At 58.4% G+C, this 57,805-nt stretch overlaps 3 protein-coding genes across 8 annotated transcripts; 2 read left to right on the top strand and 1 right to left on the bottom strand.

Moving 5' to 3' along the window:
• Nucleotides 1-9,680: 9,680 nt before the first annotated feature.
• Nucleotides 9,681-11,241, top strand: PSMG3 (proteasome assembly chaperone 3). 3 transcript variants are annotated; one of them, XM_072836715.1, is made up of 3 exons: nt 9,681-9,797; nt 10,034-10,279; nt 10,765-11,241. In XM_072836715.1, exons 2-3 carry the CDS (start codon nt 10,064-10,066, stop codon nt 10,915-10,917), a joined length of 369 nt encoding a protein of 122 aa, XP_072692816.1. In that variant the 5' UTR covers nt 9,681-9,797; nt 10,034-10,063; the 3' UTR covers nt 10,918-11,241. The 3 variants fall into 3 exon arrangements, with proteins under 3 accessions (XP_072692816.1, XP_072692817.1, XP_072692818.1); XM_072836716.1 differs by having other exon boundaries at nt 9,780-9,819; XM_072836717.1 differs by lacking the exon at nt 9,681-9,797 and adding an exon at nt 9,906-9,930.
• A 3,690-nt stretch (nt 11,242-14,931) lies between these two features.
• Nucleotides 14,932-26,123, top strand: TMEM184A (transmembrane protein 184A). 3 transcript variants are annotated; one of them, XM_072836710.1, is made up of 10 exons: nt 14,932-15,071; nt 19,338-19,574; nt 19,733-19,978; nt 22,173-22,338; nt 22,592-22,682; nt 22,791-22,866; nt 22,946-23,037; nt 23,835-24,004; nt 24,454-24,651; nt 25,346-26,123. In XM_072836710.1, exons 3-10 carry the CDS (start codon nt 19,733-19,735, stop codon nt 25,579-25,581), a joined length of 1,275 nt encoding a protein of 424 aa, XP_072692811.1. In that variant the 5' UTR covers nt 14,932-15,071; nt 19,338-19,574; the 3' UTR covers nt 25,582-26,123. The 3 variants fall into 3 exon arrangements, with proteins under 3 accessions (XP_072692811.1, XP_072692813.1, XP_072692812.1); XM_072836712.1 differs by having other exon boundaries at nt 24,763-25,488; XM_072836711.1 differs by lacking the exon at nt 19,338-19,574 and having other exon boundaries at nt 14,938-15,071.
• Nucleotides 26,124-28,661: 2,538 nt separating this feature from the next.
• Nucleotides 28,662-40,508, bottom strand: MAFK (MAF bZIP transcription factor K). Of its 2 annotated transcripts, none has more exons than XM_072836713.1 (3): nt 40,320-40,508; nt 32,274-32,352; nt 28,662-31,271 (listed from the first exon to the last, which is right to left on the bottom strand). In XM_072836713.1, exons 2-3 carry the CDS (start codon nt 32,307-32,309, stop codon nt 30,837-30,839), a joined length of 471 nt encoding a protein of 156 aa, XP_072692814.1. In that variant the 5' UTR covers nt 32,310-32,352; nt 40,320-40,508; the 3' UTR covers nt 28,662-30,836. The 2 variants fall into 2 exon arrangements, with proteins under 2 accessions (XP_072692814.1, XP_072692815.1); XM_072836714.1 differs by lacking the exon at nt 40,320-40,508 and adding an exon at nt 33,002-38,091.
• Between the last annotated feature and the right edge of the window lie 17,297 nt (nt 40,509-57,805).

Raw genomic sequence — 57,805 nt, 5'->3', positions numbered from 1 at the left:
GCCTTTGGGGGGCCGCGGCCCCTGGGGGGCTGCAGAGGGAAACCAGACGCACGCAGGGAGAGGAAGCGGGGGACACCCCCTCGTGTGCAGGAGGCTGTTGCCTGACTGTTTCCCGGTGACGGTGACAGAGCCAAGCCTGATTTCCCAGGAGATGTGCAGGTGCTGGCGGCAGATGCAGGGCTGTCCTTTCGGCCCTCACCCCCGACAGCACCGTCGCCCCACCCCCCAGCGAAACGGCCCCCCCCCACTCCCGGTGGCACCACCATGACATCCACCTGCATTTGGCACCCCCCAGGCCGACCCCAGGACCAAGCCCTGGCATGGTGTTTCTGTCACCTGAGCTCAGCCCCTACCGCCAGCGCCATGCACAGGGGCGGGGGTCTCCCCCCTGGGGATGGAGAAGCCGCCCCAATGTGCGCCACAGTGATGTGGGGCCCAGGACTTCATCAATCATAAGAATAAGCGCAGACATTGCCCACCACCCGCCCTCATCTCCCAGCAGCCCCAGGCCCACCCAGATCAAAGCAGTTTGTAGAACAAAAAACATCTGGGGCGGGGGGAGTCTCTGCTCTCAGAGCGGACCGGGCTGCCAGCCCTTGCTCCTTCCACTGACTGGAGGTCTGCCCAGGTACCCCGGGCCTCCAGGAGAGAAAGGAGCTGGGAAGGCAAGTGGCCCACGCAAGCAAAGAGCCTGCCTGTGAACGCCTGACACCACCACTCTGCCCTCAGAGCTGGAGGAATGGATAGACACAGTGGGGTCCGTCCGCACAGTAGGTCACTGTTCAGCCTCAGAAAGGAAGGAAGGACACCTGCCACCATGGGGACACACCCTGAGGATGTGAGGCTGAGTGACACAAGCCAGACGTAGGACACATGCGGGGACCCCATGCACATGAGGTCCTGGTGGTGTCAGACTCAGACACAGAATAGATGGTGGGGTGGGGCTGCAGGAGCGAGTGGGGGTCAGTGTGTCATGGGGATGGAACGTTCTGGAGCTGGATGGGGAGACGGGGGTGCAGCAGCAGGAATGCCCTCGGTGCCCCTCAACTAGACACTGAGAAATGGTTAAAGTGGTAGGTTTTGCATTTCTTTTACCAAATTATTAAAAATTATCTAATTAAAATTATTGAAAGAAAGAAAGAAAGAAAGAGAAAGAAAGAAAGAGAGAGAGAGAGAGAGAGAGAGAAAGAAAGAAAGAAAGAAAGAAAGAAAGAAAGAAAGAAAGAAAGAAAGAAAGAAAGAAAGAAAGAAAGAAAAAATATGTGGCCTGTGAGCCCAGAAAGTCAGGTCAGAAAGCATGCAGGCAGCGGGAGGCATGAGTCCCTGGGGCTTCTCCTCAGGGGAAGGAAGGCACCGGAGTGGCCATGGGGAGGGGACCTCCTGGGCTGATGCTGAGAGCAGGGCTCCGGAGAGGCAGGGCTGGCAGTGACAAGGGTGCACGGAGCAGGGAACTTCTGGGGGAATGAGTCCGACCCCTACAGCACTGGGTCCTCTGAGCCAGCACCCACACACCTGCGTACCTGGTCCTGCTCCCTGTTCTCTGTGGCCACCAGGAAGGTCAAAGCCAAACCCAAGGCCCAGGAATACCAAGGATGGGGGACGCAGAGGCCAGTGCACACCCACTTTGTGTTTTCATCACGGCCTTGACCGTCTAGTGCAGCTCACAAGTCCTACTCCTAACTTCGAGTACCCACACTTTGGGCTGCCGTACATCCCTACCTCTGCATGTGCCTGCCAGCCCCCCAAAAAGACTTGCACAGGGCCTGCACCTTCTCACTCCCCTTACTGCATGGTGGCACAGGGGCCTGGCCCTCAGGATGGGCTGGCTCAGCAGATTCCCGAGACATGACACCTTCAAGATCTTTGTGGTTAGGTGACTGTACCTTGGGGGTATGAGGGAGAGACCCCAGATAAGGCAGAGATGGAGATGGAGAGAGAAAGCAAAGCCGGAGCTTGAGATCAGAACAGACACAGAGAGACAGACAGTAAGAGAGGGAATGGGCTCTTGGGCTCCCGGGAGGAGGCAGGCTCCAGGGTCAGGAGGGTAGGAAGCGCCTAAGGGAAGCAGGGGCCCCTTTTCCCCATGGGGAATGTGGGGAGTGAGGACCGCTGGACACCTGGACACCTGGTCCCTCCATCCACAGGGCGCTGCAGGCTAGAGCATTCTATGGCCTCTGCTGCCCCCCAGAGGTGTTTGCTGGTAACACAGGCTCTCCCTGCCCAGCTCTCCTGCCACCCGGTTCCCTGCCAAGACCCCAGCCTTCATTCACCCGGGGGGCTGTGGCTGCGTCCTCAAAGTGCAAAGCCCCCCATCCACAATGGCCATAGGTGTGCTGCCTTCCCTGCGTTCTTCCCTGGTTATAAGAATAAAATACACTGGCTGTAAAAATACAATGCAGACCTGTGTGAGCACAGAAACCAGAAGTGCCACTGGAGCTGCACCTGCTGCCACCCCAACTAACATCCGTGGCACAGTGCCGCAGACTCTGTGCACCCCCCGAATCCCCCCACCACGTCCTCCCTCACGGCTGCATTCCTAGAGAGTCTTCCTCCTCCTCGGGGACCGTGGGGACATTCCCAGGCTGACCTCACTGTGCCTGGACCCATGGCCACCGGTTCATCCTGTCTTATCTCTGCATCTGAGAGCCCTCGCACCAGCTCCCTGGGTGACCAAAAGACCTTTCTCTCCTGGAAGGATGGATGGACAGATGGACAGATGGACAGGTGACTGCAGCACCTCTCAGCTCTGAGCAGGGCCGGCTGCGGGTGGAAGCGGGGTGCACGAGGCCTCCAAGTTCTCCAGATGGAATCCGCTCTGGGTCAGAGGTGGGGTTTCCCATCAGTTCTGTCAGTGGCACTGTCTGTTTACTCCAATTCTGCGTTCACTCTTCTTTTTATGTGCAGGCCCTCAAGTCCACTCACTAGGTACGTGTCATGAGTGCAGACACGTGCACACAGTCACGTCAGGACCACCACAATCAAGACACAGAAGGTCCAAGGGTGCCTGGGGGACTCCATTGGTGAAGCATCTGCCTTCAGCTCAGGTCATGATCTCAGGGCCCCGGGATCGAGTCCTTCATGGGGCTCCCTGCTTAGCGAGGAGTCTGCTTCTCCCTCTGCTTCTGCCCCTGCTCATGCTCTCTATCAAATGGATAATAAAATCTTAAAAAAAAAAAAAAAACAAGATACAGAAGGTCCATCCTCCCAGAAATGTCTCATGCCACCCATCTACCATCAAAGCCTGACCCCACTCTGCACCACTGATCTGCGGCCTGTCCCTATAAGCTGCCTTTCCCGGTGCTCCAGAGGCATGGAGTCAAGCATCACGAACACTTTGCACTTGGCCTCTTTCACTCAGCGCACTGTGTCCGGGGTCCCCCCATGCTGTTGCATGAACGAGTACGTACTTTACCCCCCTTAAAGTACAGAGCAGCACCCCATCCCATGGACGTAGCACTCAGCAGTTGCGATCATTTGGGGTCTATCCAGTGGGGGCTGCTCTGTAGGAAGCCACTATCAACGTCCATGGGCAGATTCTGTGTGAACCCGAATCCTCCCCCCGCCAGCTGAAAATTCTCCCCTCCGCCAGCTGAACACCCAGTGACATCCTGCTGCGGCAGGTGGCAGGGGGTGCTCACCTTCGTAAGGAACCGCTCACCAGCCTCCTGAGTGCCTGTGCCGCTCTGCGCTCCCAGCTGCGCCGCGTCCTCGCCAGCACTGAGTGTGGCCGGTTCTTGCTCCGTTGTGTTCCGTGTCTTGTTTTGTCTTGAACCGTGTGGCAGGACGTAATATCTCACTACATTATCAGTTCTGCCCAGACGCACAGAACCATAGGCATTTGGATTCAAATATCCTCCAAAACTCTCTGAGTCCAGCCCCCAAGCACAGATATCCCCCCACACAAGTCCCTACCCCAGATGACCACCCGTTCTGCACTCCCCCAAAGGGAGCGTACGCACCACCTCCCCTGCGAGGCCCTGGTGTTACTGGTCAGAAAGTCCTCGAGCCATGACCCGTCTGCCCTCTGACAGCTTCCACTTGGTACGGTCCAGAACAGACACAGAATAGGCCTCGGAACAGTGAGGCCACCTCCTGCCTTCCCAGCCGTCTCCACCCCGCCCTGCGGGAACAGCATCAACTCCTCATCCATCCCACCAGCCACTTGTCTGGGCTGCCTCTTCCTCTGGGGCTGCCCCCCTCCCCACACCCCTCCCCCGGGCTGCACCTGGAAGGCCACCTGGCCAATGTGCCCATTTTACAGATGGAGGTTTGCAGAACGAGGCCCAGGGAGGAGAAGGAGTTGTCCAAGGTCACAAGTGAGCCTGCCCAGGGAGTGTCGGGTTCCCTCAGCCCCATCCTCCCCGCTCCACGGCCACCCCAGCCCCTTGACCTACCACTTTGTAAGCCAACTAGAATTCGGTCCAGTTCAACCAGCACATTTTGAGTCACTGGCTTTCCCCTCCTCGAGAGAAACAAAGCAGGAGCAGGGACGAGCCTCCATGCAGACTGGCAGCGTTGCCACGGGTTCGGACCTCGCAGCGGGACCACTTCCTCACCGGGGGAAATCACTTCTTAAAATATTGAAAGAAAGGCTTCCAGAAATTGTACAGGGATTAGGTTCCATTTATTAAGGAACTAAACAAATATGTGGGTGCAAGGCAGCTGTCCGTAATTCTAACGAGCACAGAAATCCTCGCTCTGGGAAGGAGACGTTATAACCTCCGAGCCTGACCGAGTCCGGCAGAAATCAAAGCGGCGTATTAGACTCCTGGTTCTGTGCGGGGGAGGAACTGAATCCAAAGTCAAGGGCTATTCTTTGTGTTTACTGTGTGGCGTTAAGTGAAAACACTCCCACTGACCTAAAACTCCGAAGCTCGGGACCCAGTTAAGCCGTGCAGCCCTGGCCCGCCTCAGCTGAGCTGAGGCTACACCCAATGGGGAATACCACCAGCCTCTGTGGGAAAGTGATGAATTTACTTCTCACCCTGTGCTGCAGGCCTTCCAGAAACGATCTTTAAATGTTCCCCAGGAAGAGGATTTATTCCCTTTCCAGATGAACTACTCCCTGGATCCTTATAAACTGGACTCAGTTTTAATGGTATTCATTAATTTCCCTTGGGAAAAATTTGAATTTCACATAGACCTGGGGTTTTGTTTTTGTAATAAAATATATGCGATTTTCAATTGGTTGCCTTTAATCTTTTTTTCTCCAAAAACCTCAGCGGCTTATGTGTCTTACATCCTGCCCCCCTTCTCCCTCCGCTTGGATAATCCTGGTTTGGAAAAAATTAATTGTTCATTGTTTTTCTAGATAACCGGGTGCTGCGAAAGGTAATTTCTGTCTTATGGAGAACCCTAATTAGAATCACTTCTAATTTCATGCTGCTATTTGTTCAAGGGTGTCTGTGACCATCGTGCGTGGGTAGCACAGGTAGCAGTACCAGCATGCCATCAGGCCACCAGACTGAGTTCCTCCCAACCTCAACTGGGGCACAAAAGGGCAAGGAAGGCCCCCGGGGCAGAGCATCCCCAGCTTCAGCTGCAGGGCTGCCGCACAGAGAAAGATCTGCAGACGGCTGCAAAAATGGCCCTGCCTGTTGTGCCTGGCCTCACTGCCCCTGACGCTTCTGCTTCTCGTGCCTACAAATGTCATTACGGGGCACCGGCAGCTTCCATACCACCATAGCCTTTCTCCAGGGACAGGATTGTGGAATTATGACCTCAAGGCCTTGGCATCATTGAGGCCTGCTTGGATACCTCCAGACCCGTCTCAGGAGGGGATGGGGGATGGGGGATGGGGGTGGGAATGATGACATTAGGGGCCAGGTAGATGGGTTAACATTGCTACCTCTCGACATCAGCTCCCCCACACACCAGCAGTGCAGAGAGCTTGGAGTCACTGATCACACGAGGTCCCTTCTGTGTGGTACCGTCAGGGGATCCCAGTGACCTGTGACGGGAAGGCAGCCTTGTCGTACACCTACCTGTATGTGGCAGGCCCTGAACCAGGCCCTTTGGCAGTGTGACCTCATTTAATCTTCCCAGTTACTGAGTAATCAAGAACTTGTCTGTTGGTGGAACGCCTGGGTGGCTCAGTGGTTAAATGTCTGTCTTTGGCTCAGGGCATGATCCTGGAGACCCGGGATCGAGTCCTGCATCGGGCTTCCTGCATGGAGCCTGCTTCTCCCTCTGCCTGTGTCTCTGCCCTTCTGTGTGTGTCTCTCATGAATTTAAAAAAAAAAAAAAAAAAAAACTGGTCCGTCGGGAAGGAATAAAGCCCCAGTGTTTGTGCATGAATCTCGTCAAAACGATGTGGAGCAGAAGGAGCCAGTCATGGAAGGCCACGTGGTGTAGGAGTCCCTGTTGCTGGCAATGTCCAAATGGGCAAATCTGTGGAAAGGCAGGCGGGACATGCTGGGTATTTCCTCATTTCCATTATGATTTCGTCTTTGACACATGTATATCACTAACCAGTGCTTGCTAACTTGCAAGTGCAGGGGCAGCTGGCTTTACATGAACTAGTTTTCAAGTAGTGATTGGTTTGAGGACAGGCAGGCGACCAGGCTGGTCTAGGGAGATCATCCTGGACTTTCCCCAGGGGATCCTGGGAAGCAAAGTGATAGACCCAGCAGCTGGTGATTTTACGGGAAGGCAGGACAGCGATCTCAGAGGCGAGAGATGGAGAAGACTCACCAGAGTGTTCAGGACTTCTCAGCTGTCCAGTGAGCCCATCTCTTCTCCTTCGAGGCAAAGGACGGTTTCACACGGTGTGTGTCACCAATGCCTAGAAGAACCCTAAGGAGGCGGACACACCTCCTGTCATCCAGTCCTAAGTATCTCACTGTCTAAATAGGACAAAATTGCTTATCTGATGCCGTGTCTCAGGCCCTCATCACAAATGCGATCTCCAGCTCTCTGCGTACCTGGGTCCTCTTAGGAGACTGGCCGGGACATGTGAGAGGGACAAGTGTTTCTACAAATAACACAGCTCCACCTATTACAACATCTCACCGAAACCTGGAGGGAATGCTGTGTCTCTGAGATCCTCACCCAGGCAGACCCTAGGGCAGCAGCTCGAAGAGCCTCCCGAGCGGCCTGGAGCTTGCAGGCTGGCCACGGAGGTCAGGGGCCTCTGAGTCCCCAAGATGGACTGGTGTTCAGGCCGTTCCTCATCTGGCATAGGACAGCAGGATTTTACTCACATGAGGATGGCGGTTAATGATAAAGGTAATCAATAATATGTAAATGTAGGAGTAAGTTATGGAAATACATAAAGTCATATAGCTAACTTCATAAAACTCCGGGGAGTCGGGGTGCATGGACCCCTGCTCACTCCTGGGAGGCCGGCACAAGCGTACTCTATTTTTAAGAGAAGCTGAGGCCAACAGGGAAAGCTTCCCAACAGCACAATTAGTAAGGGCCATGGAGGTAGATTCTGGAGCCTGACGTCCTACTGCTTCCACTTCTAGGTCCCTAGCGCTGACGTTTCCGGTACCTGGGTGCTGGCAGCATGAGCTTGCAGAGGGCAGTAGAGTCATCTGGACACCAAAGGTTTCCCTAAGGCATCAACCGTTTAGGAAATCGGGCTCCCCTTAAATGCCCCTCCTTCTCCCCCACTCTCTCTCACACACACGCAGGACCGTGGAAGTCCTGGCCCCGTGCCATGAGGCTGTGGGTGTACGGCGCAAATCAATCGCAAAGTGAGTTGTAAATCTCATGAAAGGTGCAAGATTTCGGAAAGCCTGTGAAGGTTGTTAATTCTGGGGGGTGTTCTGGTGGCCGAAGCTGTCGGCAAGCTTGGGGAGGGCCCGGCGGTGCCAGACACGCAGGCAACAGGCAGTCTGGTGAGAGGATGACGAGGACAGACGTGCCTATCAAAGGATCACCATCAATTCGGGAAAATTGATGGTGCCCTTGCATGGAGTGGCAAACCCGTCCTCCTGGTTACCGAGCTGGGAAAACCACAGTGGTGCGATTCGTTGAAAAAATTATGGCCCTGCCAAATCAACGTTGGATTCTTTGTTGGTTCTCCAAATTAACGTACAAGGGTATTCGCAACCCCCAATTCCCTGAATGTAGGGCAAATTCAAGAGATTTATGATCACCTTGCGCTGGAGAACAGTCAACAGTAGGCAATGAGCATGGCACTCTCCCCATACGACCACTTGGGTGGCAGGAAGCTCCTCCCTGGACTTCCCACCTCCCTTCATACGCAGTCTCTGCCCAAGATCTAGACCAAAGACAGCCAACGGACAAGCACTTAGAGATTTGCTTAACAGTGTCACCTACATGTCAGCCGCGTCACTTCCACATCCTTTGCAAAAATGAGAACTTTATTTCAGAGTGGAGGTATTTTTAGGGGTGTGTGTGTCCAATTTGTATCTATTTGTCTAGGTGGAGAGAATGCATGGGTAGGTGAATCGCAGTGAATGAACCTTTGGAAGGTTTCCCGTCTCAAAGCAAGGCAAGCAAGGCACTGGCAATTCGCTTTTGGGTGGATGTGGGTGGAGGTGGGTTTAAATTTAGACCCAACAAATACACTCTCCTCAGAAAGTGAAACCCTTCTTTCTTCTGGAGTATCAAAACTGTGAAAGTCATAATCTTTCTCTCTGTGAAGTCCACTGCAAGAAAGCTCAAAAACAGGTTTCCTTTTGATTTTTATTTCTATTTTGATGTTCTGTGTACATGCCTTCTATTTTAGGCCGCCAGACATCATTTTGGAGGGTGCATGCTTCATGAGACTTGGCGCGGACTAAGGAATCATTAAATCAGGAGAAAATGGAGCAAAGATTGGCGAGGCCAAGGCTTCCTAAGGGGCTCGGTGGGGCGGGCAGAGCAGGCAAGGGGCAGGGTCTCCAGTACGGGGTTCTCAAGGCCGTGACTCCCCTAAGGGGGCATCTGCAGGCTCAGCGCAGACTCCCCACCTCGCCAGCAACACTTCCAGCTTGGAGAGAGGATGAGCCGGTGGAGGGGCTCTCAGGGCCCAGGAGGGAGCAGAAGTCATCTGCTGCAGGGGCCATGCTGGTCACCACCCCCACCGCACCCCCGCCTGTCCCCGGGGACCTGGGTGCCAGAGCCCGGAGCCCAGTAATCAAGGGCGAGCATCTGCAGCCCACATCCAGCCCTCACCCGCCTGCCGACCTCGGGCAAGCTCTCAAGAGCCCGAGCAGCCAGCATGGGGTGGGGGTGGGGGCGGGCAAGGATGCTGCTACCCACGGGTCTGAGACTGCAGGAGCCACTGCCAACAGCACTTCGCACAATGCCTGGCACCCACCACGGGCCTGATAGTCTGATGGATGTGGCCCAGATGGATTCCTGGAGAGCTGGGGACCCGGGCAGGGGGCCGAGGGCTCGCCCCGCGCCCGCCCCGCGCCCGCCGCAGCCCCGACCTCCCAGTGGCCTCGGCCGCGCCCCCCCCCCGCCCCGGCGGGTCAGCAGGACGCCCCGCGGCCCCGCTCCGGGGTCCTCCCTCCGGCCGCACCCGGCCCCGTGGCCCGCTGTCCGGGGGCGACGGCGGCACGGCGGGGAGGGAACCCACAGGCAGGGAAGCAGGGCTCCCGCCAGGACCGCCGAGGACGCCCCGGGGAGCAGCCGGAGACCGAGGCCGCGGCCCGGAGCTGGAGGCTGCAGCCCGCGGCCCGAACGCCCGACCCTCCCGCGAGCGCGGAACCCCGCCGCTGAGGGCCCAGGAGGCCCTGCCGGGACCGGAAGCCCACAGCCGCACTTCCGGCGGGGGAGGGGTGCAGGGCGGAGGCGGGCCCGCGTCGCCCAAAGGCGTCACTTCCGGGCGCGGCGCGGTGAGCGCGGGCGGCATGGCGGGTGGGAGCGGGACCCGGAGCGGCCGCGGGAGCGGGGGCAGGAGGGCGGGAGCCCGGGGCGCGGGGACCGGGACCCCGCCGCCGACCCCTGCCGCCGGGAGCGGCTCCCGAGGTGCCCGCCGGAGCCTGGGCGTGCGGACGCTTCCGTTCAGTGCCGGCGGGGCAGACCCGGGGCGCGTCCGACGCGGCCTGATCGACTCCTTTTCTCTTCTTAGCCGTAACAGTGCGGTTGAAGAGACCCGGCCATGGACGGCAGGCCCCTGCTGACATCCAAGCAGAGGACGGAGGTGGTGTGCGGCGTCCCCACGCAGGTGGTGTGCACCGCCTTCAGCAGCCACATCCTGGTGGTGGTGACCCAGTTCGGGAAGATGGGCACCCTGGTCTCCCTGGAACCCAGCGCCGTTGCCAGTGACGTCGGGAAGCCCGTGCTCACCACCAGAGTGCTTCTGGGGCAGGATGAGGTAGAGTGGGTGGACGCCCCCCCCCCCCCCCCCAGGCAGCCACCTCAGCAGCAGTGGGGGCACCTGCCTGCCCTCCGCCGCGTTTCCCAGCCCAGCAGGTTTTGTCCAGCAGGCAGGTGGGCGGATGGATTTCGTAGGGTTTGACCCTCGTGGGGTAGCTTGGAGCCCGAGCTCTGAATAGATGCCCTTGGGACGTGATGGACCCCCGCCCAGCCTCCGCAGATCCTTCTGGGTCGCAGACAGCCAGGAGACACCCAGGATCAGGACGCAGCAGGAAGGCTAGTGTAACAGCGCCTCTTCAGCGTGGTGTTCAGGATCCGAGCTCTGGAGTCCGGTTGAACTCTGAACCGCTGTTGCCTTGAACTTACAGGGAGGGGTAGGTGGTTATTGGGGTGCAGGAAGGCAGTCGGGGAATCCTCCACGAAGGCGCTAAGGAAAACCGGATTTGTCTCCGTTAAAGTGGTTTCTCTCCTTCCCTTCTCCAGCCTCTCACGCACGTCTTTGCGAAAAACCTGGTGACCTTCGTGTCTCAGGAAGCTGGAAACAGAGCGGTCCTGCTGGCCCTGGCCATGAAGGACAGGAACGCAGAGGGGCTGAAGGCTGTGAAGGAGGTGATCCAGGCGTGCCAGGTCTGGTGACCCCAGAGCCAGCAGCCGCAGAGACTGGACGCCCTGTCCTCTTGGAGACCGTCTGCGGCTCAGGCAGGAGGAGGAGCTGTCTGGCTCTAGCCCTAGAAGCCAGCGGAGATACACACATCTCAGGGGCGCTGACGTATCCACGGATGGAGGAGAGCTGCGGAGAGTGTCTGCCGGGGTTGTGGTGGTTCTTACCAGGGTCCAGATACTTGCATGTATTTGAGAATTGGAAGATGAGTCCTCAGGTGTGAATCCCGGCACTCCATGAGCAGTATCCGTCGTTGGAGGAAATGTTTGATGTTAAGAATAAACACCTGTCCCCAAATACTTCACCATCCCTCCTAACAGTGCTGAGAAGCTTCTGTCCCACAGTGTGGGTTCCGTTGGGTGCACCGTAGGTGGGAGAAAGCCTTACATGGTTCACACACTCTGTACACATCTCTCGCTCCTCCTCTGACATCCCTGAGCGTGTTTGGGTTGCCAGACAGCCGTTAACTTCCACTCCGAACACATTTCTTACCATCTTGCTGCTTGACAGTTCCTGTGAGGCATGTCTACCCCAAGGCAGCCTGTGCCTGCTCAGGCCTCTGGCAGACAACCGTTGGGAACCTCCCCCGCCCCCCGGGCACATCTTCATCTCCGTGTAGCCACAGTGGAGCATCACCAGCCACACCAGAAACTGGGAGGTTAAGTGTGCTATCGAGTCCACCCCACAGAAGATCAGAGACAATGTGGGCATGGGGTCTGGGAAGCAGGGACCAGCTGGGGTCCCTGTGCTCTGAGAGTAGCCTTCCCTGGGAATGGGGAATTTTTTTTTTTTTTTTTTTTTTTTTAGAGATTTGTATAAAGGGGTGCCTGGCCGGCTCAGTGGAGCATGCGATTCTTGATTTGAGACTTGTGAGTTCAGGCCCCACAGTGGGCACAGAGAGGACTTAAAAAATAAAATCTTAGAAAAAAAAACCATCTGTGTGAAGAAATACCTTGGGTGGCGTCCATGTCCTCATGAGATCAGGAGGAGTTTTTATTCAGTTTCCCTTAGAACCGACGGCTCCTGAGACAGGTTCTTGACTAGAAACTGCTCTCCAGCTGGCAACAAAAATAATTCAAGCCTCTGGTCCAGTTTGGAGGTGGGTGTGAGCTTGCTGAAGGTAGGACAGAGGGGAACTCTTCAAGGGCTCATTCCTTCAGACACTGCCTGTGCAGGGTCACTGTCAGCCCTGTCCCACCCAAGCCACAGACTGGCTGATGGTGACCAGGTAGTTGTGCTTGGGAATCCTGACAGACTTCCTGAAGGATGTGCCAACACAGGAGAGAGGAATGTACCTTGTGCTGCCACCACTGCTGCTGCAGGGAGCTTGAGTGACCAGGCTGCCCCTGCTGGACCTGCATGCTTTGGAGATGCCAAGGGAAACTGAGGCCCATCCCCCAGAGGCACAGGACTCCTTTGTGGCCAGCTTTGCCACACCATCCCAGCCAGTGGTTCCCATCCACCGCCTGACCCCTCAGGCAGACACATTCTCAGCCTGGCTGGTCCCACCCCACCTGCATTCACCCTGGCGTTCCTTCAGTAAAGTCCTGCACCCTGAGCCCCACTTGGTGGACCTCTCAGGGGACCAGGACCAGCACAAGTTCCAAGGACACCAGAGCCGACCAAGGAAGTGAAGGGAGAACCGCACCCACGAGGACCCCCAGGGATTGGGCTGTCAGGACGGGTGGGGAGTAAGGTCAGGGCTGGAATGGGGAGACCGCTGGGAGGCAGGCCAGCAAGACCTCGGCGGGAGGGGAGGAGCCGCCTGCTGGAGAAGCAGCGCCCCCACCCCAGAGGCAGAGGCGCCGTATCCTCAGATTAATACTTGAGAGAGTACTTACTCAACGCTTGTCATCTAAAGATTAGATGTTTGTGCCGTGGAATTACCACTTCTCCCATTTAACAAGCAGGGGGCCTGAGGCACGGGCAGGGTCCCCGTCTGAGTCCGGGTTCAGATTTGCAGACTTTGCTGTTGTGGGACGAGCACAGCTGCCTATCACGGTGACCAGGCTCTGCGGACAGCCCGGGTCATACACATGCTAGCAGTCCTCACTCAGGCGGGGGAGATCGCTCCGCTGGTCATCCATGTGTGCCAGAGGGGGATACCGAGGCAGTGTCACGGGGCGGGGGCGCTGGGACCTGAGCTGGCCACAGGGCCCCTCACTGCCACCCACTCATGGCCTGACTGCACGAAGGTGCAACACTCCCACCCCTTGCGGCCGCCCTGCAGAAGAGGCAGGAGGGCCGTGAAAGACCCCGGCTCCATGGGGCTCGGAGAACCGGGGCGGCGGCTGCCCGACCCACAGCGGCCTGCCGGGCGGGGGGCTGCAGAAGTGGCGTGGACGGGGAACAGGGTCCCCGCCGCCTTCTCCGCAGCTGCCAGGAGCCGTCTGCTGGCTGGTAGGAATCACGGCCCGACGTCCATGCTCCTGTCACCTACGCCAGGGCCTGGTACTGTCCTGCCTTACACACCCAGGCGGGGGTGGGCGGAGAGGCGCTCCGCGCCCCAGCGGGGATTCAGGAAGAGCCGTCGTGAGGCCCGCAGGCCCCACAGGCGGGTGGGCCCCTCAAGAGGCGGCTACCCCTTTACACGGACCGGCGCTTACCCAACGACCAAACTGTGATCACGCCTTCCAGCGATTCGCAGCCGGTGAAAGCAGGGGACGGGGGCTATCAGCCCGCAGCCTGGACTGCTGGAGGGGCTGCTCCGTCAAGGCCACACCGTCTGACCACGGTGCCACCTGCCCTGCACGGTTCTCCACCCAGCTGCAAGCCGAGGGCCCCCTCCCTCGCACGCCCTCCCTTTCCCTCAGTGGCCGTGGGGACAGGGCTCAGAGCCGAGGGCGAGCCCGAGAAGCCAGGGAGGGCGGCCGCTTGGGCAATCCCCAAGGAGCTCAGTGGGGCTTTGACAGAGCCCCCAGTCCTCCCAAACCGGGTACAATGAACTGGACTAAGCTGCACACAGGACCAGCGGAGCGCAGGCGCCTTAGCACCTTGGAGTGAAACTCAATCAGGACTCGGGACGTGGACGAGGGACTAGGATGCCCAATGGAAGAGCGATGGCGGGAGCCGCTGGCGACTGACCGTCTTCTCAGAGGCTGTGCGTCTCTGGAGGAGGCTGCTCAGGGCCAGGACCCCATCTCTGGGGAAGGCAGGCAGGCCTGGAGGGGGAGGACCCTGCAGCCCACCCCCCACGCCTGGGCCACTCCAGGCAGGGAGGAAGGTGGGGGAGAGATACTGGCAGAAAGGGAGGGGGTCTGAGAAACAGTCATCCAGAAGCAGTGGCCCTCACGCAGGCTGTCACCGGCCCGCACCAGCACTCGGGACGTGCCCACTCTGCACTCACCAAGCTCCATTTCCTACCTTCCTTCAACCCACACACCACCCAGGAGCATGAGGACCCCTGAACCCACTTCACAGACAGGAATACCAAGGCTCAGGGCCCTGCAGGGGGAGCCAGCGGGATTCAGGCCACAGCACCCCCCACCCCGTGCTGGCCAGGGGCCCAAACCCTGCAGCCCCATTAACAGTGGGAGGGGGCCACCGTCAAAGCCTGTGGAGCTACTTGTCCTGAGACCCCTTCTGGCTCCCTGATGCGGGGCAGCCGAGGGATGAAGGCAGCAGAGGGACGTGTGAGCCACTTCTGGAGGGACAGCGCACTCCACGTGTCTCAGACATGGCGTCACCCCATCTACCCCTCACTGCACCTCGGAAGGTGGGCCTCCGATCCCGTCCACACGGACTGGAGAGCTGTGGCCCCCAAAGCCACACCTGGCCAGTGACCCAGACGAGAGCCACAGCGGATGTCAGACTCTGAGGCCCACTCGTACCCGCCGCCGGACAGTGGGTGGGAGGGACAGCTGGTCCCAGAATCTGTGGCAGAGGGTGTGGCCTGGGCGGCACCCAGGCTGGCAGAGCCGGCCTGGCAAGGTGGGCGGGTGGCAGGGAGGCGTTTTCTGGGTACCGGGGAAGGACAGCACTTCCCCAGGAGCAGCAGTACCTTGGACCGACCCAGGCTGCTGTGAGGAAGAGCACTGGAGGTCGGGAGGCCGCCCACCCCCGGGCCTGGAGCCCTGCCACACGGCTGCCCAAGGGGCCCAACCAGACGGCTGAGGGAGCCACCGGGGAGGTGAGCCACGGGCATGCATGTGTGTGTGCATCTGTACACACCCATGGGTGGGCTGTGCTGTCCAGGCCAAGGTCCCATTCACTCCAGTGGGGTGGGGGCTCCTGGAGAAAAAAGCCCCCACCATGAAATTCTGAGAGTCCCAGCCTCTCTGCCCTACCCCCCTCCACCCAAGGGGACAGGGCCCTGCTGGTAACCACAAAGGGTCTCAGGCCAGCCTGGCCAGTCCAGGACCAGGCCGGCACCCCTGCCCCAGCTCTGCAAGGAAGAGTGCCCCCCCGGTACACACCCAGGACTGGTGGCTGGCTCCAGGGCAACAGGCAGGTGCAGGCAGGCCCCAGGTACACACAGCTTCTCTCTGGGGACTGAGGCAGCAGGCCTAGGGGAGGGACAGGGCACAGGGGACAGTGCAGAAAGGGCAGGAGAGCCCCAGGAGCAAGGGAGGAAGGTTCCCGAGATCCCACGTGGGGGTCCCCCAGGGCTGAGTGGCCTCGAGGCCCAGAGAAGCCCACGGATGGTGACCTGGCTGCTAGACTGTGACCTGGCTGGGAGGCCCAGCAGAGCTGTCCTGGGCTACAGTGGCCCATGGCCATCTTTAGGAGAAACAGGTGGCAGGGAGACGGGTGCTGACCAGCTGTATATGGGGCTCCAATGGCGGCGGAAACAGGAAGGTCACAGTGAAGGGCGTGTCAGAGTCCCAACCCAGTGTGTCTGACCCAGGGCCCTACCTCCCTGCCTGCCCTCCACGCAAGGGAACCCAGAAGTAGAGCTGGGCGGGGGACCCACAGTCCCCCATGGGCCCAGAGGGGAGAAGTGGTTCAGGGCACCCAGGCTGGCAGGTCCCTTCCACAGCCCTGTGACGCCACTGCAGCCCCCTACTTCTCCCAGGTCCCATCAGAGTGGCTTAAAGGCCTGAGCACCCAGGAGCCTCGCTGACGGTGGCCCGGGTCCAGTCACCCCCAGGCCCTAGGCCACGGTGGCTATTGATTGAGTCCAGGGCCATTCCAGGGGCCTTAACAAGCTCAGAGGCAAACCCTGTGTGCCAATCCCTGGGCACCAGCGGGGGGACCCCCAGGGAGAGCCAGAGGACCTTGGTGGGGCTGACCCATGAGATCATGGTGTCCTGATGCTCCCTGCAACCCTTTGTCTGACTGCCCAGGGAGCACCAGACAGGGCTGGCAGCAGGGAAGGAGCCACAGGCCTTCAGAGATGTCCTCAGATGGCAGGCCAGTTGAGAAGGGGGACTGGCATGGCAGGACAGGTCTGGAAGGAGGTCCAGGGCCAGCAGTGAGGCCAGGAGCCACAGGCATTGGGTCATGGTGGTGAAAGGCAGGCATGGGAATGAGGACAAGGGTCTGACAATGGCCAGCAGTGTCTCGGCCACCCACCGTCCAGCCAGGACCTGCCCGGGTCTGGTCACCTGGTCACTATAAACAGGGGTCAGAGGCCCCAGCTGCCCAGATCTGGGCAGGCAGGTCTGTCCTGTGACAGGCTTGGTCAGCATCCAGCCCCAGGCAGGGAAATCAGGCCGGGCCAGCCCGGTCACCTCTCCTGAGTGTGCATGGGCCATGACACCGCTGCCGGGGTGGGGCCGATGGCCCCACAGGCAGCTCTCTCGGCCCTCCTTGTCCCCGCATGCTGTTTGTGGTGCTCGGCCCAGCTCCTGACCCCTCCCTGTCTCCCCATGCCTCCCCAATCTGGGCTCCTGCTGCTCTCTGCCAGGTACCCTGGTGGCCTGCGGTCTTGCTCCAGGGTCAGGGCTCTGGGAGGACCATGTGGCTGGGAGCCTTTCCCTGAGCTCAGGGCAAGGCAAGGGGGGTGTCCCGGGCCCCCAGTGATGGCAGGGACCTGCCTGCTGTACCCCATAGAATGGCAGGAGAACTCCAGACTCATCTGTGCAGACGAGAAAGCAGAGGCCACGGGCAGAGCAAGGCATTGAGGACTGAGATTGTCCCTGGTGCGACAGACCAGGACCCAGAGAAGGAGGTGGGGCGAGGGCAGGAGGCTCCCATTTTGTAGAGAACCAGGCCTCTAACATGCACACATGGCCTGGTGCTGACTGGAAGGTTCCCGAGCAAAGCTGTGTCCTGTGCAAAAGATCCTGGAGTGGGGAGGCTTCAAGGATTCCTGGAGGCCTTCCTGGAAGTAACAGCTGAACAAGACTCCAGGGTAGGGCAGCTGCGGGAACAACCCGGTGGGGACCCTGGACCTGGCCCCCCGCATCACAGCAGGGGTGGCCCTGGGTGGAAGGAGCTCCCCTTGCCACTGGCAGAGCTGCAGGGCGAGGAGGCTACCGGGCCTGCCCCTGGTGTACAACCTGCCTTGTCAGAGGACACGGCCCTTCCCCACAGTGTTTCCACCTTTGAGGAAAGGGTAGAGCTTGGGAAATCCCTCCGTCTAGGTCTAGGCCCCAGGCCTCGTGCCTCCCCAAAGCCAGGGCCCCTCAGCACACTCCCAAAGGCCTGTCCCCGCTGACTCCAGCTAGGGAAGTCCCTCCAACATCTAACCATAGTGCTTCCTGCTGCATGTTCAGACATCCTGGCATCAGCCTGGGAAGGACCTGGGCCTGCTTTCTCCACCTGTGGAGGTGGTGGGCTCCCTGGGCCCTGCCAGCCCTGTCCATGTCCCCATAGCTGAGTCTTTGCCCTCCGGGTCCCCAAGCCGTTGTCACCATGGGCAGTAATGGGTTCTACCTCCGCAATCGCCCATAACAATGACAACAATGTGCACCGCCAGCAACACTGCTCTGCACACGCTGGTCGGCGGGCCTGCAGGTCACTGGTACCAAGGGCAGGTGGCAGGCTCAGGGCACACACGGGCAAAACTGCCTTTGGCTGCACAAGTTAGAGCCCAGCCCTGCCACCCCTGCCAGAGCGAGTGGGAGCCACGGCCAGAGGGCAGGCCATACAGAGGCTGCCCACGCCCCGTGCATGGGGGACAGGCTGGGCCCGGCACAAGGGGGGATTTAAAGGAGACATCTAAGCCGGCAGGACAAGGAAACAGCTGGGAGAAAAGGCATGGGAGGTCCCAGCAGCGCTCAGAGGAGGCCTGCTGGGGGCTCTAGGGGGCAGGGGGTGGACGGTGTGGGTGGAGGGGTAGGAGTGGGGCCGCGTGTCCAGGGCTGGGCCTGCAGCCTCCCACACTCCTGGGGACATTCCCCCTCTCTGAGCACAAGGGGATCCCCCGTCACTCCAACCATTGGCCCAGGGCTACAGGAAGTATTAGGTGCCACAAAGGACACAGACGTGTGGTCCCATCAAGGGCACAGAGCAGACGCTCCGTCCTGGGGCCCACGGTGGCAGCATGTATGCATTTGTGCCCAGAGCGTGGCCCCACCCCGACACCCCCTCCAGAGACGGAGCCGGGACAGCCTCTTCCCTGAGGGGCCTGTGGCATCAGGCTGAACCAGGGGCAAGATGAGTCAGGCCCCCTCGCGGAGCCTGGTGACCTGCCTGTCCTCTGTCCCCGACCCCGTAATCCCAGCAAGGTTTCCAATGCACCTCTTGGGGACTGGTTGAGAATTTCACAATATAAATTCACCCAATTCTAAGCAAACATCAGCCCAGCCCACCGAGACCCCTCCTGCCCGCCTGGGGCCTGGGTAGAAGCCACCTGGCCGTCTGGCGCAGGCAGGTGAGGGCACCTGGCGGCCAGCAGGTACCTGGGAGCCAGCTGCTGCTGAGCAAAGATAGAATGTCAGCCTCCGGGAGGGGACAAGCCTCTGCTCCTCCCCTTCCTCCAGGCCCCTCCCTGCAGGTGGCAGCACAGGTGGGCCACCGGGGCTGAGGTGGTGGCCGCCCCTCCCCAAGCCTGGTACAGCCTCCAGATAGTGGCCCTGCCCCACCCCCCGTGGGGCTGCCACTGGGGCCACGTGGCCACGCAAATGACCTGCCAGGCTTCCCTGGAGGCCCGGCCTCCCAGGGCTGGGCCGTCGCTTCCTGCCTGAGAGGTAGGCACTGGGTCCCGACTGTGGGCTGGAGGGAAGGGGAGAGGCTGGGTAGGCCTCCAGTGTGGGACGGGGGAGGTGCCTAGTGCCCCAGCTGGCTGGCAAGCAGCTGAAAAGAACCAACATCTGGGGTAGTGAGCGGCTTGGGGAGGTGGAGGGCCCTGCAGCAGAACTGGGCACCCACACAGTTGCGCAGGTCCCAGGGGGTGGGAAGGGGGGCTGGGCTGCACCCCCCCATCAGCCTCTGTAGGCAGTGCCAGTTGGGCCCTCACTCCAACTCCACCCGGAGCAGGCAGGCACCAGGGGATCCCCCACTTTCCCAGGCATCTCTGGCCCCTCAAATGTGGGTTCTCCACAAGCCGAGCAGCAGAGGCGGGGACCACCCTACGTCAGAGTCTGGTAGCTGATTCTGCGCCCAAGTGGCCGAGCCCTGGGGAAGGAGGGCGCCCCAGGCCCTGTCCTTGGAGCTGAGTTCCTGTGCTCGGAGCTGCCCAAGGCCACCCGGAGTCAGGGGAGTGGGCAAGACGGTCAGACTCGAAGTCCGCACAAGGGACCGTGAGGTATGCCCAGGGCAGCCCTGGCCTGCTGGTGGCCTGGGGGAGGAGCCCCTCCCTCCCCGCCCCCACTCCCTCCTCCCCTGCTGGCCCTGGGGCTGCTTCCAGCTGCCAGGGTGCACCTTTGCCCTCACTCCTCCCCATGTCCTCCCTCACCTCTGCAGATGACTAATGTCTCAGGGCTCCTGGGAACAGCCGGCGGCCCCCTGGTGTCAGCAACCTGGCCACAGCCCAGGCCCCTGCCGGCCATGCCCACCGTGCCTGCCATGCCCTTCGTGCCCACTGGGCCGCAGATGGACCGCATGGGGAACAGCTCCCAGGGCGCCTCCCGGCTCTTCCTCACCACCGCGTTGGCCCGCGGCATCTCAGGGGTCTTCGTGTGGACTGCCCTGTTGCTCACCTGCCACCAGGTAAGCCCTCCCTTCCGCACTTCTCTTTGGGCCCTGCTCTCTGTGGGACATGGCCCTGGCTGGCCCTGCTGGGATCTGGGACCGCAGGCCATGGCTGTGGGGCAGCCATCAGAGGCCTAGATGGATGATGCCAGGGCACAGGGGCAAGAGAGGAGGCTTTCTCCAGAACACGGCCTGTGGGAGCCAGGCCTGAGGATGGCAGTTCCCTGCCAGGGACAGAGCTTGGCTGGGAGCCCCAGAGGGGCTGGCCCCCCAGATCTAGGGAAGGAGAGGAGAGAAGCGACATGCTCAGCCCTGAGCCCCACAAGCCCCCGGCCCCACGGGGTGACAATTAGACAGATGGACCCACCCCTCAGAGGGGGAATGGCCAGGCCCAGGGAAGGAAGAGCCAGGGTATGGGCAGCAGAACTGACACCCAGAGGGGCCCAGGACGACATGCTGGCCATGGGAGGTGAGTGTGAGGCGCAGGCCAGGCACAGTCGTCTGGGCACAGGGTGCTCAGGACACAGAACAGGGACCTTGAATGTCGGTGCAGCACACCCCAGAGGTTGTAGGGAGCGAGGGATGGCTGGGGGGGGGGGGAGCTGAGAGCAGAGCTGGCCTTTGGGATGGTTCAACTGGCACTGAGGGGAGGGCGGCGTGAGCAGGCAGGGGGCTGGCAGGCAGGGAGGGCTGTGTGGCCTCACACAACCACAATGTAAGGTAGACACAAGTGTGTGAGGGGGGCCACGGCTGAGAGCAGCAAGGGCCATCCGGGAGGGCTGTCTGGAGGAGGCAGTGTTTGCACAGAGTCTTACCAAGCTGCTCTTGGGCCTCTGGACAGGTCCACTGAACAGGTGTGTGGTGCATGTGCATTCCTGTGGCAGCCACACCTACTCCCTGGTGACGGGACAGGCGTTAGGTCTGGGGTAGGCTGCGATTTATGGGGCAAGGACCCACAGGGGCAGGCCCCCAAAGTCCTGAGTCGGGATCTCAGACTCCCCTCTGTGTGACCCCAATTTCTGCAGTTGCAGCAACTGTGTGTGTATGTGTCTGTCTGTGATTCCTGGGGTCCATCCCCCAGATGGGGCCGCAGCTCCTACCCCCGCCCCCACTGCCAGGCCCTCTGGGACATAAGGGCAACTAGACTCTGCCCTCTCCGAACCCAGAAGGACAGAGAAGGACTCAACCTGTCACTTTAGAGACAGGAAGGCAAGGCCGGAGAGGACGGCGAGGGCCTGCCAAGGCCACCCAGCCAGGCAGTGCCAGCCCCAGGAGAGAATCCATGTCTCCTAGTGGCAGGTCATGCCAGGCCCCTCCCACTGCACCATCGGGGAGTGAGGGACAGATAAGGAGCCTGTTCTGGGTGCCAACCTGCCCCCGCCACTCCCTGCACTGTGCCCTACAAGCTGGGCGCATGCGGGGCTCCACGCACAGCCTGCCCTCCCACGGCCCTCTCTCCACCTGCGCTTAAAGGCACCTCCTCCAGGAAGCCCTCCAGAGGTGCTGTGAGACCACAGCCGGGTGCCCGGCTCCCCAGTGACTCTTCCTCTTCTAGACCCTCTCCCTGCTTCTCCATGTCCTCGCAGAAGACATGAAAATCAAGAAAGTGTTCTAGACAAACTGTAATCAGCTGTGTTTTCCTACCGTCCAGGGATAAGACAGTGATGTCTTTCTTTTCCTCTTTACCGTGTTTCCAACATGCGTGGGGTCATCTCATGTTTACATGTCACATTACTTCAGAGCGGGTCCCCAAGTGCACATTTTGGGACACTCCCGTGTGGGGTGGCTCTGCCGTGACCAGCCCGGCCCCACTGCCACGCACGGGTCGCTGTGATGGGCATCCTCATACCCAAACCCTTTCTTTCTGAATGTACCTGCTCCATGGGGAAAATCCCAGGAGGGGTCAAGGGTATCAGCTGTTTGGATGTCCCCCGTCCAACATTGAGATGCCAAACTGCCTTCCAGAGTGGCCGTGCCCCCTCGGGGGTCATGGATGCCCCTCACCCCCACCCCCACCCCCAGGAAGATTCTCTCGGAATGAATGAACACATACATGAGTGAGCGAGCATTCCCGCTGCAGAGTATTTGCTAAGAACGGGCCTGCCGCACCCTGGGAAGTTCACACTGCCTCCCACACTGCCCGCTGGCCTGCACGACGGGGGCTGTATGCGGCCTGCCGCCCCCCAAGCCTGCCCTTGCTCTGCCCGCCCAGATTTACCTGCACCTGCGGTCCTACACAGTCCCCAACGAGCAGCGCTACATCATCCGCCTACTCTTCATCGTGCCCATCTACGCCTTTGACTCCTGGCTCAGCCTCCTCCTCCTGGGGGGCCACCAGCACTACATCTACTTCGACTCGGTGCGTGACTGCTATGAAGGTGAGCACCCCCAGCAAGATCCAGGGAGGCTACTTGTCAGCTCAGGAACCCCACCCTCCAGGGCCGAGTCCAGCTTGGTCGGAATGGGGGTGGGGACATCGTGGCCACAGTGACCGCCAACGGCCAGGGGTCACCAGGGATGGTGGGTGGTCGCGAAGCTGAGGGGAGGGTCCTGCTGTGTGAGGGTCCTTGGTGTGGGCGTCCTCCGGGAGCCGAGGCTCACTGCTGCGCATCCCGGCCCTCTGCTCTGCAGCCTTTGTCATCTACAGCTTCCTGAGCCTCTGCTTCCAGTACCTGGGGGGTGAGAGCGCCATCATGGCTGAGATTCGGGGAAAGCCCATCCGGTAAGCATCTCGCCCCAGAGCCCACGGGGCCCCTCCACACCCCAGGCGTCAGGGCCGGTCTGGAGACATGTCCTCCCGGGCCCTGCTTAAGGGACTTCCACACCCCAGGTCCAGCTGCTTCTATGGCACCTGCTGCCTCCAGGGCATGTCCTACTCCATCGGCTTCCTGCGCTTCTGCAAGCAGGTCAGTAAGGGTCTTGCCTGCCCCTGCCCTGCCCCTCGCAGCCACCCCCTGACCACCCCTGGCTTCCCCCTCACCCCAGGCCACACTGCAGTTCTGCATCGTGAAGCCCATCATGGCCTTGATCACCATCGTCCTGCAGGCATTTGGCAAATACCACGATGGAGACTTCAAGTAAGGCCAGGGTGCTGTGCTAGCTGGGGGGTGGGCACTGGGCCTGGCAGAGAGGAGAGGCAGCGGGCTGAGTCCTCAGAGGTGCCAAACAGGCCTCCCCTCCTCTTGGGAGGCTGCCAGGGCGAGGCTACAGCAAACAGACCCAGAAGAGCTGGCCCGTGTCTGTGGGTTGTGGGGCTGCACACTCTAGGTCCAGGGGCTCCCTCCCCCAGCCCCCACCCCGCAGCCAGCCCACCCTGGGGGAGAGTGAGGGGGACGAGGGCACTCAGGCCCAGGGAGCCATTGGGCACAGGGAGGTGGGCAGCGCCTCCCTGGCACTCTGGGAGGGAGCCCTGCACCGGGTCCGCAGGAATACATGGCGTGTGCGGGCACACACATGCTCACAGGTGTGCATTCTCGGTCACACAAGCACACGCCCACAAGTAGGCACATGCAGGCTTTCATGCACGTGTACACACAGACACCCGCTCGCAAGCTCATGCAAGCACAACGCTCCCGTGTACGTGTGAACATGCCCACAGGTCTCACGCACATCACCCACACGCTCACACATGGGCGCACACCACCCCTGTGTCTACATGCAGAGGTCATCCCTTCAGGCTGTGCCTGGGTGGACAGGGAAGGGGGAGGGGGGGTTTCATCAGGAGAAGGGCTACATCCTTACAGCCGAGTTGGGACTCCCCACAAGGGCTCCCTGCGGGAAGGGTTCAGGTGCACGTCCCTGTTGGTACCCAGGCTGGGGCAGTGGGGAGGGCGAGGGGCACGCCCTGAACCCCCGGCACCTGCTCTGGCCCCAGCATCCACAGCGGCTACCTCTACGTCACCCTCATCTACAACGTCTCCGTCAGCCTGGCTCTCTACGCCCTGTTCCTCTTCTACTTCGCCACCAGGGAGCTCCTGCAGCCCTTTGAACCCGTCCTCAAATTCCTCACCATCAAGGCCGTCATCTTCCTCTCCTTCTGGCAGGGTGGGTGGGTTGTTGGGGCAGAGACTAGAGCCCATCCCATGTCCATCCCCAGGCCCTGTGTGACCTCAGGCCTGGCCTCAGTTTCCCTGGTGGAGCACAGGTCGGAACCCCCACCCCCTTGGCCAGACACCACAAAGCCCCTGGAGCGGGGGAAATGGCGAGTCCCCTTCCAGCAGGTCTGGGTGGTCGTGGGTGGAGTACACAGGCAGAGGCCCCCAGGGCCAGGCTGGGAGCGCTTCCAGACCCCACCCTGCAGGGGAGCGGTGGGCCTAAGCTCTGGGATCAGGGAGGTCAGGGCAGACACATGGGGAGCTCCCAGGTGCCCCACAGTGCGGGGACCCTGGCTTTGGAGGCACCCACTCTGCTGAACCTCATCCTCCCTGGCGGACCCCCACCAGCTCACAAGACCTGTGCAGGGCAGGTGCCTGAGCGGCTGTCACCATCCCCAGGGATGCTGCTGGCCATCCTGGAAAAGTGTGGGGTCATCCCTGAGGTCCAGGTCATCGATGGGAGCAAGGTGGGGGCTGGCACGGTGGCTGCTGGCTACCAAAATTTCATCATCTGCATTGAGATGCTGTTTGCCTCCATTGCCCTGCGCTATGCCTTCACCTGCCAGGTGTATGCAGAGAAGAAAGAGAACTCACCAGGTGTGCCTTCTGGGCCCTGTGGGGGGTGGGGGCACGTGGAGTGTGCGGCGATATCACAGCCAGGGGCCTGGGAGAGTGAGGCCAGCCCTGTCTTCCTTGGGGCACCCTCAGCACCACAGCTCTGTCTGCCATCCCATACATGGGCCCAGGGGATGTCAACCTCATGGACACCGGAGGACCCAACCCTGGACAGGGCCCACACTTGCATCTGGCCCAGATGCTCATCTGGCTCTGAGCTCTGAGTGAGAGGGGCCAGACTGGATGTCTGGGCCCCACAGCCCCTGCTGGGATGGGGGGTGCTTCCCGAGCCTGGGGTACCCTGCCCACCACACCCAGGGGCCCCGGGCATCCCTAGTGAATGACCAATTCGGGTGGTGATGGCCTGCACCTGCTCTGGCAGCCTGGGTTACGCCAAGCATGAAGGGCTCACTCCGAGCTGGAGAAAAGACCAGAGCTGGCCAAGGCGGTCTCTCCCTGTAGGCCCCAGGAGTCTGGGCTGGGATAGCCCCAGCGGGAGGAGCAGGCTGGGATTCTGAAGCCCTGAGGGCTGGAAGTCACCCCCTGCTGGCTGAGCCCAGGGCCTGGGCAGCCTGGAGGCGGGTGGGAGCAGGGCCGTATCCCCGGGGCTGGGGTCCGAGGGGGAATGGACAGGTCCAGGACACACCGACCCCACACTCGTGTTGTCTGCCCCCAGCCCCCGAGGCACCCATGCACAGCATCTCCAGTGGCCTCAAGGAGACCATGAGCCCACAGGACATCGTGCAGGACGCCGTGCACAACTTCTCCCCTGCCTACCAGCACTACACCCAGCAGGCCACACATGAGACCCCAAGCCCCGGCACCCACTCCAGCGTGGCAGGAGGCTCTGGTGCCATCAGAAAGAGTCGGAACGTGGAAAAGCGGATGCTCATCCCCTCGGAGGAACTGTAGAAGGGCCACGGATCACCAGCCACCTGGCTGTGACCACCTGCCCAGGCCTCTGGGAAAGCACAGGGCTCCTCACCCACCAGCCCTCTTGCCAAAGCCCCTCCTGGGAGCCCTCCTGCCAGGCCTGTGGAGCCACCTCCCAGTCTGCCTCCCACCGGCAGGCCCTTGGCCCCAGGAAGGGACACCTGAGCTTATCTGATGAGCCTGGGACCCTCGGGGCTCCCCCGGCCATCAGCTCAGGGGGCTGCTGTGAGATGGGCACCAGCAGGCTCACACTGCGTGGATGGAATCCAGACCGGGCCCCTGCAGGGCAGGACGGTGTTGGGAGAGTGTGGCACGGCAGGCGCCATAGGCAGCGGGGCCAGTGAGCTCAGCTGGGCCCTGCCGGGCCGCCGCATACCCCCTCTGGCGGTGGAGATTCTCAGAAAGCCCCCACCTTGAGGTGCCACCTGCACAGAACCTTTGCCCCGGGCAGCCCACGGAGCTTGTGGGGCTTCTAGGTGAATCACACTTATTTATACATAAACACCTGGGTTTTCTAGTGACTCCAGTGGTCTCTGTTCCTGCAGGGTCAGTGCCGGGAGGAAGGGACTGCAGCGGAGCTGTCAGATGAGCCCCACTGTGCTAAGTCTGGTGTTGGGGGAAGGGTCTGGGTCGTTGCTTGAAGCAGAGGGAGCACAGAGCTCACAGGTAGACCTGCCCTGTGCTCCCAGGAGACCCAGAGCACTCCCCTTCCTTTTGGAGCTCAGCCGCCCCCATAAAATGAGTCCCTGGCCAGGTTCGACCACAGTGGGTCCATGGAGGACCCGGACACAAGCCCAGAGAGTGCACAGCGTGCAGACGGGGCTCGCAGCTGGAGCCTGCCTTCCCCGTCCTCTCACCTATGTGCCAGGCTATGCTATGCCAGACACTCACCTTGCCCTCCAGAAGCTTCAGGGGGGCCTTGTGGCATGGGACACAGGAGAGATGCCAGCAGCAGCCAGCCGAATGGGGACACCTCCTGAGGGCAGGGGCCTGTGTGCCCGAGAGCCCATGGGGATGGGGAGCAGCAGGCAGGAAAGCCTGGTGGGCACTCTCCAGCGGTGACCTCCACCCCTCCTGGCCACCTGTACCCCATCACCGCGGAAAGGACCCAAAGGTTCAGAGAGACTGAGCAGGGCAGGGACTGACCCACGGTGTCCTGGCCAGAGTAGGGTGGCCCTGAGACCTTGCGACCTGGGATTCAAGGCATCAGCCTCTCCAAGAGCCCACATGGGCTGCCCTGCGAGATAAGCCACCCTGCCACCCAGCTGGAGAGGCCCCCACCCGCCTTATCATGCCCTCCACAGCTGGCGGGCCATGGTCGGCCCCGCGCAGGCCCTGCGGTCTGTCAGCAGGTTTGCGAGTGGGCACAGTGCCTCTGAGATCTGTCGACCTCCGCAGAAGGTTGTATGGAAATCGCAGGAGGACCCGGTGCCAGCCCCACTGTGGGTGATGGGGCCGTGCTGCTCTGCAGGCCCCTGCCCGGAGATGTCCACCCCCTTAGGCCCCAGCTGCCCAAAGCCGTGTGCACAGGGTCAGTGGATGGGGATCTCCTTCCAAAGGCCACACCCAGTGTGGGCTGCTGGCAGCAAGGGCGCCTTCAGGCCAGGTCTGTGCACTGGGGATGGCCTTGTCAGCCTGGCACTTTGGGGTCAGGGTCAGGGGGTCCACTGTGTGCTAAGGGTGGGCCCAGGACCCTGGCGTACACTCCATCCTCACCACAGCTATGGGAAAGTTGGCTGAGGCCCAGAGAGGTTAAGCCACTTTCGAGAATTGGATCAGCCCCACAAAAGCCAGCACTCGCCCTCATGCGGGCCCCCACAGACATCTCCGCCTAGGACTAGGCGCTGCTTCTCCCTCTGACACGACAGAGTAAAGCCGTGCCCCTGCCACCCGCAGGTAGGACAGAGCCTCATGTGGTCCAAGTCACTGCCCCCACCTCACTGGCCACCCCCCTCCTGGGGGGAGCATGGGCACTCTTGAGAAGGAAGGGGAGGAGGCACCTCTGGCCATTGATGGTGACAAGGTGGGCTCTCAGTTCTGGGGGCCAGGAGTGGCAGGGTAGGCAGGTCCCCATGCTCTCATCTGGGAAATGGCCCCAGCGATCCGCACCCAAGGAGGCAGCCCCGAGAGGGGTGGACGGCCGGGGCAGGGCAGAAGGGCCCTGACAGGCTGGAGCCCATGCCTCCCCGAGCTCACGCCCGCGGACTCGCTGCCAGCCCCAGGCACTGGGCCGCCACGCGGGGCTCTCGCAGGTGGAGCAGGCCTGGCTTCAGGGAGGTCTGGCTTAGCTGGGGGCCCCGGGTGACCCTGCCACGCTGCCAGTCTGCTCCCAGAACTGCACACAAGGGACCTGTGGATTGGAAGGCGGGAGACAGGTGCCCCAGAGCTCGCCACCCACTGAAACCCCCCCTGCCCATCAGGGACAGCAAGGACAGGGGTGGTCCTGGCACTGAAGCCCCCCCACCCTGCCCCACAGGGACAGGGAGGGCGGGGGCCATCCCATCAGCTTAGGCAGAGGTGGGCCAGGAGGGCCAGCAGGTCTTGGAAACCGTGAGACCTCATCTACAAGCCCACCGTCCTTCAGAGGCTGACCCATCTGCCCCTTGGAGGGATGGTAGGTGGGGAAGGCCCTCGGCTCTGGCTTCCAGGAGCGCCCCCTTACTTTAGGCATCTCATTCACCCCAGATCAACCTTCCCTCTCCCTCCTCCTGCAAGACCTGACCTGAGACTGGGGCACATACCACCCGGGGGGTGGGGGGAGCAATCCGCATTCAAGGGCTAGGGGCTCCTGGTCAGGGCAGACGGGACACTCAGGAATCGTGCCCACCATTCAGAAGGCCAGCCCAGCCGCGTCCACCTGCCTGACCCCCTCCCCATCCCAAGGCTGTCCTGATGGACACCTCCCCTCCAAACCTAGGAGACCCACCACAGGTGAGGATGATGGTGTCAGGGGGCCAGGACACGGGCAGGGGGGTGCAGTGGCCTAGCACATCCAACGCCCCCCCACACACACACTCAGGGACTTGACCCAAAGCCCCAGTCACAAAACCAGGCGGATCTGAAACCAGAAAACTTTATTGCAAAGGTACAAAAGCATCACAGCAGAGATGTACAGCAATAAATTAGGTGGTGGCTGTGAGGGGACAGGGCAGGCGCAGGGCACGTGTCAAACGGACAAGGACCACAACGTGGGGTCTCTTCTCAATAATTTATACCATAAAAGCAGCACAAAAATAAATATTGAAATGGAACAGCCGAGCAACGGAGGCGAGGACACAGGAGGCCCTGTCACCCAGACGGATGAAGGCACTGCCCCCCTCGGGAAGGACCCGTGTGTCTGAAGCACAGGAGACAAGGGGACAAACCCAAGGGACAGAGGTCCTTGCCTTTTCTCTTAAATAAAAAAAAATCCATATATTAAACGTGTGACAATGGAATCTCAGTGAGCTGAAAGGAAAAGCGCGAGAATGCTCCGGTCTTCCGTCCCTGGCCCCCAGCCCCCCGGGGAGCGGGCACACAGGGGGCCCCAGGGCAGGCGGGATGCGGAAGGGAGCAGCGGGCAGCCGGGGTGGGGGTGATCGGCTCCCACCCCCACCCGACCCAAACTGCAGCTCTGCTCTATCAGGGATTTACAGTAAAAACAGGAAAAAAGTTACGAAAAATCTGTACGATAAAATGTGTATATAATTTTATATATATATATACTTTTCTCTCTTTTAAATATTTCCCCATGGTCCTTATTGATATCCAATGTGGATTACCTACCATGGCTATGGTATTGACAGCTTTTTTTTTTTTTTTTTTTTAAATACACTGGGCCTTTTGCTCTGTCAGGATCCAGCATGCCCGAGACCCTTCACCCTCCCCCAGGACAAGGCCAAGCCAAGGCCGCAAGGCAATGCTGCTGCAGAGCCCCAGACGTCTTCCGGCCGCCCTTGACAGCAGACACAGGAGGAGGATGCAGCCGTTGGGGCCACATGTCCTCTTCCTCCCTAGGTGGTGGGTGGCGGGGCCAGGAGGAAGCTGGGAGCTTGAACTCACCGACCACCCCCAAACCCCGCAGCCCTGGCATCGCTCCAGCAGGGGCAGGAAGGGGCAGTCCAAGTTTGGAGCACAGAAGCCATGATCGATGGAGGAGGCTTGCAGGGGAGGGAAGCCCCAGCAGGGATCACCAAGGTCATGAGGGGTGCCAAGGGGGGGAGAAAGAGCAGGTGAAGGTTCCAGGTAAGGATGAAGCACCAAGGTGGCTGTGTCCCCTTGTCCCCTGTACCAACACACCACCCAGGTCCTTGGGAGGTGGCCCCATGCCTGTGTCAACTCCCTTGTCACACCTTCCAGCCCCTCCTGCAGAACCACAGCCTGCCCTCGAGGACCCTGCCAACCTCACCCCATTCCACACAGAACCCCTGCGCGTCCACCCCCAGGCCCCGCCACCCCTTCCTGCACCTGTTCCACCTTCCCCGGCTGGCTGCTCCCCGCCCAGCAGCTACTGCTCCTCAGTGGGGACCTCTCTGGGGTCCCTCCAACAGAGGGAAAACCGGCAACCCCCACGGAAATCTGGTACACGTGACAGGCCACACTAAGCCGCTCCCCTGCAGCCCTTGTGCTGCTGGCGTGCTGGTGCGACCGCTGGTGTGATGGCAGGCCTGTCCTGGGGCACACACACACACACAGCCTCTCAGGCAGCCCTCCCTTCGTCTCCGGTAAGGCTAGAGCACTGTCATGGTGCTTTTTGACACCACACACAAATGGTTCCTCCTAGAGCACCAGAGCTCAGTCAGGGCAGCGAGGGGGTTCCTGCACCAGCTGGTGGATGACAGCAGGCCACTCCTGGGGGCAGTGGAAGACAGAGGCCCTGTCATCTGGGCCACGGGGCCAGGAACCTTGTGGACCTTCCCTCCATACACCCTGACTCCCAGTGGCACAAGACGCACACCCCTGGAAAAGGACAGTCTGGAGAGAGCTGGCAGGGCCCAGAGGAAGGCCAGGTGGGTGCGTGTGTGCGTGTGTGCATGTGTGCGCATGTGGGAAGGCGTGCAGCACACGGTCTCACAAGACCCCATCTTTAGCCAGCACCCTCGTCCCCGCCACGAGTCTGTACTTGGGCTCAGGTGTTAGGGGGTCTGCTCCCCAGGGGAACCGCTGATGGGCATGAGAGGGATGCCCACCACCCGTCCGCCCGCCCACCCAGCACCCCGGCTGCTGCACCCCAAGGCCCAACCCCCGGCCAGGCACTAGGAGGCGGCTGAGAAGGGCACGGAGGTGGAGGAGATCTCGGCAGACTTGACGATGGTGATGACGCTGGTGGTGGCCACCTTGGTGGGGGTGACAGGCCCACGGGCCACGGTGCGGGCGAAGGTCTGCAGGGCCTCGTACTTGGAGCGCAGCGCGTCAAGCTCCAGCTTCATGCTGCTGTTCTCTCGAGCCAGCTTCTCCACCTCCTGCTGCAACTCCACCCGCTGCCGCTCCAGCTCCTCCTTCTGCGTCACACGCTTGATGCGGCAGCTGGCGGCGTAACCGCGGTTCTTGAGCGTGCGCCGGCGCTGCTTCAGGCGGACCACCTCCTCCTTGGTGAGGCCTCGCAGGTGCTGGTTCAGCTCCCGCACCGACATGGACACCAGCTCGTCATCGCTGAGCACCGGGGCGTTCTCGCCCGCCTCCTTCTTGACCTGCAGGGGCCACAGCACAGGGGTCAGCACAGGGACACGGGGGTGCCGAAGGGGGGGGCGGCAGGAAGGACTTGCCACAGCGGGCCCCCAGAGCTGGCTCAGTGTGTCTATGCTGGGACAAAGCCTGGTTCCGGGCAGCAGAAAAACCTGGCAGCACCGCCTCTGCCGCCCAGGCTGGCCTTCACTCCTCCATCGTGGATTGGGAGTGGTCCCTGTGGGGTCACCTGACACCACACACACAGTAGAATGCAGGTGGCTCTCTGATGGGGGTCACTGGCTACACCTGACCCTCACCTGGTTCCCACTGGCTACCCAGACCCTGCAAGGCCATGGCCCACGTGCATGCCGCCCTCTGTGAAGCTCCAGTGCCGGGGAGTGGGATGAACACAGGCAGGTGAGGGGCAGGAAGGCACGGCAGCCCATCCTTCCACACCCCTCCGACCTAGTGGGACCTCAGAAGGGGTGTGGGTGTGCACGGCTCACCACAAATGCTCAGAGTTCCCTCTCGTGCCAGACCCAACTCTGCTCCCAGGATGAGACAGCCAACCAAGAGCACAGGCTACCGGCCTCAGAAGCTGGGTGGGCCTGGGAGGCAGCACGCACTGCACGCAGTCGGAGCCAGGCCCTGGGAGCTGGAGTGTCACCATTCACACGTGCTGCCTTGCCAGGGGTTCTAGGGGATGGAGGCCACACTGCCCACACCCCGGTGCCGGGGTGATGAGCACATCCAAGCCAATAGAGATCCGGGGATCCGCTCCTACACCTCACCCTCCCAAGGAGTGATCCCCCGGATGTCAGAGCTGGCATCTCCCATGGCCACAACCCTCAATTCTGTCACCACCGCTCTGTGACACCTCCTCTAGCCAACAGCCCCCACAAACACACTCTATTCCAGGGGATGGGACTTCCTTCCTCACACTCAGGGCAATCCTGGGAAAGAGGGGCTGCTGGGGTCTGAGCCCAGGACAGAAACAGGGTCTGCTTACCCCTAGTCCCACTTACCTTTAACCCCTTGTTTGGTTTGGGATTAGTCGTCATAACCTGGGCACGTCACCCGAACAGAAGGCCTTGGAAATTGGAACTACAAGATCACATAAGAACACAAAAGTGAGCAAGGTTAGGTTCTGGCCAGGCTGGGGATGGACCTGCTGTCGTCATAAGTGACCTGAGGTGGGGACATCCCCACCGTGTAGATGCTCCAAGGAGGCTCAGCTCCTCGTTCCGAGTCACCCCAAAAGATGCGAGCCAGCCAGGCCTGAGGGGCTTGCCAAAGGGTCGGCATCCTGGCCACACCCCCCACTCCAGCATCAGACCACCAAGTCACCCAGACCCACCTTGGCCCAGCGCCTGGCAGCTACACGGCTGTCCTGTGCTGCCCCTGCCCACCAGGCTTATGCTGCCAGGGTTGGCGGGGGGGGGGGGGGGGGGGCACCAGAGCAGCTGTTGCTTCCTGTCCTCACTCCCTCTGAGCTGAGACACTTGCACCCACCAGGCACAGGTTGCACGTTTAAGGGCCAAAGTGCGCAGCAGCAAAGCTCCCACCAGGGAACAGCCACACCCAGCACCTGAAGGGCACTGCTGCCCCCAGGATGGCACCCTGCCCTGGCAAGAGCCCCCGGTACCCCTGACCTAGCCTGGCTCCAGAGAGGAAGGGCTCCTTTGGGGAGCACACCCCAAGGGATGGGTGGAGCCCCCACCCGCCGGGGCCCCGCCCTCCCTAGCAGACCTACCTCCGCAGAGAGCACTGCAGCTGTGGCATCACCACCCCCACCTGGGCTGCCCTACAGTCATGACCTGAGGCCCGTGAGGTGGGCGGGGGCTCCCTACACTGGCCAGGGCAGGATCCAGGAGGTGGGGAGCCGCCACCGCACGAGCTCATCGACTGTCTGGCGGGAGTCGTCCCCGGCGCCCGCCAGCCCCCACCGCTGCCCGCCCTTCTAGTTTTCGCGTCTGCATTGTGTCACACATTCTAATCATTCATGAAAAAGCCAGCCAAAGCATCCCAAGCATGATTCCCCTCTGATAGTTGCCATGGCGACCTTGGGAAGTAGCCAACCCTTGATGGTTGTCATGGAAACAGAGAAGCCCACAGCAACAATGGCTTTGGGCAGGCGGGTGCAGACATCACAGGTTGTGGGACGGTAAACAAACCCGTGTGCCCTGGCGGCTGGCTGGGGAGGATGAGGGGAAGGGGTTCTAGAGTTGTCAGCACACTCTGTCGTTGGGTTAGGGACCAGGGTCCACATTCCAAACGCCAGGTAAAGTGAACTGAGCAGAGAGAACATGAGAAAAATGCATGGCGGGGGAGGGGGCAGGCCCGAGAGAAGGAGCCGCACCAAAGCCTCCATCTCTAGGGCAAGTGGGACTCAGTGGGTGACTCCACCCCGCCTTCCTTCACCCATGGCCCTGGGACCCCGAGTGCAGCATAGCCTAGACCTGTCCCCCCACTGCTCCTGCCTGCTGCTCCCAGAAGGTCTCAGCACCCAGGCCACTGGACCCCCAGTCAGCCCTGGCAACACAGCCACTCTCCCAGGCACTAATGATGGATGATGGAGAGCAGGACAGCAGCAGGGCTGAGACCAGGCACAGCCTTGGGGGCACCGGGCTCCTCCACACCCCCCACACGTGTGCATGAGACAGATTCGCAGACACAGCAGCATGGGGTGATCCCGGCAGGGACACAGGAGCTGCTTCCTGACAGCAGCCTGACCCCGGCATCTGTGGTGTTGGGGGAGGGGGGCACAACGAGTGTCCCTCCCTCCAGGTGCTGGGGTCAAAGCCGAGCTAGAGAAGCCACCTGGACGGCCAGCAGAAGCCAGGCAGCTGGGAGAGCCATGAGAAACTTTTCCACGGGCACAGGAGGGGTGGCCGGGTGCCATTCCAGCACACGTCAGCGCACAAGGGCCTGGAGCCGCCAGGGCATAGCTGTGCGGTGAGTCACAGCTGTTTACAGAGTGAGGAGCTCACATTCCCACAGACCTAAAGCCCTCCCACCCTGCACGGACCGCCCAGCCTGCCTGATGAGAAAAGGGAGGCCCCAGAAAAGGAGGGACCTCCGCTCAGACCCCGACCAGCAGGGGCTTCTCTCCCTCACCATCAGTGAGGGGCCAGCTCAGCCAGCACCCAGGGCCACACAGGGCTTCGGTCAGGGCAGGTACACCTCCTCTGGGGACCTGCCCTCCATGACAGGCAAGGTGGGATGTCCAGGTAACCAGGATGGGCACAGGACTGGGCCACGGCGCTCCAAGGGCTCGGCCCCTCCTCTCTGTCTGCACAGGCCCCCTCAGGGTCCCTTGGCTAAGTCTGCAAGGTCAAGGTCACCTGGGCAAAGCCCCATGTCTACCAGCTCTGAACCCACCTGCCCACCTCCCTGGCTTTCTGGGGACAGGATACAGATGAGCGCCTCAGCAGAGGTGGGAGAAGAGTGGCCCCGAGCCCACCTGGGGTCCAAGCAAGAAGGGACGCCTCTCTCTGTGGGATGGTGCCACGCTGCGGTCTGACCCCTGGGGACTCCCTGCTGGTTTCAGACCACCTGTTCAACGGGAGAGTACACGCGGAGGTGATCATCGCCTTGAGACAAGGTTGGGGGAAAACCCAGTAAAGCTCTTCTCTCTGTAGGTCTCAGGCTCTTTCTCTGAAAATGAGGGGCTCGGAACCAGGGGTCCCAGGCTTCTGTCCAGCTTGCTGAGGCCTCAGTTGGGCCGAGTGGGGGCCGCCAAGGAGATTGGGGGCTCCACTCAACCCCCAGGGGGCTAGGGTCCATACCAGGAAACCCCTGAGAAGTCAGAGACTTGGGGACAGGTGGGCAAGTCCCAGGTAAGGGCAAACACTGTCCAGGGCCTTCTGCTCGCAGACACAACCCCACTGCCTCAGGAGGACCAAATCTCGGCCTCCGCCCCCTCCTGAGGCACCCGCTCGACTGGAAGTCTCCTCTAGCTGCTGGAAAGCACAACTGTCTGCCTGCCCTGCCAGCACCCAGCAGTCTGCCCCCAGAGGCACCTCACAGCCTCAGGGCCACAGTGCCAGGAGCACAGGGCTGCCCTGCTTTCGTGAGTTCAGTATACAGACAAACAAAGCACCATCGTTCCCCTCTGCCAAGCTATACAACATATATGCAGTAGTGAACTAAAGTCACTTCAAACACAAAAGGCAAAAAAAACCCTAACAGTTTGCCTTTGGCAATAGGTTCAGAGAGAGGTTTCACACCTGTGCAAGTTTGTAAAACAACTGATTTTAAAACAACTGCCCTAAAACATGTATTTATAAATGACTGAACCTCAGGCAACCTCATGGCCACCAGAGCGCACACAGGAGGGACTGGGTTCTGGTCTTGGGCTGGACCCCAGCCGGGGTTAGAGGCCTCGGCCCTGATAGGCCAGGCCAGGCGGAGCGCTGGTGAGGTGGCCCTCCTTCCTTTCCACAGCAGGCTCGATACCAGTGCCACCGCACCAGCAACAGGTCAGGACCAGGACCACCCCACGACTCTCCGACAGCTGCATAGGATGACACTCCAGCCATCATCTCCCGTCACTGCTAACTAACAAAACCCGCCATGAGTGGACGGAGTGCTCATCTCTCTCCACAGGCTTTTCTGAATTCCAGTAAAGTCACCTGAGCAGCCCAATGGCCAGAGCCAGGCAGGGATCCCGGGAGGCGGGTCTGAACCTCTGTGGCGCGCATGCCTGCCCAGCAAGTGAGGGTAAGGACGCCCATGTCCCGCAGCCCTTGAGACGCTGCTGATCAAGGAAGGCTGCGCTGTATTAGAATTTGGAACACCTTTCCGGTGACTGCTTTTCTAACTGAAGAGCTTAGTCTTCAACCCAAAGCCGGAAACTCTATCCTCGTGTCTATCTACACAAAGTCCAGGGAAAGACCGTTCGCCCTTAAAGAAAACAAACAAAAACAGACATACCAGCAGCCTAGATGTAAGTCAAGTCTGGGGATGGCAGTTTGGAACAAGATAGGGAGCCAGGGGCGGCCCTGCCCTCCCTTCTGGAGCCCACCAAGAATAGGCAGGTCGTCCAGGTTCAACAGTCCAAGACAGCCCTTCCAGGGGCAGGTGAGCTGGAGGCCAGGGCCTCAGACCCTCCATGCCCCCAGCATATGTCTACTGCTTGCCCACTGTCCCATTCTGCTCACCTGGGGTGACTGCAGTCCAGGCTGGCCCCAGGGTGCTCCGGCCCTTTCTGCACTGGACCCAGATTCAGGGCCCCAGGGGGACATTTGCTCCACCAGTAAAGCCGGGTGGCTAATGGGCACAATGGCCTGGGGCTTTGGAGTCTCACAGGGTTCTAATGCTCCCATTGGTGAGACCCACCTACACCGTAAGCCTCATGTGCAGGAAGCCGAATCTCTGGCCTCCAGCAGAGTGGGGTCTCAAAACACTTGCTCTTGCTCAGTGTGGAGTGAAGGCCACTGCCACTCCTCGTGCCTGCCCCCATTCAGCACCCCAGCTGTTCTGAGCCTGTGTTCCCAGGGCTCTGTGGCTGTCAGGTCCAGGGAGGGAGGGAAGGGGTTCTGTCCTCGAGCAGATCTCCACTCTGAGCAGCGAAACAGCAGCACCTGACTCACCTGGGTGGCTCCAAACCCCAAAGCCCGAAGTCACCGTGACGTGACTGCCTGTGTCCTGGAGGGCTGGGGCCCTTCTCACAGGGGGCCCAAAGCTAAGCTCCCAGCTGCACAGTGGGGCACAGGAGTCAACTGTCCCATGAACACAGGTTAACACAGCCAGCTTGCCCCCTAAGCAGATGCCTCAACCAACTGAAGATGGGTCCCAGGACCAGGAGGGCGCACACCTCCCGCTGGACTCCCCTCAATGTGGGGTGCACCCCACCAGCCCGGCCCACACCCAGCCTGCAGGCTGGCCCTGGCTGGCCGCCCTCCGGCAAGACATGACTGTCTGCCTGGCTCGGAGGACGTCTGGTCACCTTGCGTTTGCAGTTTGAGGAAGCTGTGTCATCCTGGCTCTGTCCAGAGGTGACTCAGGCGGCTGCTAAGCTGACAGCAGGCCGAATGCCTCACCTCCTGGACCACGCCCTGGCCCCTCGCTGCCCCTGGTACCCCTCTGGGTGGTCGTCCTGTCTCCAGGCTCCCCTCTGCGCTTCTGTTCGCTCCACAGCTGCCCAGGGGGTCAACCAGCCCCAACCTCCACGTCCAGCCAAGGTTAAAGAGCCGGTGTGTCTGACAAGCCCCAGAGATGCACCCTGTCCCCACACCTGCCCTGCTTCCCAGTCTCCAGCTCAGGTGATGTCCCAGCATGCAATTCATGTCCCCAAGGCCTCACTGCTCCTTCCACGTCCACCTGCTGGCCTCAGCCCGCCTCCCAGCAGATGCTCCAGCCCTCCAGCAGCACCTGGCTCAGGCCTCGGCTTCTTCCATCTGGACCTTGGTCCCTCCAATGTAGGCCCCAGGATAGGAAGAACCACCTGCCCAAAGGCCCTCCTGAGCCCCTTGCTCCCTGGCTACCTGTCGCCTTCCAGGCCTCCAGCTCTGCCTTCTAGGGCCCCCACAATCAGTGCTCCTGCCCTCCTCCCTCAACCCCTACTGTACCAGAAAGCCCCCTCCTGCCCTCCCTGTGGCAGGCGGGCACCCTCTGGTGAGCATAAATCAAGGGCTGAGCCCAAGACTTGGTCCTGGTCTCTCTGTCCGAGGCTTGCTCCCCTCGCTGGAAGGAGAGCAGCGGATGTTCTTAACTACACCTGTTCCCCTCAACTTCCAGCAAGTGGGAGGCATGCTGCCTAACCACACGTGAGCACTGCACTGAAGGGAGGGGGCTCTGGGGCACCCCCCGTCCAGGGCAGCCCACGTGACACAGAAAAGCAGGCAGGGTGCTACGCCAGACCCCGGGTGTCAGACTCTGGCGCTACAGGCCAGGTGAGGAGGCTTCAGGCTTGGGGTCCTCATCTAAAGCGGGAGGGGGTGGGGGGGGGGCGTGGACTGCATGATCCGTACCATGTATCTCTACCTGTTCTAAAGTTCTATGATTTTAAGACAACACTTTCAATTTCCTGAAACTGTAAGAAAGAGGAAACATGACGAGTCTGGGACTTACAAAAAGCAAAAGTAAACACGGGAGCAATGCATCTTCCATCGGCAGGGAGCAGGGAGGCGGGGAGCAGAGGGGAGGGTGAGTCACTGTTTACTGCTCTGAGGAGCAACCACACAGAGAACGCTCACAGCTGCCCGGGTTCCATTTCCCGTGTGGACTGGACCCTAAAGCCAGAAAGTCCACTCCAGAAACCTTTAGACTCGGGACCAGGCAGGCCTTCTTCTCGGCTCCTGAGACAGTAAACAGACTCTCCAGCTATTGGAGCTCCAAGAGAGCCCGCGTGTGGGGCAGCAGACACTTGGGCGGACGAAGGTGGGTCGGGAGAGCCACCTCACTGCAGCCCTGCCGGGCCCTGGAGACAGGGCTGGAACGAAGCAAGCCACAGCAGTGACTTCCCCAGTAGCCCCAATTCGACTCCCATTTTTAGCAACCACCTTGAAAGTGAGTGGGGCTGAACTTGGACCACATCCCTTAAAGTCCAGCTATGCTCAAACACAGACGCAAAGGCACTCCAAAGAGAAGTCTTGCTTTGTGTTCCTGGGTCAGTAAACTTTATTTTGGAACCACAGGAGGACCGGGGTTAAGTTCTAAAAGCAGACCTCCCTCCTCCCCGCCCCCCCCCCTCCCCGAGCTCAAACTCAAAACACTGCTACTGGGTTACCTCCTGAGGGAAGTTCTGCAAAAGATGTCAACTACCCACAATGCAAGAGAGGTTTAGGTGTGCCTCACCCACCTGCACAGCCCACCTTCCACTTCTCAGACCCCTCCCACCCGCGTGGACAGACACTCTTTAAGAAGCCCCATCCCAGAAGGCATGGTGCTTGGAGAGGCCCAGCGCACACGGTGGAGAGCGGCACTCTGCCGAGATATACCTGTGCTGGGAGGGCTGTAACAGCAAAATCTCCAGTGCCCATAAAGGGGAGGGAAGAGGGGGAGGGGAGGGCGTCCAAGTCACACGGACCCAGGAAGCCACGGACCCCATCTGCGTGTAGGGATCTTCCGCACTGACCATCCAGCGGGGAAGCAGGGCTGCCCGACCAGAGAGCAGCGGGAAAGGTAAACAAGAGCATAATCATTAACGCAGAACAGAGCAGGGAACTTCCAGCACCCCAAAACATCAACGCTCCACGACTGTGTTCTGCTTTGTGAAAGCACTCCACAGCACGTGGCTGGCCAGAACAGCACGAGACGCCCAAGGCAAAGCCATCAGCTCTGCCTAAGGTAGACCCAGGTAGGGGGGACCCTCCCCCACCCCGTAGCCCTCCGAGGTTCCCGGGGCGGGGGCAGTGGACGCGGGTGGGCGGACCTGGGAGGGATGGAGACCCCCATTCGCAGACGAGAAGGTGAGGCCGCGGGGTTTGGGGCAAGCGTCCCCCTCCCCACTCAGAGCTCCCACCCCAAGGCCTGCCTCCGGGGAACCCCTGGCAGGTCAGCTGCTCCGAACGTGACAGCGGTCATGAGTCCCCTCGTCCTGTCCCCCCCGCCCCCGCCCCCAGCGCGGGTGGGCAGCCCCCGCCGGGCAGGGCGGCACCGGCCGGGTCGGCCCCGCGCCACCACGCGCTCCCCTGCACGTGGCCTGTATTTTCGCCCCCGCCTTCCCGCCTCCGAGCGGATCTCGGGGCCAAAGGCACCGCCGGCGGAGAGGGCTGGACAAGGAGCGCCGGGCCCGCCCGCACGCCCCGGGCTCCCCCCCGCGGGGCCCCCAGCCTCCCGCTCGGGCTCGGGGCGGCCCGGGGACCCGGAGAGCGCTTCGGGGCCTCAGGGGCGGGCGGCCCGGCCCGCGCGGCACCTGACGGCAGGTGCGCGGGCCGGGGTCTCGGGGTCCCGCCCAACTTCGCGGCCGCGCCGAGGCCGCCGTGACTCAGCGGCGCGCGGCCCCGCCCGCCCCCGGCCCGCCCCCGGCCGGCCCAGCCCCGGCCCCGGCCCCGGCCCCGACCCCGACCCCGGCCCCGGCCCCGGCCCCGGCCCACTCGGCCCGGCCCGGCCCGGCCGCTCCTCACCTGGCGTCGCGCGGGGGGCGCGGGCGCGCGGCGGCTCCTCGCGGGCACGCGCTCTCCTCGCGCTCGCGCTCACTCTCGCGCTCCCCTCGGCCGCCGCCTCCGCCGCGCGCTGGGGCTCCGACTTCGCAAAGAACAACAAGTCCCCCCCGCCGCCCGCCGCCAGCCCGCCCGCCCGGCTCCCCAGCATCTGACACCGCTTCCGGGATCGGCGTCGGCGCGCGTCACGCCGCCCCGCCCACTGCGCGCCGCCGCCGCCCGGCCCCGCCCCCCGGCCCCCGCCCGCCGCCCGCCGCGCGCCGCTCGCGGGCCCGGCCCCGCCCCCCGCCCCCAGACCCCCGCCCACGGCCCGGCCCCGCCCCCCGCCCGCCGCGGCCCGGCCCCGCCCCGCCCCGCGCCCGCCCAGCGCCCGCCAGAGCGCCGCCGAGGGCTGCACCTGCGCTCAGGTGCCGCGCGCCCCGCGTGGTGGCGGTCGTCCCCAGTGAGGGAGCCGAGCCAAGAGCTCCCCCGTTGCCCACAACCGTGCGCCCCGGCCGCGCTGCTCGCCTCTCCCAGCCGGCCTCGCGCGCGTCCCCTCAGCCCCATTGGACCCTCGGGAGACTCCGCCGTCCCCAGGGGTGGTCCCAGCGGGAGCCCAGCTTGGGGGCAGGGGGCTCCACCTGGGAATCCAGCTGGAGTTCTCGTCCTGGGGGACAGTGCGCTAGACGCTACTGCCAGAGGCCAGGGTCCTGGGGTCTAATCGGGGAGGGCAGCCTCCTTGTACCATTGCCCCCGTCCCCGCCATGGACATCCCCATCTGTCCTTTGATTTCTCTTTTTTGGTCAAGAAATGGGTAAAGAAGGACGCCTGGGCGGTTCAGAGGTTGAGGGTATGCCTTCGGCTCAGGTCATGATCTCTGGGGACCTGCGATGGAGTTTCACACTGGGGTTCCTGCAGGGAGCCTGCTTCTCCCCCTGCCTATGTTTCTGCCTCTATCTGTGTGTCTCTCATGGATGAATAAATAAAATCTTTTTAAAAATGGTCAAAGAGAATTATTTCTCTTCTATAGAAATGGTGATGAACAGCTTTGGCCCAGGGCCTCAGTGTGAGGGGCTCCCAGGTTCAGGGACCTGGGGAACAGGTCCAGCTCGTGGTTGCAAAGGCAGGACCAGAACAGTGCCCTGGGTCACAGAGGGGGTGTTCTGGTCCCATGCCAGGTGGAGGACAGTCTGTGGAGGGGACCCCTCTGTAATAATCCACAACAAACAGAGACCAACCTTGAGTCAAACAGGTGAGTCAAACAAAGTTTCATTGAGCTGCTTTTACAAAGCTGAGGTGACCCATGTCATTCCATGCTTGTGCCTCTGGAAATGATAAGCAAAACCTAAACCACTCCAAGGCTGTGGGGAGAGAACTACTAACCAGTTCTCACTCATTTAGGAAAGTTCTGCTGAGGTAACCAGTCACCATGAACAATGAGTGTTCACCACACTCTCACTGTGGGGGCTGCTGTGTGACAGCACAGCCCCCAGCTTCATTCTCTGCTCAGGTGGGCATGCTCCTGGCTGGCCAAGTGTCTTTCTGCTGTGTGCACAGCTAACTAAGTAAGTCCTACTGATTTGTTGTTTTACTTCTGGTACATGAGAACTTCACATGTCATGGTGTCAGAAGTGGGATCAAAAAAAAAAAAAAGGACACCCCCCCACACACATACACACACACACACAATGACTCCAAGGCTGCTCTGCAAACAGGTCTCAGCACCCACAGAGCCCACTCAGCTCACCACTTTCTCATCAACCCTGCAGTTTGAGGGTGAGTCTCTGGGATCTCAGCTCTGCTGTATGGTGTCCTAAGCTCTCCACCTTTATTGTGCATTCCTGCCCAGATGGCCAGAGGGGTTTTATGAAACATTCTCTCTCTGTGTCCCATCCTGTAAGGCCCCTTTTGGAACTGTGTTTTGTACTCCTTTTGTCTTTTAGCAGCTTCTGCTTGTGCCAATCAGAGTGCATTCCATTGTCCCTTAATGGGTTTTGAACAAGAAAAGGTATAAAAGACATGGGTTTTGCTATTATTGTTTTGTTTTAGGTTTTGGTTTTGGGGAGGGTTAGTAAGGGAAAAAGAGTAATTTTGTCTTAAAGTTAAATGATTATTCTGGAATAACAAAGGAAAAAGACAGGAAAAACCTAAAGGGATACAGAAAATTGCAAGAGGTTTGTGGAAAAAGATCTTGAAAAAGCAATTTAATGTGTGGTTAAATGGTCTAAGATTGGAATGGATTATTTAACTTCCAAAAAAAAGAATTTTAGGGGGTGTCTGCCTGGCTCAGTCAGTAGAGTGAGTGACTCTTAATCTCTGGGTCATGAATTCAAGCCTCATGTTGGGCATGGAGCCACTTAAAATTTAAAAAAACAGATTTTTAATATCAAAAGTACACCAGTACAAAATTAGAATTTGTTTTTTTGCTCTGTTAAAGTCACAGAAATATTTTAGGTTATCAGTCCACCCCTAATCAGAAATTATATTTATTTATGAGAGACACAGAGAGAGGCAGAGACATAGGGAGAGGGAGAAGCAGGCTCCCTGCAGGGAGTGCAATGTGGGACTGGATCCCAGGACTTTGGAATCATGACCTGAACCCAAAGCAGACGCTTAACCACTGAGCCACTCAGGCATACCCCTAATCAGAAGTTATAAATAAAGGTTTTTCTTTACTTTTGATGTAATCTGCCTATGAAACAAAAATTCTGTATTTTATGAATATAATTTTCCTGTGCTTTACTAAGTTTTTGATTACCTAGAAAAATAACTGAGTCTTTTCTATTAAAAGAATTAAGGTCATTTTTACAACTCTGTAACTTTCTGTATTTGGCTTTGAAATTTTTAATCATCACTTTGGTGCCAATGGATAACTATGTATTGCTTTCACAGTGAACTATGATCCTATTTGATATTTGATCCTATTTGATATCCTTTGGATATCTTTGACAAACTTCTCAAAAATCAAATTCTAAATGAAGTTTTTTTTTTACCTCAAACTAACTTTGGGATTTTTAAAAGGACCCCTCGACGATCTCAAAAGATTTGTTCTTTCTCCTTATAACAGGAATTCTGAACTAATTAGGCTTATTTGATATATTACATTACATGGGAAGCATTGTCTAATAAGAAGTGATGATAACCCTTTAGCTTACGTTTGTATAATTTTTTGTTAATAATATGTTCATTCCAGATATTCTATGAGATTCTTGAAAACCTGACATGTACTGCTACAATGTTATTAGTCATAATTCTAGTTATTATATTAAAATGTATGTCACAGAAAAAACCAAACTTCCTTGTCAATGATCTCACAGATCTTTAACCATGGCCACTTTAAGTCTGTTACCATTTACAGACCCTTATTGTTTTACTCTGATGCTTTTGCAAAACTGTTCTTGCAAAAATGCTTTCTTTTCAAAGACATTCCCAGTAGTGATCCTGACAAGCACTCTAGAATGCAGCTCTTCTGATAACCTCAAGACCAAAGCACTGAACTGAGTGAAAACTTCTAAAACTTTTCATGGAAAACTAATTGATTCATAAAGCCACTAACCCAAGATGAGGCAAGCAAGAATTAATTACAAAACACTGAACGGGGCACCTAGGTGGTTCAGATGGTTAAGTGTCTGCCTTCAGCTCAGGTCATGATCTCAGAGTCCTGGGGTCAAGCCCCAAGTCAGGCTCCCTCCTTGATGAGGAGTCTGCTTCTCCCTCTGCCTCCGCCCACCTCAATCCCCCCTCATACTCTCTCTTCCCCTTTCAAGTAAATAAATAAAATCTTTAAAACAAAACAAAACAAAAACACCAAAGGAGATTACTATAATTAGGATCACCTCATTTACAACATTGCTAGTTCTTTCACGTCTTGTTTTCTGGGTGTAAAGGACCCCATTTCTCCTCTGTCTTAAGCTATCTATGGTGTACAACAATTTGGTAAAGTGTATTTTTGCAACAGAGGTTGAAATGTGTTTCTTTTTCTCCCCATATGATCTCTCTAGAATTCAGGAAACTCTTGTTAAATATTCTTATTTTTAACAATATTCATGTTTGCATAAGTTCAATAAGAATCTTTTTCCCCTAACAGGACATAACTGGCTTGGATTCCTGGTCTGGACAGGCTCTTGAAAGTCCAATCTGAGTTTTCTTGTGAAAAGTTCCAGTAAAACAGACTTATAAGCACCTATGTGATCAATTGCTATTTTTGTGCACTTGTATAAATAATCAGACTGAGTATGTTAAAACTAGTCTTAATTTGCAAATGAATTAGTCTTACTATGGTTATCTTTGATAGAAATGGAGGATGATTATAGGGAGAAAAATATGTTTCAATAACACGTCTTTGTGGATATCAGATTCTAGTGCTGTTTCTTATCTTTGAGATATTGTTTTATACCTATAAACTGGGCTAGATCATCAATTCTAGTTTCCTCCAAAACTTGGATAGAATTCTCCAAACTAACATCTCTAATTCTCCCATTCTCTTGACTTGGAATCACTATGAAACGAAAACCCTCCTTTTCCCAAAGCTATGCAAGCGAAAGCTTGACAACCTGATATCGACTTCAGAGAAATCACAATGACTCATGTATGGAGAGTCTCCAAAATGACTCGTGCTGATATGTGGCTGCTCAGAAAGATCACGCTGCAAACCAGGAAAATGGGTCAGATCACTACTGCCTGTTCTCGCCCCCTCTGGAGATGCTCCAAACCGAACACCTAGAAACTCGAGTGGCTGCTCTCCAAACTCAGAGACTGAACTTAACAATTCCCTTGAAGGAATAACCTTTGTTTTTCTTGTGTTTGCATAGAAATGTCTGTCATTAAATTACCTGATTGCTCATACCATACCTGACTTAGGTGGAAGCCCACCTGTGGCATTGGCTCCTAAAGTACAATGGCCTCATTTGCCCTGTTCTGAGTAATTGTGAGGCTCAGTGATTGCTAACACATTACATGTGCCTTTGTAAGTAACTTCAAACAATTGTAATCCATTGAATGTATTTGATTCGTGGCATGTTGTCTCCTGGGGAACTCTGCTCTGGGGAACCTTTCCATCCTGCTTATTGTCCTCCTTACTGTCATCATACTGGCTTCTCCAGGATGTTGCACACTCTCTGGGTATGAATGCTGATGGCAGCCACCCATGTGCCAAACAGTATCCATTAGAACTAGACACCTGGATGAAGTCAACAAGAACCACAGAAATGATGAAGATGTGACATCACGACCCTCCAGCCTGAAGATTCAGTGGAAAGTCAGAAGGCAAAGAAAGAACCTCACTGATATGACCAGCAAAAGGGGAGAATTGCTAAAACCCAGAACAAACAGAGACCAACCTTGAGTCAAACAGTTGAGTCGAACAAAGTTTCACTGAGCTGCTTTTGCAAAGCTGAAGTGACCCACGTCATTCCATACTTGTGCCTCTGGAAATGATAAGCAAAACCTAAACTGCTTCAAAGCTGTTGGGAGAGAACCACTAACCAGTTCCCACTCATTTAGGAAAGTTCTGCTGAGGTAACCAGTCACCATGAACAATGAGTGTTCACCGCACTCTCACTGTGGGGGCTGCTGTGTGACAGCACAGCCCCCAGCCCCATTCCCTGCTCAGATGGGCATGCTCCTGGCTGGCCAAGTGTCCTTCTGCTGTGTGCACAGTAACTAAGTAAGTCTTACTGATTTGTTGGCTTTACTTCTGGTACGTGGGAACTTCTAACACCTCCCAAATCATGTGGCCTGCCAGCCCACCAGCGCCACATTCCTATCCCCAGCACCCGGCTGGGAGGCTGAGTGTGGAGGAAACTCACCAAGGCTCTGGGGGTGACAGCAGGCCCCCATGGGCGCAGCTGTGGGAGCAGTGCTCACGGGCCTCAGGCACCTTGCAGGCGGTGGATTCTGGGAAATAAGCAGGAGAAAGTGCCAGGAAGTAGCCTGTGGCTTCTCATTGCAGAGAAATGGCCCTCTTTCTGAGTGACTGTGTCCTCACTGGGCAAAATTGACCTTGTGGACAACCAGGCACACGGGTGTCTGCTGACTGTCTCAATGGGCACAGCAGAGCAACAGCAGCCCACCTCTCCAGGGTTGACTGCTCCCACCCGGGGATGTGAAAGTGGTTTGTCCTCCCCAAACCCTCTGTCCTCAGAGGCAAAGCTGGAGCTCCATCTGCTCTGATGTTGTGTGTGACATGGTTTCTCATGAGGGTCCTCTTTCCCCTAACTGGCCTGCAGATTTTTATATTAATGTTGGGTTTCTAAGAGCACTCACAGTGCTCTCATATCAGCTCCTGGAAGGCGGGAAGAGCAGGACGGCTGGACATTGGGACCCAGGAGAGGGGACGTGCAGGTCATGCTAATGGGCTCCTGATTTCATATTCCTAACCTCACTTTCTCCAACTCTAAAACAGGCTCAGTAAAATAGAACACAGACAAATTTGTCAATAAATGATGTTGAAACAACGTGATGACCCTTTACAGAAAGGTGGAGCTGGGTCCATCTGCCCATACCACACACCAGCACTATACACTTCAAATGGATCAAAGATTTAACATTTTTACGAAGAAACCACACATGATGAAAACGTTCTAGAAACGGATGGTGGATGCTTGCCATAGGGACACACTTAATGCCACTCAACTGTGCACTTAGAAGTAGTTAAAATGGTAAATTTTAGGTTATGTATATTTTACTGAAATAAAAAAATGAATTAAAAAAAAACCATTAAAAATATTTGCAGAAAATACAAGTGACTCCCTTTAAAACTTTGGAGCAGGAAAAGAGTATTTAAATCATGATTAAAAGTCTGGACACATAAAAAAGACTTAAGGCAAAAATCAACATAAGGAAAGACACAACACAAAGTATACAGTAGGGAAAAATATTTTCAGTCCACATCACAAAGGGCTATCTCCCTTAATCTACAAAAGACTCCCAGGAATATAAAAGGAAGAGACAAATAAAAAGGAGCACAGGATAGGAAGAGATCACAACAGAAAAAAAAAAAAACTAAATTCAGAGAGAGGAAGATGTGCATAATCAAAGCACACATGTTAAAGCAGTATCAAAACTCCATTTCGCATCTGTCAGAACTCAAGACTCGGGGGTGTCCTCCAATGGCAAGGTGGGGGGAACAGGGGCACTGCTGCCAGTGGGGGTGCAGGAGGGCCATCTGGGGGCCCTTTCATCCTTGCCATGGACCTTCCTTGACCTCAGGCCTTCCCCCTTCTAGAGCTCCATGCAACAAGTGCACCTGTTCACAAGTGAACTAGGAGTGTACGAGACTTGTGAGAGCAAAAAGTAGTCACTGCTAAAGGGCCAGCTAAGTGAGAGGCGGGACCTGGGGTGCCATACAGCAGCAAAAGCTACATGGAAAGGTGCATGTGCAGGTCCATAAGACCTGGGGCGCACAGTGAGTGAAAAGCAAGGTGCCTCACTGCATGTAACTGCACCGCCTTCAGTGTGAGGAGGGAGGGAGATACTACGGATGTCCGTGTGCCAAAGGAACCTGCCAAAGGAAAGGACAAGCTCATAATGAGCATCTGCTTACACTAGATAAAGTGCCCCTTCGCCCTGCGGGGGCTGGCAGTCCCGTGACTGTCGGGTCCCAGAGAGTAGCAGGACCTGCCCCTTGGCCAGCTACGCATGCTGCCCCACCCTCCTTCCAGAAAGTTGGATGTAGGGAGTGCCACAGGGTGGACTCAGGTGGCCCTGGCCAAGGTCCGGGGCAGGGCAAGGCACCAATCACTCTGGGGGAAGAGGAGAGGCAGGGGCAGGGCTAGGCTGTAGCCCTGTGGGGGCAACTGCTCTCACTGAAGGGGCCCCCGGTGGTCATAGTCTTCATGGCCCCTGACTCAGAAACGTAGAGGGTTGAACCTTGGGTGGGCTGGCCTTGGCGACAGCCTGCTGCATGACCCCCACACACATGTAGGGCAGCCAAGTGCGGTCCTCTAGGAAGTCAATGGGGCGGGGTGTTTGTACCCCACACCCTGTAAGGGGGCAGTCTTTGCAGGCGGATGTTTGCTGACCTGGAACAGATGACTCATGCTTCTGTGCAGGGTAGGCAGCGCTCAACAATGCCCTTCCCTCATCCTTCGCTGTCCATTGACTGCCTTTGGGGACAAAGGAGAAGTCTCCCTTTCCAACACCCCAGGTGACATGCACCTGCCTGCACCTCTCTCTGGTGGCATGTACCTGATCTCAGGGCCTGTCCTCAGCCCCCTCCCTAGCAGGTGCATGTTCATCTCAGTCCCTGCGGCTCAGAAGGCCAGGTCCTCTGCCATGAAGCAGCTGATGGCTACAGTGGGAGCTTGGGGGGTGGCCGAGACCCTCTATCTGCTTGTCCCCAGCTTGCTTCTGGGGCGAAAGAGGTAGTTGGCTCTTCTTGGAGAGGGGCCAGTCTTGGAATCACCTTTTTCTTCACTAGTGGAGGGGAAAGGCTCCTCCGTACTTTAGATCCAGGGGGAGCAGAGTTTGGCTTCCAAATGTTCCTCTGGAAGGGGCCAGCTGTGTGGCCTTGGGCAGGTCCTCCGTCTCTGAGCCCGTTTGCTAAACTGGGAATAGGATTGACAGACGACGACCAGACATGGGAAGTGACTCTTTGTAAAATGCAGAGCTCTCAAATGAAGACTCCCATCACTCTGATGATGATATTGATATATTGTAAAGTAATAAAGTTGGTTTCCATTCATACTTTGAGGGCAATTGGGTCAAGAATCCTGAAGAACAGGGATGCCTGGGTGGCTCGGCAGTTGAGCGTCTGCCTTGGCTCAGGTCGTGATCCCAGAGTGCCGGGATTGAGTCCTATATCAAGCTCCCTGCATGGAGCCTGCTTCTCCCTCTGCCTATGTCTCTGTCTCTCTCTCTCTCTCTCTCTGTATCTCTCATGAATAAATAAATAAAATCTTTGGGGATCCCTGGGTGGCTCAGCGGTTTAGTGCCTGCCTTAGGCCCAGGGCATGATCCTGGAGTCCTGGGATCGAGTCCCACATCGGGCTCCCTGCATGGAGCCTGCTTCTCCCTCTGCCTGTGTCTCTACCTCTCTCTCTCTCTGTTTCTCATGAATAAATAATTAAAAACCTTTTTAAAGAAAAATAAATAAAATCTTAAAAAAAAATTCCTGAAGAACATACCCCTCCTGCCTTTAATCCCCACCCCCACCCCCACCCCCACCCGAGAGCAGCGGCCGCATCCTCTCTACAAATCAGTGATGTTGCTGCTGACATCTCTGGCCCATCAGCTCCCAGCAGGTCCAGTGGATAGGGCAGGGATGGCGGCCCTCCTGGGCAACTCATGTCTGAGGCCGCCACCCCAACCTGGCGCCACACCCTGCATGCTACAGGGATGCAACAGGAGAGCCTGGCCCAATCTTCAGCAGGGGTACCTGGGACCCAGGTAGTGGCAAAGCTGGCTGATCAAGGCCACCAGCATCCCACTGAGGCTCTCACCCTTCTTCAAAGGCCTGTGGCCCAACCCCTGGGAGTCACAAGAGAGGCAGGCCAGCTGTGATCATAGCCGAGACCACCCTCCTGCATTGGGACACCTTACCAGGTGTCTCTGGGGCAAGAAAGGCTGTGCTGCCTTCCCTCCCTCCACCCCAGGAACCATACCATTTACCCTGCAAACAAACACCCTGTTCCTGCCAGTGAAATATGGACATGCTCTGGGGCAGTGGTTCTCATCCGGAGGGTTTCAGGGGGACGTGTTCTTACATTCTTGTTTGTGGCAGCCCAGGGAAGGGGGTTTGCTACTGGCATCTAGTGGGCAGAGGCCAGGAATGCTGCTCAATACCCTGCTGCACACAGGACAGCCCCACACACCAAGAATGGTCAGGTACCAAATGTGAATAGCGGGACAAGGACCGCACAGTGAGACAGCCATCTTCCCCTCGATGACTAACGACCACAATGCTATCAATCAATTTCTGTGAATTTTAATCGTTCTTATGCACCAGACACCAGTTTAGGTATGTAGCATGCATCTGGTAAACTCCTCTGATGAGCTGGGCAAGACAGCTCTGTCCTGTCCACATCAGGGAGAATCAGAGAGCCAGGACCAGGGCCCGGAGACACAGGTGCAGGTGGAATCAGGTTCAAGTGAGAGGCCCCGTGCGCAAGCATTTATTCTGGCCTTACACATCATCTTCCCAAGCAGAAATAACCAGCATGTCCACCAAGCGGTGGGCATGGCCCCTTGCCAGATGTCTGTCTGTGGTTGTGGCAGCCAGGAGCCAAGTTCGAAGAGGCGAGTGCACTGCATCTTCCAGGGATGCTGTACCAGTGTCTCCCCTCCAGGAGCGGAATGACAGAGGACAGTGGGTGTGATGTCCAGTGCTCTGTTTTCCCGAACACCAGCCAGATCTCCGGTGCTCTGGCATTGGCTGGGTGTCCCACAATTCACTGGCATCCTCCACTACTTCCCGGTGTTGGCGCAGAGCAGGGGTGAAGGGTTGGGTTCCATGAGCTATCTCCGTGACCTCAGACTTAAGTCCTGAGCCCCTACAGTGCCCCCGCTACTTTTGCCGGCTGAGAACAAATTCAGGCTCGGTAGTTCACTGTAATAGAACCAATCACAAAACTCAGGAGGGCATCATACTCGGGGGTACAGTGTTACCATAGAGGAAACAGTGCAGGGGCAGCCAGAGGAGGAGATGCGGGGACAAGAAGTGGGGAGATGAATACTGAGCCTCATGCCCTCCGCAGGCGGCCACCAGGAGCTCTTCCACAAAGTTGCATTGAAGTTCCATTAGGGGTGCAGGATTGAGTAGTTGGTGGGGCCGCCTCTAACCCTCCCTTCCCTTCCCCTCCCCCCTCGGAAGCTCAGGCTCTAATCACTAATCATGCCATCCACCCAGAGGGTCCCCATCCTGAGGCTGTCTGGGGGCCCTACCTGAGGGCACCTCCATAGCACAAAAACTCAGGCAATGTCAAGGGACCCATTGGGAATAACAAATGATGCTCCCACTTTTCAGGAAATGTCAAGAATTGTAGGAGCTTAGTGCCAGGAACCCAGAGGGAAAACAGATATGATCTTTCTTATTTTAACACGTTACCCGACCTGGCAGCTTCCATCAGGCTCTGGGTCTCCAGGCTTCTGGCTTGGGGAAGCCAGTGCCATGTTTTGAGGAAGCCCGAGTCCTGAGCAGGTGCCACAGCCTACCTCGGGCACAAGCTAGCCGGGCCCAGTGCGACCAGTTACAGAAAACATGGGTCGTAAAGAATCGATACCATGAGAAATGCCAATTGGCACTTGACATCAAGATGCCTGGAAGTCTTATGCTCTTCTTCATCATGAAGCCTGAGAATGAGAACATCAGTTTGTACTGACCCAACCTGGGACACTTTGTGCCTGACCGTAATGTCTGTACCACAAGTCAGGATGTGAGACATAGTGTGAGTGTGGGGAGGCGCCTCTGTCAGCAAAACAGCACCTGAGAACTGTGTTTAGGACAGGGAGTTTCTGGGACATTTGTTTTCTGAATTTATTTAATTTCAAGAAAAGTGAAGGAGGGTCTTTTTCTCATTTTGAATACACTGTATGCTCTTTGCAGAAAATTTGAACAAGGCCAAATGAGGAGATGAAGCCGTGTGTAGCCCCCCTTGCACCCCCGACCACGTTGGGAACACTTGGATGGTCTATAGGGCCCATAAGATGAAGGCCTGGAGTCAGATCTGTGCTGGGCAGGGCAGGAGGGAGGCGGTCATTGCGCAGGTGCCTCCCTTCCCCCAGCTGAAGGACAGAGAGAAGGAGGGGGCGCAGGTGCTGGGGGGAGTGCAGGGGGATAAGCCCTTCCGACTGCTCTCCCCAGAGGAAGTGCTGTGTCTGGGGGACAAGACTCTCCCCACCCAAGCCACCTTTCTGGTCCTGCCTGATGTGGGCTGTGACCTCCGGAGGATGCAGCCCCATGCCCTTGACCTCTGACCTCTGCCCCACCACAGCTGACTGGTCACAGGGTGCACCTAGGGGCTTCCACCGACCACCAAAAGAAGACAGCCTGAGGCCCGTCCTCAGCCTCAGCCATTCCAGGGGGAAATTTTGGCACATGGGCGAGGTGCTGGCTGGGAATGTGTAGCCAGGTCATGAGGTACCCTATACCTTAGACCATGGCCATGCTGGCACTGGTTCTCAAACTGTGTTCTCTGGAACCCCAGGGTTCCATGGGGGGGTGCAAGGTATACAGAGGGCCCCAGGGGCACCCAGTTCTTATCTTCCCGGCCCTCTGATAGAGCGTTCTTCCCCTTGAAGTCTTTCAACAGCGGAAAGATCAGAGCCAGAACAAAAGCCTGTGCCTCCTTTTCCTTCTGTTTCCACCCGGGAGCCCAGAGCTGGGCGGCGGCAGCCGCTCACTGTGTGGGGTCCTCAGAGCATAGGCTGCTGGGCCCTGGGACGTCAGCATGTGACATCAAGGGCTGAGAGCCTGACACTAACTGAAGAGAAAGGGAAGATGAGGTCCAGGGAGGGGCACACGGCTATCAGATGGGGCCAGGCAGGTCTGCCCACTGGTTCTTCTCTCCACATGCCCGAGATCCCCAAGAAAGTGCTCCTTGTCAGCACTGGCTTGGCCTCCTAGCACCATGATTTGGGGAAGGTGCCTGTACCCCAGTCCTGCTTTCTCACCTCCAGCCCCAAAACATTTGGGGGGTGCCCGCAGGTAAGAAACAGGACTCAGGGCCTGGTGGGTTCAGATACCTTGGATCCCCTGCTGGCTACATGGCCTTCCTGCTGCTGCTTGCTCCCTTCCCGTGACGGGAGACTCATTTCCTCGTGAGCCAGCCCGTTCTATTTTCAGACAATTGTTGGAAAGCACTTCCCCGCCTCCAGCCAGAGGCTGCCTCCCCAGAGCTTCCGCTTGCTGGCCAGCGCCTGCCCAGCAGAGTCTCAGATATCACAGTGCCTCGGGCCGGGCTGCCAGGGCCCCAGCCTTCACGGGCACCGGACGAGAGGAATCCTTATGGCCTCCTTGCACACCGCCAGCAGGCCCCACGACAGGGGCTTCTCATCGGTGGATTCCAGCATTGAACACTCCGCGCCAGAATGTTCGCTAGCAGAGGAAATTCCCCAAGCCTCCGCTTGAGGGTAGCTGGGTCTCCAAGTTGCCCCAATCCCCCAGGATGCGGGCATCTGAGTTCTAATAACTGCTGATTCATGGTTTTGAAACCCAGTCACCAGGCTGCCGGGGCTTCCAGCACGAGTGAAGCGCTTTCTAAATTTAGTGGACAAGGTAGTTGGGAACCGACCAGCCGCCCTGGGGTGCCCTGTGCCTCATCTCACCGTCCCTACACCAGGAGTGCTAGGAAGGGCCAGGCCTGGTCCAGTGCTGGAGACGCCTGACCCAAGCGGGGAGACCTGGACCCCAGGGAGACACCACCCAGGGCCAAGCACAGCCCTGGGGCCCAGGCCAGGCATCGGGGAGCAGCTGCTTCCTGACCTAGAGGCAGTTAGACCACAGGCAGCTGCAGACCTGCATGCCTCCCCATCCCCCGCCCCTGGGGAGGGCGTCTAGGCTGGTCCCTGTTTACCTCTGTCCCCCACCCTGCTGGCCACCCAGGCCCTGGCATTTCAGATTCTGGGAGGGGCTGCCCTGTCTGGTCCTCCCTCCTGCTGTCTTGGTGCTGCCTAAGCACATCACACAGTTGTTAGGTCAGGACCGGTGGCAGATACAGTTCTCACGGTGATCCGGGGTTGTGGCAATGGTGACTGGGCATGTGGGTATCAGAGGCCTGTGTTTGCCCACCTGATGCACCCCTGCGGGCTGAGCCCAGCTCCTAACAACTATGTCTTCACTGAACAGGATCTTGCTCTGTACAGGGCTGTGGCCACATTTATGCAGTGTGGAGCGTGGTCCCTGGATGCACAGGGGGCAGCAGAGCTGGTGCTGCTGGTGGCTGGTGTCAGGCCTACTCGTTGGTGAGTAGTAGCAGTTTCACAGGGACAGGAGGGTGGCCAGGTGCCAGCCAGGCCAACTGGGGCTGGGGCCATGGTTGTGGGGGCCAGGGAAAAAGGCTGCACAGAGCAAAGACCAGTGAGAGCAAGGGTGGCCATGCGAGGGCCAGGGGCTCCTGACATGGGAAACAGGGTGAATAGAGGCCAGACGGCAGAGCCTGGCACTCCTAGGGTCCTCGCCAAAGAGCTGCAGCCTGCCAAATTGTGGCCCCCAAACACAGAATGGGCCTTGCTGGGAAACAGAGTCGCAGCACAGGTAAGTCAGGTATGAGTCTGAGATCACTCTGGGCTGGGCTGGGCCCTCATCCACCAGGAGGAGAGAAGGAGGCATAGACAGAGGAGCAGAGGTCACAGAAGAAGCTTGAACAGGTGGCCGGGGCCTGGGGGGAGGCAGAGTCCAGGTGCCCCCCAGGAGCTGGGAGGGACCAGGAAAGACCCTCCTCCAGAGCCCTGGAGGGAGCACAGCCTGTCACCACCTTGATCTGTCCCCTCCAAGACTGGGGAAGAATAAACTTCCATTGTTTAGGCCTCCATCTGGGGTGTTTGTCACAGTAGCCAAGGGAGGAGACACAGTACATCTCAGGGAGCCTCGGGCACCTGTGCTGGCATGGTGGGAAGCTCGAAGAATCCAACTCCTGGGCCTGCCCCAGATCCCTGCACTCAGTTCTGGGGTGGGGCAGCCTCAGTGTCCTGTCCTGGGTAGGGCGGCCTGCAGACCCCCAAGCAGGGGGACGGGAGCCTCTGTGGGGTGAGGCCTATGACTGCCCACAGGAAAGCACACTCCTCTTTGCTTTCCAACAGGAACCTTCTTGTCCCTGGGAAATCCACCTAATTGCCAAAATGAAGCCACACAGAGCACACTGCTGCTGCCCACTGCCCCTAAAGCACTGGGGTGTGTTCTTTCCCACCATGGACAGGTGTGATCACCTCATGTGTCCAGGGCCATAAGCAGCCCCCTTTCACCCCATCTGGTCCTCTCGGCCCCGAAGGGTTGGTGTGGGCCTTTCACAGCAGCTTTGGAAATGGGGGTGGTGTGGACGCCTCACGGCTGTGCTGACCAATAGAGGTGGCTGGACGTGGGGCCTCTGAGGCGGCCAAGCTGTTGCCTGCATTTCTGCACATTTGGGCTCAGATTCTGGGTCAGAGGTTGGGCACACTCAATCTCTGATGGCTTTTGCCAGAAGTCCCATCTTCCCCGCCCCCGTACATAGTTGCAGAACCTCCACTGGAGTCTGGCCCTGATTTGGCCCTCCTTGCTGGCTGCCCAGACCCTGCTGCCTGCAGCAGCCAGCACCCCATGTTGCCCACCCCAGGGAGGCTGCAGCAGGGTCTCCATCACTCCCAGGGGTGGCCTGGAAAGGGCAGGAAGGGAAGCTGGCAGCCGTCGATGTGGAGGGGACACTCCCTTGTATGTCCAGCAGGCTGCCCCCCAGCTGCCCACCTAGCACATGCTCCAGCAGCTTCGCCTCTCAGGTGACCGGGGACGCCCACGCCCTCCCTCCCGTCCCTCTCCTCCCATCCCTCGGCCGACTCTCCATCCTCCCACCAGCCCAGCTGTCCCTAGCAAACAGCCTCCGCTCTCAGTGGCTTCAGAAAGTAACGAGAGGGGAGCAAAGGAAGGACAAGTAATGATGGAGTCATGTCCAAAGCTGACAAGCTAGCTTGGCAGGGGCTCCACTGTCCAAAACCTGGGACATTTTGTGTCTTAAATAACGATGGTGCAGGGTTACAGTGTGCTGGGCAAGGAGTCCCCCAGTCCATCTTGATGGGAACAGGCGGGTGGGGATGCCGCCCACAAACCCAGGATGGAGACTTGGGAAGCCAACGGCCATCAGTGATCCTCAGGACGGAGTCTGTGCAAGTCCATGAGGAAGCTGAAACTGAGTGGCTGAAAGTCTGGGGACCGGGGTGAGAGGGAAAATCCAGCAGAAGCCCCCGAATCAAGTAATCAACTTTGCCAGCAACGAGATAAATTACAGTTATGTTAAAGTCATGTAGCTGCTGATACGACGCACCCACAGTTAGCATCTCTGAACTACTCCTGCCAGAAGCGCGTCACCTGGGGCTAACCGTGAGCCACAGGGCAAATGCAAGCTCACGGGAATTCTACAAAATAACAGGCCTGGACACTTCAAAAACGTCAACGTCCTGAACTACCAAGGAAGGCTGGAGACGGTTCCAGAGGAAAGGCTGCGGGGGTGGAGGATGGGGCTGCAGAATGCAATGCGGGATCTCAGGTTGGCGGTGTTGCCCAGACAACAGACGGTCTCCTAAGGCCTTAGGTGGACGAAGAGCACGGCTCTGACGTAGTTTTCCTGATGCCGATCACAGTGCTGTCGTCACCTGAGCCAGGAAATACACACTCAGGAGTCCAGGGGTTAAGGGAGTCTTTGGCCACTTACTCTTGAATAGTTTAGGAGAAGTCACGGGGAGAGAAAAAGAGGGCAAGACGAAGACAGTACATGGTTAACGTTCCGGGATTTGGGACGAAGGCTCTTCAGTAACACTCTGCACCATTCTTGCAAATTCTGTGCTGGAAATCATGTCTCCCAGTTTTTCAAAAACCTTTGTGAGTTTAGGGGTGTCTGCGTGGCTCAGTGGGTGAAGTGTCCAACTCTTGGTTTTGGCTTAGGTCATGATCTCAGGGTTCTGGAGTGGAGCCCTGTGTCAGGCTCTGCACTCAGCACAGAGTCTGCTTGAGACTCTCTCCTTCTGTCCCTTCCCCTCTTCTCTCTCAAATAAATAACTCTTAAAAAAAAAAAAACCCACCTTAGTGACTAAAAGTACCAATGGTCACCACCTTGCCCGCGGGTCTGTGTGCTGGGAAGGGGTGGCAGGGGAGGCCTATCTCTGCCCCTGCAGCAGCAGGTGTCACATAAGCAGAAACGCAGCTGGGTTCCAGGAGCCACTGTCCCAGGGACAGGGCGTCCCAGCTGTCACATTCTGGGGGCCGAGCACTCATGGGAGCCCACTCCAGAGGGATGCAATGGAGACCTCACCTCGTGCCAGCAGGGGTCTCAGACAGCTTTGTGTCAAAACCAGGAGCTATCCAAGTGGTGACCAGGTGAGGACAAGGAGATGTGAGTGAGCTGGATTGCAGTCATCATTTCACAAAGGGTACGTAGGTCAATTGCCACGTTCCATACCTTAAATACCTTAAATTGTTGTCAATTACACAACCTTGAAGATGGAAAAAAATAATTTTTTTTCTGGCTACCAAAAAAACCCCCACGAAGTATCATCGAACTGCTTCTTTCTCGATGACTTCATGGAGATACAGACCATGACGTTTACCATTTTTTTTTTATTTTTAAAGGTATATTTATTTATTTATGATAGTCACACAGAGAGAGAGAGAGAGGCAGAGACACAGGCAGAGGGAGAAGCAGGCTCCATGCACCCGGAGCCCGACGTGGGATTCGATCCCGAGTCTCCAGGATCGCGCCCTGGGCCAAAGGCAGGCGCTAAACCGCTGCGCCACCCACCCAGGGATCCTGACATTTACCATTTTAAAGTGCACGATTCAGCAGCTTTTA

This window comes from Canis lupus, chromosome 8 (genome assembly GCF_048164855.1).
Source record: "Canis lupus baileyi chromosome 8, mCanLup2.hap1, whole genome shotgun sequence".
Classification (NCBI taxonomy): Eukaryota; Metazoa; Chordata; class Mammalia; order Carnivora; family Canidae; genus Canis; species Canis lupus.
The sequence above is the reverse complement of the archived record's forward strand: the minus strand, read 5'-3'. Positions and strand labels throughout refer to the sequence as shown.

Bases quoted from the DNA above. Each gene is read 5' to 3' on its own strand.
- PSMG3 (XM_072836715.1), top strand. From the start codon at position 10,064: ATGGACGGCAGGCCCCTGCTGACATCCAAGCAGAGGACGGAGGTGGTG. The intron at 10,280-10,764 runs GTAGAGTGGGTG...TCCCTTCTCCAG, and splicing joins TGCTTCTGGGGCAGGATGAG to CCTCTCACGCACGTCTTTGC.
- TMEM184A (XM_072836710.1), top strand. From the start codon at position 19,733: ATGACTAATGTCTCAGGGCTCCTGGGAACAGCCGGCGGCCCCCTGGTG. The intron at 22,867-22,945 runs GTCAGTAAGGGT...CCCTCACCCCAG, and splicing joins TCCTGCGCTTCTGCAAGCAG to GCCACACTGCAGTTCTGCAT. The intron at 24,652-25,345 runs GTGTGCCTTCTG...GTCTGCCCCCAG, and splicing joins GAAGAAAGAGAACTCACCAG to CCCCCGAGGCACCCATGCAC.
- MAFK (XM_072836713.1), bottom strand. From the start codon at position 32,309: ATGACGACTAATCCCAAACCAAACAAGGGGTTAAAG. The intron at 31,272-32,273 runs GTAAGTGGGACT...TGGCCCCTGCAG, and splicing joins AACCAAACAAGGGGTTAAAG to GTCAAGAAGGAGGCGGGCGA.